Source organism: Corapipo altera, unplaced genomic scaffold, assembly GCF_003945725.1.
Source record: "Corapipo altera isolate COAL_440 unplaced genomic scaffold, ASM394572v1 49, whole genome shotgun sequence".
NCBI classification, from domain to species: domain Eukaryota; kingdom Metazoa; phylum Chordata; class Aves; order Passeriformes; family Pipridae; genus Corapipo; species Corapipo altera.
Window position 1 is genome coordinate 20,757,805 of NW_020884879.1, and position 59,299 is coordinate 20,817,103.

The window sequence follows — 59,299 nt, forward strand, 5'->3', positions numbered from 1 at the left end:
GCTTCCCTGGGCTACAACCTCCTGTCAGTCTCATGTTCATCAGGCTAAACAACCCAAGTTCCCTCAGCTGCTTCTCATATAACTTGTGTTCCAGCCTCTTCACCAGCTTCATTACCCTTCCCTGTACGCATTCCAGCCTCTCAGTGCCGAGTACAGTGGAAGAATCATTGCCTTGGTCCTGCTGGCCCCACTATTCCTGATACAAGCCAGGATGCCATTGGCCTTCTTGCCCACCTGGGCACACTGCTGGCTCATGTTCAGCCAACTCTCAAACAGCACCCTCAAGTCCTTTTCTACTGGGCCACTTTCCAACCACTCTTTCCCAAGCCTGTAGCACTGCATGGGGTTCTTTTGTTCCAAGTGCAGGCACCAGCACTTCAGCTTGTTGAACCTCAAAGCTTGGCCCATCGATCCAGCCTGACCAGATCCCTTTGTAGAGCCTTCCGACCCTCCAGCAGATCAACACTCCCATCCAACTTAGTGTCATCAGTGAACCTACTGAGGGTGCACTTGATCCCTCTGTCCAGATCATTAATAAAGATATTAAATAGGACTAGGCCCAATACTGAACCTTGGGGAATGCCACTAGTGATTTTCCACCAACTGGATCACCACCACTCTCTGGACCTGCCATCTAGCCAGTTCTTAACACAGTGATGAGTGCACCTGTCCAAACTGTGGGCTGCCAACTTTTCCAGGAGAGTACCAGGGAGACAGTATCAAAAGTTTTGCCAAAATCCAGGTAGACAGCATCCACAGGCTTTCCCTTGTCCACTAGGTGGGTCACTTGGTCATAAAAGAAGATCAGATTGGTCATGCAGGACTTACCTTTTCTAAACCTATGCTGGCTGGACATGATCCCCTGATTATCCTGTATACGCTGTATGATCGCACTCAAGATGACCTGTGACATGAATGTAAGTGGCATGAGCACAATAATCAGCATCAAGAGCAGAAGAACTGAGTGGGAGAAGTGCTGCTTTCGACTGTTGAGGACGAATCCCTGGGCCTCAGAGCCTGAGCCAAGGATATTTGTTGGTTCATGAACATCTGGTACATTTTTTACAGAAATGGGCTTTACTATTTGTGTTGCACTGTTATTTGGCCACAACAACCCCTTGCAGCGCTACAGGCTGGGGACAGAGTGGCTGGAGAGCAGCCAGACAGAGAGGGACATGGGAGTTTGGATTGATAGGAAGCTGAACATGAGCCAGCAGTGTGCCCAGGTGGCCAAGAAGGCCAATGCCATTCTGGCCTGGATCAGGAACAGTGTGGCCAGTAGGTCCAAGGAAGTGATTCTTCCCCTGTACTCTGCGTTGGTGAGGCCACACCTTGAGTACTGTGTTCAGTTCTGGGCCCCTCAGTTCAGGAAGGACATTGAGGTCCTGGAGCAGGTCCAGAGGAGGGCAACTAGGCTGGTGAAGGGACTCAAGCACAAGTCCTGTGACGAGAGGCTGAGGGAGCTGGGGCTGTTCAGCCTGGAGAAGAGGAGGCTCAGGGGAGACCTCATCACTCTCCCTGACAGGAGATTGTAGCCAGGTGGGGGTTGGTCTCTTCTCCCAGGCAACTATCAACAAGACAAGAGGGCATGGTCTCAAGTTGTGCCAGGGGAGGTTTAGGTTAGATATTAGAAAGAATTTCTTTACGGAGAGGGTGACCAGACACTGGAATGGGCTGCCCAGGGAAGTAGTGGATTCTCCGTCCCTGGAGATTTTTAAAAAGAGATTGGATGTGGTACTTAGTGCCATGGCCTAGTAACTGCAGTGGTAGTGGATCAAGGGTTGGACTTGATGATCTCGGAGGTCCCTTCCAACCCAGCTGATTCTGTGATTCGTCCAGTTTCCAGTTATTGCCTATGACAAACCACATCCCTTTTTCCTGGAATTAGTCTGATAGTTATATGTTCAGCTTTTCTCCAGGACTGGCAGGCCTCCTCTTCAATGGGAGGAGTAAAGTGCCTCCTCTGCAGGAAAGCTGATACTTTTGAGTGTGCTAATGGGAGGTGCGGTATGGCAGGCCTAAATTCCCTCAGGCTGAAGTGGCTGCTGTAGCTACGTCTCCTGATATTCAGAGAGTGGGAGATAGGGAAATTTCATTCAGCTGTTTTGGTTACATTTTGTTAATAAGACAGTTGTCTGCATCTGCATGGATCAAAGGTATGTTCACAACTGGTAAAGCTTCATGGAGGTTCCCACATATGGCAAGGGCTTCAGAGAATGCTCCTTCTCCTTCACTGAGCTGGTGTGGGTATTTCTTCCCATAGCATGGTCAGTAGTGGAGATCCTTCTCTTTAGGACCTACACTTCTTCATATTTTGAATATGAAGAGTTTCCCATTTACCTTGGCATTGGCAATTCTTCCTCTCAGACTTCAGTTTAAGTATTAAGTATCTGTTGGTTGGTTTTAGTTTTTTTTTATCTATCATTTATTGTTCCACCTAACACCTTATTACACAGTGCAACAGCATAAATCTGTATTCTTCTGGTACTATGTCTCAATCTCATTTGTTGACATCCCTGTCATAGATCGACATTTATGAGCAGGGAGTACTTGACTGGAGAAAAGACGATGAATTGATACATACATGAAGTCTTCAAAGTTAGTTCAAAACAAGCCACCTTTAGGGTGATATTCAAGGTGGTCATTGAGTAAAAAATACCAGCCTATTCACATTCCTTCCTATGGGAAGAAGGGCTTGTGAAAGACACTGGGCAGTTGAAAGCCTCTGAATCCACCTTCATTAACTAGCAAGGTAGTTAATACCAAGACAAAAAGTAGTGGTAGTTAGTTCTGGTTCAAATCTCCAACTGCTGTTACCTGGGTTCTCTCATGTACTGAGTGGAGGGAAGGGCTCAAATGATCACTGTGATCACCTTAATACCCGTTCAGGTAGATTTTGAGAGTTACAGATCATCAAGATAATTTTGGACTCTGTCATGGGAAAGTACAAAATCTTGGCCACACTGAGCAAGGCATCTGTGAGAACTCACCATCTAAAGAGAAAGTGGTATTATCCATGGCACTTGGTTATCATTTGATGCCACAATGGACCACCGTGCCTTGAAAGAGCTGCTTGCATCTGTGGGCAGATTCCACACAGGCAAATTCCACATGTTGCAGCAGTGAAAAATGCAGTCTGAGTAACTGCGATGGCAGATGTAGATGCTGTGAAACTAAGCCTGTAGAAAGGAGTCTCACTGTGGTGAATGCGGTGTGTTAAAGCCATTCCTGATCCCTGAAACAGTAATAGAATGTCATCAAATGTTGCTTAATTGCTATTAATAATTGCATGTGCTTTTAATACGATACACAATGCAGAAAAGGTTTTCAAGTCTCACTGCCAGTTCTTTTAAATCTACAGAACTACTAGATGAGCACAGAGCTCTAATTCAGTGGGCCAAATGTAATTGCTAACAAGGCCAAGATCCTTCCAGATCTTGTAAGTCATCAAGGAAAGTCCTTGGTAATTCAGTTCACACAGTGGATTTGCAGGAAAGAGTAGTCTTGTTCACTTATCCTAAATCATGATAGTTTTTCATGAGTTTCACAGTGTCCTTCTACATCCCATTAAAAATATAGTATAAAATTATCTACGTGAGCACTGATGAGAAATTCCTCCATGTAACATGAGAACTTGCATGTGAACTGTTTTGATTATACTTGAGATGTGCAATCGGAAATTTATAAAAACAATAATAAAAAGTCTTACAATTGTCCTGGTTCCTGCAAGGACAGGGTTAATTTTTGTAGTAGTCAGGAAGGGGCATGGCTAGGACCCAGAGGTTATTCTATACCACCATATGTCGTTTTCCAGGAATGGGGAAAAGGGTCCCTTCCATGTCCGGGAAGTGTGGTGGCGGTTTGTGTATTGCCAATTTCTGCTTGGTGAGCATTTCTTGTGTGAATCGCTGGCCTTTCTTGTAAACCCTTTTACTAATATTGTTGTTGTTACCATTTGTTTTCTTATTTCACTGCTGTTTCCAGTAACTTGTTCTTGTCTCAATCCATGATCTTTACCTTTTGTGCCTCTGATTCTCTCCATCCCACTGCAGGGGGAAGGAGGGGAGGGGAGTGAGTAGCCCACAGTTAAGAGTGTTTCAGTGGGAACACCAAATTGGGGAACACCATTCCTAAACCATGACACAAGTGTATTGAAAGCATCCCTGCAACTAATGTACCAGTTATGTTGCTAGTTAAAACTTACAAACATACAAAGAAATTAATTTGCTGAATTTGCTGCCAAAGGAACTAGTTTGAGCAATGCTGAAGTTGTTTCCTATAATGGTATAGAGGTAGTCTGAGACTGAATAGTCCAGGTCAACAAACTGGCTATCCTTGGGTGAGCAGGGCTTTCTATAACCAAACAACTCACGAAGTCTGTTGGCACGGCAAAAACACTATGTGCCTAATATGATCTAATCTAGCTGCATAACATCTTCTGCTCTGTGAAGCAGAAAATGTTGGAGGCTGCTTTCTAACTGGTACAGCAAATTATCCATGTGTTTCCTGAACATTTGTTGGTACAGAACCTGAGCATGGTAACTGTTTTCAAAAAATCTTTCTGTCTGGCAGTCAGTTCTAGGATCAAAGCAGACAGGCTTAACCCACTATTGTCACTGGCGTTTGAAAGTGCTGTTCACTGTTCTTTGGAAGTTGCACCTATCATGTTTCAAAGTTATTGGGCTGAGGCTGAAAGATAAGTCTTATCTTTCATATACAATTGGGCTAGTGTGAAATCTAGATTAAAATTCCTGCATTCACAATCAATCTGAATAAGTTAGAAGGATTCACATCTGCTTAAGATGAAATTTGGAAGATCCCTCACCTTCTGATGTACATGACAAAAAATGAGTGTGCTAAATATATCAATACTGTAGGTTAAGAGAATGTTATTTTAAAGTTAATTATTTAACACCATCTTGATTACTTTCTACTTAAGTGTTCAAAAACATGTGGATGTGGCACTTGAGGATATGATTTGGTGGTGAACATGGTGGTGCTGAGTTAATGGTTGGACTTGATGATCCTACAGGTCTTTTCCAACCTTAACCATTCTATGATTCTATGATTTTACTTGTACCATATTTCTATTATGAAGATAAATGCAAAGTTATTAACATTCAATACTAAAAGAATAGTTTAATTCTAAAAAGGTCAATTAACTTAATATCTTGGAGATAAATGAAGTTCAGGACTGCAAGCACATACAACAGGACAATTCCCAGTTAAAGATCTGCTTTACATCTAAGAAGAGACAATGACTTTTAGTTACTTGAGTCTGCAGTGATGTCAGCCAGCTAAAGTCTCAAATTAGAATATTGCTAGAATGACCCAAATAATCTGTAGAAACACCTTACTGAGCAATAACCATCAGGAGTTGTTACCAACTACATAATTTAGTCTTCATACTGAAATGTCAACTTTCTTATTCATTCTGGGAGAGCATCAAGTGCAACTAGAATACTTTGATCTCAGATTTCTCTGTTGTGCATTTCAGAAGAAAGCTGATCTACCTTCTGCCTCACCTTTCCTTTTAGCTTCAAATTTGATCCTATTGTTAAAAGTAATAACTCTGAAAACAAAAAGCTATTTTGCACAGTGATAGAAATCATTAATTCTGAAGCTTGAACTGAATCTGTTTGTGTTATTTGGATTACTACTATTCAAAGCCACAGTGACAAATCTCTGTGGTTTTAGCTCAATCTGTTTTTAAGTAAGAGAGTGGTCTGTGTTTGGGCAACTTGGGTTAAATTAATACCTAACACAGCTTCTGCAGAAAGCATGTCCCTCACACTTCGAAACTTGCCTAGTTTCTGCTGCATGTCAAGCTACACTACTAATGAGCCTCTTTGGAGAACAGAAAGTACAGAACATTATCTCTCTTCTCCTTTTCTTGCTTCTTTTCCACAAACCAGACAGACAAAACCTTTCTCTTTAGAAAAAAAAAAAAGAGTATTCATGAGCTTGAGATATATCTGTGTTCTTCTGTGACCTGCTTTATGATGTGAGCAAGGGGGCCAGTGCTGTCAAGAATACTGTTGCTCAGAGAGGAAAGAGTTTCTCTTAAATTAGGGCTTGTTAATGCCATTGAGTGGAAAAGCGGGCGCTGACTCCAGACAATGAAGCTGATGAAAACTGAGCTAAATCTTCTCTCATTCAAGCTTATGAAAAGGCAAAGGCAAAACAGAAGACAATTGTTACTCTATTTATTCATCTCTGTGTATATTAGTAACTTTGAATGCTATAAAGTTGCTTATAGTTCTTAAAGTTGCTTATACTTCCTTCTCTCCAAACTCAAGCCCTTGCATTTTGAGAGCCTTTGTCTTTGCTGCCTCTCCTCAGGTCCAGCTTTTCAAGTACTGGTGTATTTTTTTCCTCCCTCTGTGTGCCCATCAAATGGGGAATCTACTTTGGTGAACACATAAAAGTGGAAAAGAGCAAGGCAAGGCTCACGAACATTTTTATATTTTTCTTAACAGAATGGTGAAATTAAGCCTTTTATTAACTTGGTAAAACATATCCTTTAAAATGAAATAGCTTTATTCCTTTTTCTGACTCTGTAGAATTCTTTTAGCGTAGGTGAGGAAGCAGCAACTTCCCTTCTCAGGAAAAACCTGAAAATCACATTCCTGGGGCCCAAGGAATGAAACAAGGATGTGGTTTTGGTGGAAGGTAAGTGTTTCCAGGTATAGGAACCAAGCAAATTGATCACACATTTTTCCATTCCCCGGAAGAACTATTTCTAAAACACTTTACTCCTTACGCTTTATAATGCTACAATTTTGGGGGATTAACTAGGGATTTACTTCAAAGCAGTGTTGAGTTTCTGGCATCTGGGAAAAGTGAGCTATTTGTTTGTGTCTAACATTCTTATTGGAAGCTCTGTGTTGGGATACTGCTGCAATAAAATAGCATGTACGAAAGATTCTCATTATCTCAAAATCCAAGCTCAGTCCCTAAGAGTGTTTGGACCTTTAAGTAATCCTTTCTCAAAACACTGAGATAGTAATTCAAAACACTGAAATAAAGTCACTGTAAGTCATCTATTTCCACACGACCCAGTCTCAGAGTAGTAGCATGTACTTGCAAACCAGGAGTTGTTGGTTTGCAAGAAGATGCATCTTCAGCCTCAGTTGTGACAACTAAAGGCAGATAACCTTAATTCAGTCATATGGTTGTAATTTGCTGAGCTGCAGTATGGGCAATTCACCAGCTGTTCTGTGGCCACCAAGCAAGCGATATGTACTTGGACTATGTCCTTGTGTCCCCACCCTATGTCAAACACAGGGTTTTTTGTTGGTAAAGGCAAGCTAAATTATTTTACATTTTCTGACTATTGTGGTTTGGCTGACACCCTGGATGAAACTGTCCTGAATAAATGTGGATGTCTAGAAAACGGGTATCTATATCAAAGCAAATCATCTTGGATTCCTCTTTATATTCGGCAGAGGTCCAATGGTGAATTACAGGGTACAAATGCACTCATTGTAAGGTCATTGCCTATGCTAGAAGGATACTTTTGTCAGCTGTGTTAATATCTTGTAAAAATAAGCAAGAGTGCTCCTATGTGAAGCTCTGTATCTTCATGTCAAAACTGAAGATGAGGTACATTCTGTATGATGACAACTATGACGAGGGTAGGATGCACTCAAGGTTTTTATTCATTTACACTAATTGAACTTGAACAATTGAGGGATTATAAAACTATGATTGTCCCTGTCTCCAGTAACTAGAGTTTTTCTCTTGAATTAGAATCTAGATGACCATCTAGATGACCAGTGGTAGACCATCAACTGTAATTTTCCAATAATACCTTGAAACACTGGCCACTATTTAGTCTTCTATGTATAAAGCCATGAATCATTTCCTTGATCTTCAATGTCATCTCTTTGTCTTTGTAATTCTAATATTCAGATGACATCTTGACCCTGAGTAACCACTGCTTTGTTTCTTTGTAATTATTGGGAAGCTAATAAAGCACAGTGAATGAAATAATCTCAACAATGTAATATTTAGGTTAACAATTTGAATAATGACTACGTTGCAAAGACTATAAATTTTGATTTTAATAATTTTATATAATTTTGGGAAAGAAGAAGTATTCCTACATAGAAGAATGTTTTTAAAACACTCCTGCCTTTATTTTTTATTTCTTAACGAAAGCTGATAATGTGCTTCTACTGAGTTGAAAAATAGGCTTCAAATTGGCAACAAATATGCTTCTGCTTCCTTTGGTGAGAGTAGAAGTTTAATATGGCACATCATCTCCACAGTTTTGGGCAAGTGCTGCAATATTTAAGAAACTTAGTGTCTAATGACTGAACAAGACAGCACCCCAGCCTTCAGCCACCCAGTCAGCTGTACAGGCAGTCAAAGAGGTGGAAAGCAGTCAGAACAACCACCCTGATTCTTCTAGATTTCTGGGCAGTGTCTGTTCCAAGAAACTCAATTACTCTCCTCCTACTGCAGACATTGATGGGATTGATACACTGCCTGTGGCTTCCTTTGAATTTTCTTCACCCAAAAGGGAGGGATATTGTGGTGGGTTTCTGTGGCTGGGTTTTAGTAGTGGGGGGAGGGCTACAGGGGTGGCTTCTGTTAGAAGCTGCTAAAAGCTTCCCCTGTCCTGTGGAGTCAATGCCAGCCGGCTCCAGGATGGACTTCCTGCCGCTGGCCAAGGCTGAGCCAATTAGGAGTAATAGTAATGACTCTGGGATAACATATTTAAGAACAGAAAGGTATTGTGTGGGAAGAATTCCAGACAGGGAAGAGCAGAGTGAGAACGTGGGAACAACAATGCAGACACCAAGGTCACTGCAGAAGGAGGGGCAGGAGGTGCTCCAGGTGCTGGAGCTGAGGCTCCCCTGCAGCCCGTGGTGCAGACCATGGTGGAGCAGCTGTGCCCCTGCAGCCCATGAAGGACCATCAGGGTGCAGAGACCTACCTGCAGCCCATGGAGGAGCCCATGCTGGAGCAGGTGGATACACGAAGGAGGCTGTGACCCTGTGGGAGGACCAAGATAGAGCAGGGTCCTGCTGGGGACCTGCAGCCTGTGGAGAGAAGAGCTCTTGATGGAGCAGGTTTTTCCCTGTGGGTGATCCACGCTGGTACAGCTGATTCATGAAGGACTGCACCCTATGGAGAAGTGACCCATGGGAAAGCAGTTTGGGAAGAGCTGCTGCCCGAGGGATGGACTCACACTGGAGAGGTCCATCAAGGCCTGTCTCCCATGGGAGGTACCCCACAGGAGCAGGGGAAGGACTCCTCTCTCTGAGCAGTGGCAGAAACAACAACTGACTGTAACCCCCATTCCCCATCTCCCTGCACTGCTGAGGGGGAGGAGGGAGAACTTGGAAGGAAGGAGGGGTGGGGGAAGGTGTTTTAAAGATTATTTTACTTCTCACTCTTTTACTCTGATCCTGTTAGTAATAAATTTAAGTGTTATCCCCACTTTGAGTCTGTTTTGCCCATGAAGGTAATCAGTAGGTGACCTCTCCCAGCTGTTATCTCAACTCACAAATCCTTAGCTGGTTTTTTTCTCTCTCCTCTGTCCAGTTGCAGAGGGGAGTGAGAGAGTGGATGTAGCACTACAGATACGCAACAGCTCCAGTGAAGATTATTTCAGTTATTTTAAACTTAGCTATAGATCAGAAGCTGTTGTTCATAATGTACACCTAATTTTCATAGAGCCCATCATGTTAATTTACTTCAAACTTGCCCTTCAGTGGATCTTGTTCCCAGAGTGTGACCTGACTATGCAGAGAAGATGGATCATGTCAAGGCATACACTGAGCCACTCTCTCAGTGGACTGGAGACCGAGAATAGGCTTCTGCCACCACTTCCCCCTCTGTTGTTTGTCTCTTGATTATATACTCTGTGCTGTCCCATTTCAGGACCTTGTTTGGTGACCTACTCTCCACTGCCAAAATGCTCTGAGGAAGCGTGAAGATGACCACAAGCCTCCTGTTGATGTCACTTGAGATTAAAGTGATATTTCAGTTACAGAAGCATAGAACTTTGGGTTAATTTCACTTAATTTCAGCTATTCCACAATCAATTAGTCAACTCAGCTAAATTAGTCCACTAAGCTCCAGCTACAGACAAGGTTCAGTGAGAGAGGTAGATCCAGGCCACATATTAACAGGGTATGTTTTATGGCAGGATGCATGTGGAATTAAATCTATCTTTGCATTCACTACAGAGGGAACATAAATTAATATCTTAAAATTAAACCTCCTGCCTGCACAGATTTTGGTTTTGCAGAATCAAGGAGTGATTATCCAAAACTCAGAAATGCCTGTATGCTATCCTGGGGTTTCATGCTGCAGATCATTCACCTAACTGGTTTTATGTAAAACTGCTGTACGCCAGTCAGTACTGGCTTGATCTAATACCTTTATTAAAGATGGAAATAGATATAAAATCCTTGCCAATAAACCCTGTGGAAGACACAAATAGTGGAAGAATGATAAATTATGACAGATGAAGGGCTGGTAATGCAACATGAGCTGGACTTGGTAACAAACAAAATGTGCTGCAGTATGTATATAAAATGGGATACTGGAAAATCATACATTTGTAAAGGATTTTGACCAGACCACCACATGTTAACACCACTCTAACAGTGTGACAAACAGGGTTAATGTGGTTCTAGTGGATGTTAAGAAAAGTAGGATACTTTTATGATATTGAGACTGCTGGATTAATTGAGAAGGCTGCTCAAATTTTATGAGGTATAGAAAGTGTCTCTCTCAGTGGAGGGCATACATAGCTTGAGTTGCACAGAAACAAAGACTGAGAAAGAAGCTGAATGCAGTATAATCATCTTGCCTTCTCTGCAAACACACAGCAAAAAGTTACTGCTTTGTTGATATAGCTCCTTATTCTAAAGCATAACAACAACCTGTGTCTCAAAGCGGAAACTGGACAAACTGAAAATGGAATTTAGATACACTCCCTAAGCAACTGAGATTAATAAAGGCTAACAGAATTTCTCTGTATCTTGTTTACAAGTCAGTACCAGTTATTTTCATCATCATCATCATGTTTCCAGAAGATATTTTTTAGTCAAATTAAAGTTATTTGTTTCACTTGCAGTCTCTGCTGTGTGAAGTTGAATGATTTAAGAAATAAAAAAATGTAGCCAGATTAACGTGTACCTTAACTTCTATGAATCACACTCCTCATGATTTTGTTAAAATCCTTGGTCACTTCTATTTCTGGGTATAGAATATTTATTTCCATTTCAATATTTTTTTCCAAAACAGTTGGGCTTCACAACTATTCTTGCTGATAATCTGCATGTCTTTTCTCACTCTACTGGAAATATGGGCAATCTAGTGGAAACCTTTCATTTTACCTCAGTTTTACAGTCATGTGATGTGGTTTGATTGAACTTCTCACCCAGTGTGAAGGAGATTGTGTTGCTTTAAAAGCACTTTTTGTTTTGATGGTGAACACATGCCTTTCAGCACTGATTGTCATGCTGGGCTTGGCTAGCCTGTCTGGTTTCCTTGAGGATAAAACCACTCAAAAAATAAAACAAAGAAAGAAAGGAAAAAAAAAAAGAAACTTTATAATGTCTGCCAGAAACCTGAATAAACTCTTCTGGAATTGAATGTCTTGTAAAGAGAAAAGTGGCACTGATGGGAAATGCAAACATTTCACAGCATGTGGTCTTGAAGAGCTCTTAGTATCTCAGTATGTAATTTCCTGCTGAGGATAGGATGTGATTTATCATTTATTAAAGTCAGTGGCTCTTATTTGCAAAGCAGGAAAGACATTTTCCATCATTGTCTGCCACGGCCCGTGGGGGAGGGGAGTGGAACCACGGCACTGCATGAAGGGTCCGATTCGAGGTTGAAGGTGCAATGGTGGTTTATTGAAAGTGTGTATGGGGTTTATATAAGCTCTGGTGTGGAAAGGGCCAAAAAATGGGGTGGAGCATGAGACAGACAACCAGAGAATGAATAGGAACAGGGACTCAGGAGAAGAGGGAGGAACTGGGGAGGAACTGGGAGAGGAGAGGTCCAATGGTAGCTCTCTCCTCACTGCAGCTTTTTCAGGCAATCAGAGGAGAAGCAGGGAAAGCAGGGAACAGACAACTCGAGGCAGGCCTGGACATGCCTGGGCAGTTACAACTGTAGGGGTAACATACAATTTGAAACCACATAAGAATTGTAAAGTCCATATAATAAAGTGCTTTTTCAATTGTTGTATATCTTTTTCCACTCCTGGAACCATTTCCACTCTGATTCCTGCTCCTCCACAATTGTCAGGTCACTGTAATCTTTTACAGTTACCTGAGAAATACTTTGTAGAATATTCTACATACATGTTGAACTGTGACAGCAACCCTGCAGTTGTCATCCAAATACACTTCATGAGGTGAGGGCGAAGGCCTACATTAAACCATCTTCATAATGTTAACTATTGCTAATGGCAGTAGTGCATTCCCCTTCCCAGCTTTCCTAGTGGTATAAAACATTGTTAATAACTGAACACTAAATGGGGAGCTGAACACCAAATAAGGCTATTTGTTTTTGGCTCATGTACTGACTGTGAAGAAAACCAGGTGCATAATAACACCTAGAGCTATAGGGTTTCTGCCCACCAGCTCCATTTACTGCCAAAGTTACTCATGACCAGGGAAGCTGAAACAGGAGATTCAAACATCCCACCAGCATCAGGCCTGAAAACAAACCAGAGAGAGACAGACTGACTCACTCCTATAGCAGTAGTCTTCTAGAGTCTGGAGATAACTGAAGAATGAAGGTCATGTAACAGTTCAACTGCTTGAATCTTGTTATCTGAGATGCTGCCTACAAAAAAAGGTGAATCTTCAGAACATATTATCTCTGTATGGCGTTCACCTGCAGCTTATAATCAACCCATCCCATTTCATAATGAGATGAGAAAGGATCACGAACATTCAGCATAATAATCAATCTTGTATCAGAGAAGCCAGAGTTTCACAGAGATTCGGTGCTCAGAATAGAAGGACAGTGGCTATAGAATCCAAAATGTGCTGAGAAAGAGCAAAATGCAGTGCCCTGCTAATTCCTGGGAGTGATTCCAACTGAGTTATTGCCAGGTTGTCTGATGTTAAAAGAAACATCAAATTTTACCCTGAACTTGCATCCCAGCTTCCTGAGTGGTTCAAAGCTGAAAACAACCAAAGTCGTCAAATGCACTGCAAGCTCTAGGCACAGACATGTTAATGATGAGGATGCTGTGTATGACAGCTCTGCTGCAGACTGGAGGGTGTTCACACCTGCAGAGATGTCCCTGCTGATCAGCACTACATTATGCAAAGAGCTGCAGTACACACCTGTATCTACCTGGCCATGCACCTGCACAATCAAAACTTCTCCCAAGCTGATTGAGGATGAACCACAAACCTGAAGGAAAAATCCAGGATTTTCCAGAGCTGCTAAGTAGACTGAGCAAGCTGAAACAACGCCACCTGATCAATCTCACGAGGACTATTTACAATGTTCGTATGTCTGTGTCCTTTGTGGAAAGTGGTTAGGAACCTACTCCAGAGACTGGCCTACCACAGCTGCTTTGTAATAATTTCTGGCACTGGCTTTTCAAAAGTGGAAGATGAGCAATACTAAAATGTATAATGTATAATTCCCACTATGGCAAGTGCCATTATGTCTGTTGTTTGATGAGGTCTTTCCCTGAGCACTGCTATCATAATCTGAATATCTGTCTGTCTCACTTGGTGCTGGATAAAGATGTATTACAGAGAACAGTTCTGCAAGTATTTTTCATGCAAATATCAATGACTTTACAATTCATAAAAACTGAGACAAAATGATCTCTGGACATCATACCTTAAAAGGACAAGTCTGAAGTAAGGACCATCACAAGAAAATCTTACTAGCAGTCCCCTAAGAACGTTCTGTTATACCTCTAGGAGAGGCGCCACATGTGCCACTTAGCCAAGACTGATGGGTAAAAGTGTCCCAGAAGCCAACCCACAAGCACTTCACTTTCATGCCCCAGTTTTCATCCCAGGAGGGGTGATTCAACATAGCTGAGCCCGAATAAAACAACATAGAACAGCATAGCTGAGCCCGAATAAAAGGAGCAGCTAGAACCAAACACAAGCAGGACTGAATCACACAATCACATAAAATCACTGAGGTTGGGAGAGACCTCCAAGATCATTGAGTCCAACCTTTGGGTATTAAGTGCAACGTCCAGCTGTTTCTTGAACACTTCCAGGGATGGTGACTCCACCACCTCCCTGGGCAGCCTGTTCTAATGCCTGACAACTCTTTCAGGGAAGAAATTCTTCCTGATGTCCAGCACAAATGTCAAGACAGAAAACTGTACTAGCCCAGGAGAGCCCAGAGCTTCCCCCTCGCAGGTTCACATGAACGTTTGTAGTTTGGGGTCACCACCGAAGGCCAGCTCAAGTCAAAGGGGAGATAGCTGCTGGTTTGACCAGGTGCTAGATCAGGCCCTTAACCACCAATACAGCCAAGGAGGAATGCCCAAATATACAAAGGGAGGCTCCTACTCAGCTTTATCATCAGCTTATTAGGATCAGAGGTGGTTTTCAAGTTATAAATACTAACACTTGCTTTCTTTTTGCAATAGCTTGCTATTTTCAGTGAAATTATAGAATTATAGAATAATAGAACCATAGAATCACAAAATGGCCTGGGTTGGAAGTGATCTCAAAGATCATCTTGTTCCAACCCCCTACCACAGGCTGGAACACTTCTCCACCAGATTTGGCTGCTTCGAGACTCAACCAACCCACTCCTCTGCTCTGGTATCAAAAGTCTCAGAGGGCAAGTCTAGATAGGTGACTTTGCAGTTTGGAGGGAGGCTAATGATGCTGGTGTGGCTTGCCTGAGGCAATGGATGTTCAGTACCCTAGTCCTTGGCATCAGCAATAGGCAGGAGACATCAGAGGGAGGGAGTGAAGGTCGTCTTGAGAGACATAGAGATACTTAGTAAATCTGGGTTTAAGATGTTGCAGATGAAGGGTTAAGGCTGGTGTACAGTGATGCTGAAGCAAAGAGGAGAGGAAGAAATGAGAGTTAAGAAGATAAGAGACTGTGGTTTTGAGAAGTTGATTCTACAAAGACAAAAGACTCTTTCTGGAGCCTTTGAAAGACAAAGTGGAGGTGAAATGTCTGGGGGAACTGGGGAGAAAGCAATTGCCATCGAAAAGGAGGTGAGGAGATTCAGGAATCTACCGAAGTGGAGAAACAATGAGATCACTTCTGGCTGTTGGCAGCAAACAGAAAACAAGACAAATATGAAGAGCTCTACTCAGTCTGAGTAGTTGGGGGGAAACCTGCCAAACATGGTTTCAAATATCCAGAGAAGGTACAGGAGTTGGGAGCTATCCAGGCAGGATTCAAGGACTTCTTAAACATAGTTGGTGGAGATACTGCTGTCAAGGGCTGAAAGCTGTACATAAGTTTAAATATTAACCAGACAACTGCCCCTGTCTTTTGCTGGTGCTAAGTGTTTTTTATGTGGGTTTTGAGCCTGCTTCTCCATTACAGCACACAAGGGCTGGAGCGAGGAGACTCTACGAATACCATTGTTTGCTGTGGAGCAGGAAGGCCACATCACAAAGCACTTTGCAGTGCCTCAGCAAGTTCCATCAGGTTGTCTGGCCATACCATGTATTGTGTGCCACAGTCCTTGTTAGTTTTGCCGTTTTTGCAATAGCCAGTGAGGAGGTGAATGATTTAATCTCTAAGTAAGATTCATATAGGGAAACCTAAGGAAAAATAGATTTTTTGGTTAGAGGGGTATGCTGAAATCCTCATTTGTACTTTCTGTTGCTGAGGTCCTTCCTCGATGTCAGAAGCAGCAGCTCATTCTGTGACTCTACCATCATCACATGATTGGTTTTCCAACTATTTCATTTCCTGTAGTTCATCTGGTACATAGCATTCTAAAATAAATTCACATTTAACTTCTGCTGGATGAAAATAAAGCAATTGAACAAATATTATTCTAAAATTTGGCAAAAACCTTCATGTCTTTGGAGTGGCTTATTCCAATGGGAATGTAATATCTTTAATACCTTTATTAGTTGGTAATCTAAACAACTAAAATCGTTGAGGGCAAAGACAAACACACTTTACTTTCATAAGACTTTTCTGCAGATCTGAAATGGATGTAATCGTGTGGAAAACTAAGATTGACTTGGAAACACAAAGATTTTCTCAAAGGAATTTCTTACTGCTGGCTGCCTGTATTTATCAACTACTTTTTTCCCCCTGCATGTTACATTCAGACTCCAGATTTGTTTATAATTGCACAGCACAGATGAAAACTACTGCTTGCTTGGGAGTCACCTTGAAGGCTTTTTTAGATAGTCCAAACCTGTCGTATAAATCTGGCATGATGTGGTGTCTGAACATAGCCCACCACCCTGGATGTTTAGGGAGCTGTGTTAGACTCATGTCTGGGGAGAGAGATGGTGGGTGGCCCTCCACTCAATACACTGTGCAACCTGCAGAGGGCTTGTGTCCAAAGTAACAGGGTGTGATATAAGCAACAGGGAGTGATGCAAGCAAGCACAGCTACAAAGACTAAGATTAATGTTTCCTGCTGAAAATGTGTTGCTTCATGACTCCCTGTGAAAGGACCTGGAAAACACTGAAGCTTAATCCCAATGATATGCATCCCAGTGCAGCTAATGCTGTCCAATTATTCAAGCTACCAGTGCATTTTTTCTGGTGGGCAGCTCTCCGTGCCCTTACCATTCCCTAATCTTCTTTTCCCTAAATCCTGTTCTAAACAACTACTTGAGAGAAAGCGGTACCAGGTAAAGCAGGATTTAAATACTGATCTTCTCAGTGAGCTGAGACTCAGGAAAATGAAGGTATCTCACAAATATGAAAGTCACTAAGGCTTAGCTTACTTCTGCTGAATAGGATTAAAAAGAATTTGACAACCTGCTGATGTTTCACCTAAGGCTTTCCTCCCCACACAGTACCCTGGACGATCGACTGATGTAGGGAACTGCAGAAACCTATTGAAGAAATGCAATAGTACTCTGAGTTTGAAGTTTTAAAATAAATCTTTGACTGGGGAGCAAGTGACTCATAGATCTCGTGTATAAAAAACACTGAATATTGCTCAGTGATGGAAACAGCTTTGTGATGTGGTGAAAACTTGTTATTCAAGAAGAGACTATTTAAACAGTGGTTTTATAATCCCTAGGGCACAACAGTCCAAATACTCTTCCCACACCTTTACAAGACATGTGCAGTTTGTCCTTGAGAACTTACCTGGAAAAATACATGCACCTTCTGGTATCTGACGGGAGTCTTACTTGTACAGGCAGGGCTGGCTGATAAAAGCCTCAGATGTACCAGGAAGGCTGGCAGATTCCTGCCACAGCATTTTCTTTCTGTGAAAGTGAAAGGTTTTTTTTCCAAATGCAGCAGGTGCCTTGATAAGAAAAGCAATTCAAGATGTGCCAAAGCCCTGACATGAATTGATGATGAAAACTAGTTTGTAGCTGGATAGCTTCACCTTTGGTGAGTGTAACTGCTCTGGAAGCCTTGTCACTGCTAAGATTGACCAGCTGTGAACTAAAAAAAAAAAGGAGAGAAAAAAATTTTTAAAAAGTACCTTACCATTTATCTTACCTGGCAAAACGGGATTTATCATGCTGTGTGCAACAAAGGAGTAAGCACTTCTTGTCTTCACAGAAGGAGACGTGCAATTCTGCTATGTGCTGATGCATTCTGCCATTCAGCTTATATTTCTCAATATGGGTTATTCTGTGTTATCATAAACTGCTTTTGAAAAGCATACAAAACCAGTCAAAGTACTACAATAAATCTGACCTTTCTTATAGCTTTCTTTAGAATATGTTTTTTGGAAGAAATGTGACTGATTTCTGATTCCATCAGTTTTGATGACATTCCCCATAGTACCTGCACAGAATATTTCCGCTATCAGTATTGCCAACTGATGGGTTTACCTGCATTTTTCAACATTCAGTAACTTCTTCAAGTCTCATGGGAGACAAATTCTTGCATTTAAAATCTGAGTTTATGGCTTTGCTAACTTAGGGAAAAAAACAACCAACCAAACAACTAAACCTGAAAATGTGTAATGGAAAAGAAGTAACACCTAATTTATTGGTTCAATATACATATATATTAAATTAACTATATGAGCTCAAGGTTGGCTGTTGTTTTTTTTTAATGTTGGGGATTGACTACACTAAATTTCTTCATATATATTTATTTATTTATTGTATGCCTTATCAGATCTTGGTGTTGATGGGCTGACTAACTACGCCTGTGCTAATATCAGTTGTGTGATATCTCCCACTGAAGAGGAGACCCAGTCTCTTTGTATCATCAGGAGACTGTTAATTTCTGCTGACCCAAACCCACGAAGACTGTGGCAGGGTTTGCAAGGACAAGAGCAGTATTTACAGACCAGCTAATTTTTGGAAAAAAATGGACTAACTTCTGAGCACACCAGTTCTCCAAAGGTTGTCTTTGATTTTCAGTCTTTTATGTACACAGGACTGCAGGTGCATCAGCCCTGTGAGCTACTGCCCATTAGGTAAAAGGCACATATGGTTGCCCCTTGCCGAAAATCACCCAAACTCTAACAGCAGCCCCAAAACTTGTGGTTTTGTCAGTTTGTCCAGGAGTTCTGCAGGCTGTAGCAAGCTCCTGGTGAGCTGGATTGCTCAATTCTACTTGGAGAGCTTCCCACCAGGCATTAGGGCTGGACATGGCAATGGCTCATTCACAGGAAATTACATGCTAGCTCCCAGAACTGGATAGGTTCCTGGCAATAGGCAATGTGGTCATCCTGAATAGCTCTGATGCCAGCACTACCGGAAGCACTGGCCACCTGTATTATTGCCATGGTAGTCACGACTTTGGCCTTTTGTCCCCTGCTGGCTTTCCCAGATCACTCTTGCAGTGTGGAGCCCTGCATGGCATCTCACTCCCATCACCCATCACTCTGTGGCATTGCAACCTCTGCTGCAGAACGAGGTCTCCTGAGGACAGGTCTCAGATCCAGGGGCAGAACCAGTGAGCAGGTAATAGAAAGATGGTGAGCAGACAAGATAACCTTCCCACAGGACCTGTAATCTTATGGACCCATTATCCAAGAAACCTTAAAGTTACTAGTGATACAGCAATACTTTCTGATATGATCATAATGACAGATTCAAAAGGATTTCTCACTCTCATACATTGTGCATGTATACGTATGCACAAATAGCTGGGTGGATTATTTGGAAGACACTTCCCACTTGGCCTTTAAACTTGGCATTCTGTTCCTACACGAAAACTGAAACTACAGGGCCCAAGCTACAGCTCTCTAATTTTGTCTAAGGGAAGAGGAATTTTTGAATTTCAGAGACAAACTGTGACAGAACATTTAGAAAACAGAAAAAAATAAACCCCAAACTATTCACCAGTAGCTTGCCTCCTTGCTTCTGTCACTGTCCCCTAAAATGAGATGCCTTTAAAATAAATTCAATTTCAGCAATATAGTTTGGTTTCTTTCCATTTATTTCTGGGTCTTCAGAGTATTCTGAATTTCCCTGCATCTACAAGGTGAAAAGCACACTGTTCAGACAAAAGTTATATGTGTAATCTCTTCTGACAGAGTTTTGGAAAAAAAAATCTTCAAAACTAAGAAAGAAAATACACAAATTTATGAAACATTCTGCAGCTTGAAACAAGCTCACAGTTAGCTGTACTGCAACCACAAAAAAAAGGCAGCAGATCTTTAGGAAGTCCAATGATGCTGTCAGACTGATGACTTAGGCAGGAAAAGAAGGGTTTGCTTTTTCATGGTAAACAAGATGTATGTTATTGTCAAACTGACATAGCAAAAGCAAAGGAAAGCAAAGCAAAAGCACTAGAGAAAGGGCCTGGTTCACTGTGGGTGAATTATAAAATACCTGGACAGGGAAAGGCCTCTAAGAATAGTGTGTATAACAGCCACCACGCTGAGTGAGGGCTGCCTAATCCAGGCAGAGAACACACATATAAAAGTGAACTTGAGTGCGATTTCCTTTGGAAATTATTGATGTGGTTAGTTTCAAAAGTCCCACAAATTGAAGGGTCTAAACTCAAGCAGCTCCTGTTAACACCTATCCCTGCCTTCATTTTACACACTAGTACTACTAAGCATCCATCACACTCAGTATCACCCACCTGGAATTAAACAGTTTGTAGCTAAGAGCAACAGATTTCAGCAGCATTTTTAGAAGAAACATTTTCCTGAAAATAGCAGAGGCCCAAAGATCTTAACCAGTAATTTTCTTTTTGGCTCCAAAATATGGTTCATACACAGCAGAACATCATCAGGGAGATAGGCTGAGACAGTTGGCTTCCACAATGCCCTACAGCTTTTCAACTAGGTCATTAGTCATAAAAGGAGGCCTTGCTGTGCCAAGTTAGGGGTAGAAAGTAATTTAGCCTGGGTTTCCCATTTCAAACTATGCCAGATATGGAGATTCTAGATTCCTTGCTACTTGTTTTCTGGCATGAGCCAGAAATTATCTGACTCTAGGAAAAAAACTGATCTTTGACTGGATGGATGAGCCTTTCCCTGACCTACTTTCCTTGCCTCCTTTGAGTTGCCTCCAACCACACTCAGTTACTCTTCTCTCTGTGTGCTGGCTTTTGTGGGTACCATCCCTATGAGCCTACCTTTGCCCCCTGTTCTTCGCTCCTAGCACTCTCAGCTGCCTTGTAAAAGAAGGAGACCTGAGACAAGACACTACATGCTCCAGGCAGCTAGAATTAGAGTCTCTGGAGCCTGCTGGGACACACATTGGTCACTCTGTGTGTTGGTTTTGGTTGGGATAGAGTTAATTTTCTTCACAGTGGCTGGTACGAGGCTCTTGTTTTGGATTTGTGCTGCACACAGAGTTGATAATACAGAGATGGTTTTGTTATTGCTGAGCAGTGCTTATACAGAGCTGAGGCCTTTTCTGCTTTTTGTACTGCCATACTGGCAAGGAAGTTGGGGGTGCATGGGAGTCTGGGAGGAGACACAGCTGGGCCAGGTCACCAAAAGGCTATTCCATACCATGTGACATCGGGCTCAGTATATGAAGTGGGAGGGGACGATTGGAATGATGCTGTTTGTCTTCCCAAGTAACTGTTATACATGATGGGGCCCTGCTCTCCTGGAGATGGCTGAACACCTCCCTGCCCATGGGACGCAGTGAATTAATTCCCTGTTTTTCTTTGCTTGTGTGTGTGGCTTTTGCTTTCCCTATTAAACTGTCTTTAGCTCAACCCACAAGTTTTTTTGGCTTTTACTCTTCCAATTCTCTCCCTGATCCTATCGGTGGGGAAATGAGTGAGTGGACTGTGTGGTGCCTGGCTGTTGGCTGGAGTAAAACCACAAGACCCTGCTAAGGTGTGCACTTGCATTTCTGTGTATGTCAGTTCCTGCTTTGTAACTTGGGGCCTATTTCTCCTTTTGCTCAGTGTGACCCTGTGAGCCCTCTTAGCTCAATCCAGCAACCCCAGAATACTTGTAAAATTCCAGTTTCAAATTTTTTTAGATCAGTATGACCCTGGAAAATTGTAATTTTTTTTCTTCTTTTTTTTTTTTTTTTTTACAAAAGCATCTTTTTATTGCATTGCACAACAGGTAGAGAATTTGGTTGCATTACAAAATGTCTGGGTTGGGCCACTTGCATTTTGCTGCAAAAGTGGCTGAGAGTAGAGGGAGAATGTCCAAAAAGCTGAGATCAGAAACCAGCAGGTCTTGTTTTAACAAGCCAGTTGTGTTCATTACAGGCTTTTTGCTGAGTGTACAGGCAGCAACAAAGAAAGAACTTCAGTGCTCGGGTGGTGTAACAACTTCATGTTCTTCCTTGGTGGCTCACATCTGACAGCTCAGGATGAGCTCACCTGAGAAACAAATGGGACACCTTTGGCTGTCTTCATGAATGTCTTAAGTTTTCCCACCCTCATCTGGACAAAAATCAAACCACTGCATCTGGTGCAACATACCTCTTCAAGATCAGGATTTTCTGTATGTGACCTCAATTCTACCATTTTGTTAGAGGTCTAACAACGCCATAATTAATAGCTAAGGTCTTGATGTGTGCTGTCATTAAAACTGTTTAGTGATGGACTAAAACTGGACTTTTTTAGTGATGCATACTGATGATTGAAGAAGCTCTCCATTCTCTCCTGGTGCCATCACAGATAATGAGAAGTCTAATTTTACACTTACCATATAAGCAAAGGTTTTGGTTTCTGCTTTTAGTATTCAGACACTGCCCCAGGGACCTCTCAGTCTCCTGAGACAGAGCAACAAGGGAGAGGAACCTTTACAAGTTTTTAGATGCATTTTCTTTCAGTTTCTAATGTATCCTGTCAAATCTGCATCTGTTTTGTATCTTATGATAGAAGTACAGGCAAATGGCTGGAAAGAACTTTGAGAAGTCATTCGCCCTGAAGGGATGAGCACTAACATCACATGTCTGACGGATGTTCTTGACAACTTGCAAGTAGTTATTTCCCAATCTCTCTGAGATTTTTTTCTAATGAGAATTAATCTTTCTTGCCTCACTTTAAATCTACGATTTCTTGTTCTATCTTCACTCAATATTCATTCCTTTATTATTTGCAGCAGCTGCCTGATTATTTCAGATAATAATAAATAATAAATATGCCCTCAGTTTTCTCATCTTTGTTTAACAACCTCACTTCTTCTCAGCCCAAGTCTTTCGGGTGCCTGATCTTTCCTCTTGCCTTTTTCTGATCTGCTCCTGACAAACACAGTAAGATGGGCTTCTCTAACTTGCTGCTTCTTCAGTGCTTAGCACACTATTCAGTAATGACCAGCAAAAAAAACTTCAATATGACTCTGTGGCTGGTTCTTCTGCAGAAACCAGTTTAAAATATTCTTTTATTCTGAGATACATAAAACCAGCTTATGAGGATAACTATAGTGTTTGGTTTTGTTTTCTTAGTCATCCTTCTGGCAGAAATACAACAGCATTTGTGCGTAAGCAGCTCCAAAAGTCTTCCATGTACAGACCTGCAAGTAGGAGGAAAGGCCTATGATCCATGTATGTGTAGAAAGAGAGGTAGGTTCTTTGTGAGTAAATTGAGCAGAATTTGGCGAGATGGCTTTCTGAATGAAGTATTAATGGTCCTAACCAGAGAGATTTAGAGGTAGTAGCACATGGGCACGGAGGGTGCTGTTTTGAAGCTGTATGGACAGAGTACTGCCTGCTGAGAACTCAGGAGATATGGCAATTTTTCCCAGTGTGACTTATCTGCTGCCAGAACACAGGGCTAACTTCCTTGCAGTATGGAGGTTTTAGATGCTGTTTTTACTGAATAAACTTCTATGAAGTGTAAAGCTGCATGTGACACAGTAGGTTTGTATCTAGCACTGTTATCAGGATCAAGAGGCTATTATGCACACACAGTGGGAAGTAATCTTTACAGTCAGAACTGTCTGAATCATAGAAAATTATGGCTGGAAAGGGCTTCTGCAGATCAACCATTCTACCTCCCACCTAGACACTGGATAAACTCTACCTACAACTTTCCTGGCAGATATTTGTCTTATGTCTTGGTAAAAGTCTCCCATGATAAAGCTTTTCACAGATTTCCTCAGGCAATTTATTCCAGCGTTTAACTACACTCACTCATTTTCCTAATGTGTAATTTAGACAGAACTTATCTTTAGAGAAGAAAGTAGTATGATCAGAGAAAGGTAATATTTTATTTATCTCTAGTACGACTGCCATAAGAGAGTGACACACTTAAATGTCTTGAAAGTATGAACCCAAAGAGACCTGTGTATATACATTTGTGTATCTGATCATGACAGCAGCAAACCTGACAGGGAGTTATGCAAATTAGGTGGCTGTAAGTGCTGAGGTCTAACATTTTACTTAAGTTCCTCCCTCTCTGGGCCATTTATGTTCGAGCCAGTGCTTTGAAGTGATGTTTTCCTCCATGCAGGTTTCACAGCTCTGAATCTTCACCTAGAGCCTCTCCTTTGGCATCAGATGCAGAGCTCATTCTCTTTCTTCAAAACAGATTGGCAGGAGGAACAAACTCTCTTTATAAATCACTCTGTAGTGGAGCACTCATGCAAGATGAGGAAAATTGGTTCAGTGTCCTCTTTTGCCTAGTGAATGCAGGCTCATAATTTGCACTGAGGTACCTTACCTCCAGATTGTTCACACTTTTCCTCTTTTGCAATGCCCTGATTGATGTGAAAAAGAGTTTCATTGCACAGGAAAGCAAGACTGTGACTTTTAGTCTTGCAATTAGCTCCTTGTGTCAAAGTTTGGAACAGTCGGTTTGGGTCTGACCACAAGGATTGCATAAATATTTTATGCAATATTTGTTTTATGCAAAATGCATACACAAACTTTGGCTGAAAGAGTAAGCATGACTCTCCATCCCCAACTGCTTTTCTCGGGAATCGTGCTTGCTTTCTGTGACTCACTGAGCATTCAACTTTTCCACACAGTGAAACAAGTTCAGCAGGTGAAGCAGAGCCTTCCCTGCCCTCAGTTACACACCCTTTGGAAGGTGAGCAATGGTGGTTTGAATCTTTTCCCACAAAGAGAAGAACAAACCCTGTAGCGCACTTATTGATGGTTGCTGCAGAGCATTTAACATTTTGCCTCCATTTTGAAGAAGAGTAGAAGCTTCCATTGGGCTTTATGCAGATCCAAATTTGAGAGCTCAGCATGACCTTACCCACAAGGTAGGTAGGGGAGTGTCTGGAGGGAGACAGACAAGGGAGGCCAGGGGCTGAGCTACACATGACCATCCCAGTGGGCCCAGAAATGGACCTGCAGAATGGAGGTCATGGCAGAAACCTACCTCCATTTATGGTGAAGTACTAATGAACAAAGATCTGAAGCATTAAACAACTGGAGTTAAATTTAAATCGTCCTCCTAAGAACATGCAAGAAAACTATAAATCTGGAAACTCCTTGTGTCCTGGTGCCATGAGCAATCTCCCAACTGAAACTCAGTCCTATTACACCAATAGTGTGTTAAGGGATGTTGACTCCTTTTAAAGTTGTTAAATTGCATCTTAGAGAACAGGGCACCAATTAATTAACATAACCTTCTTACTACTGCTCATCAAAGAAATTTTATCTAATTATGCTAGTTTACTACAAACTTTTCCCCAGGGAGTTTCAGACTACTGTATTGCTAGATGTGCTCCTGGTCGACAGCAAGTTAAATATGAGTCAGCAGTGCCCTGTCAGCCAGTAGGGCCAACCGTGTCCTGAGGGGCATCAGGCAAAGCATCGCCAGCCGGTCGAGGGAGGGGATTGTCCCGCTGTGCTCTGCACTGGGGCAGCCTCACCTGGAATATTGTGGCAGTTTTGGCCATCAGAATATAAGAAAGGTATTAAGCTCTTAGAGAGTGTCCAAAGGAGGGCAACAAAGATGGTGAAGGGCCTTGAGGAGAAGTTGTATGAGAAGTGGCTGAGGTCACTTGGTCTGTTCAGCCTGGAGAAGACTGAGGGGAGACCTCATCACAGTCTGCAATTTCCTTGTGAGGGGAAGAAGAGAAGCAGACACTGATCTCCTCTCTGTGGAGACAGGAACCAAGGGAATGGTCTGAAGTTGTGTCAGGGGAGATTTAGGTTGGATATTAGAAGAGATTCTTTACCCAGAGGGTGGTTGGATTCTGGAGCAGGCTCCTCAGGAAAGTGGTCACAGTACCAAGCCTGACGGAGTTCAAGAATTATCTGGACAATAGTCTTGGGCAGTTGGTGAGACTCTTGGGAATGGTTGTGTGCAGGGCCAGGAGTTGCATGTGATGATCCTTGTGGGTCCCTTCCAACTCAGCATATTCTGTGACACCGTGAAAATAAGGATGCACATTTCTAATTCAGCCATTCAGGAGTATTGTAGTGCCTAATTCTCACAGATTTTCTTATCTCTGTTGTTTTAATTTCAGTTGTCATTAAGTTAATTCTGTAAATTACTTAACAACCATTAGAGAGAATCTGATATTGACATCAGCTTGCATGAAAGCTGCCAAAATAAGGAGAATACACAGTTAAGAGGTGAAGACAAAGGCTGACTGGCAAAACAAAACAATAGACCTTGGAAAAGGTATATTTGACTAAATTCAGGTACTGCATCACTAAAATTTCATGGGAAGTTGATGAGAGGGAAGGTTAAGCTAAGGAGGATGGTTGTCACTCAAAAAGGAACGATAGGAAGGACAGATGCAGAAATATTCAGCCAGGACACAGGCAGCTTGCTTCTCTGTCATTTCACCTCTGTCCTCAAATGCAAAAGAAAAAAAAAAAGGAAAGGAGGTCATATTCATAGTTGCAAGAAAAGAAGAATGAGCTTGAGCAATTAGGAACAGGATACAAAAGACCAAGGCATAAGAAAAATGGCAAATAACAAGGAATTTCTCTAAAAAAAGCCTTAGTAAGGGAAGAACCAGGCAAGAAGGTGGCCCCTGCTTTATTTGCAAAACAGCTTGATGTGAAGAAGGTCAAAACATTCAGTTCTGTCTTTTGTTTAGCTTTCTATAAAAAATTCAATGATAAGCATCTCTGTAATAATTAACACCAGTTCAAAAAGTGTAAAATTTCAGCCTAGAGTAGATGAAGGATGGGATAGGAAGATCTTGGAAGGTAAAATTCTTAGATGTTTGATGTTTCAGCATGCCTGATAAATTGTCCAGTATGATATTTAAGATAGGCTGAAGCAACCTCGGTGGAGAACATATAGGAGGGGAACAAGAGTTCAGGGAAAACACCTGCCTTAGGGGAGAGGGAAAGAATTGGAGAGGAGATAGGGAATAAACGGGTTTACTAACAACAACTGAAAAACTAATTTTAAGTATCTGAGTGTTGAAAAAAATTCTGGCCAAGATAGATGTCAAGAGCAAATTATGTCATTTCAACTGCATACTCTTTTTCAAAAGGATAATTGGTCTTATGGTTAGGGAAAAAGTAATTCACTATCTGTCCTGACTTTAACAGGGGGCTTCTGATACTCCCTTTCAATGCTCTTATGGGGGTGTTAAGGAAGCACAGATAGGATGAAATCAGAAGAAAAGCACAAGAAAACTATTTCTCCATGATTCATTGTCAAAATGGAAGGACTAGTTTTTCTATTCATCTGTATCTTTTATCTTCATTTCTAACAGCTGTAATCATAATTAAATTCCAGCATTGCTGTTGTGGTTCATGTTAAAGTTTCTTGCTTTGCAGTGGCATGGCTGAGACACCTAATAGTCTCTGGTGCTGTTAATTAAATGATGAACATTCATTGCAGGGAATATAAAAAAAGTGTTTGTTGTGGGAGACTGAGTGTTAAACAGAAATACAGGCACTTATCAGGAGAAGCAGTAGCAACATGGAGAAAATAATTCCAACAAGTGAACATAACAAAAGAGCACTTCATCAGATGCAGTTGTTGAAAAGAAATGCCAGTGTTGCCTCCTCAGCCTCAACATGTGCACTGGTGCCTGCTGGGATGGAGGGCTCTGCTCTAGGAACACCCTCCAGCCTTTGTGTGTCCTGATGTGAACAGTCATAAAAGTGGTCTGTTTGAAAGGATGAAAATTACTGAGCAAAAGAAAATGTTTTGCTGAAAAATATTGACAGAGAAAAGCCTGCCATCCTGAAACTGTGATGTGGAAGACTAGGCTGGAGAAAGAGAAACAATCTTGAGCAGTGCAGTTGACATCTTTGAAGTACAGCTGGGTACCTGGAAACCAGAGACATCCTGAGACATTATCGATAAGTCCCAAAATAAGAAACTGTAACAGCAACTTCGGGTCTGAAAAAGTGTACACAGTTTGGGAAAATAAAATGGTTCTAAAGGAACAGCAAACAGCATGATCTGTTGGCTGTGAAGAAATGGAAATTAACAGTATCTGTTGACTACTTGAGATGGTGATGTCCTAAAACCCTTATGCCTCTACAGTCTAAGAGTTGCTTTTTTCCAAGATGAAGCCCTTCTCTCCAAGTACTTCCCATGCTTCACTTGCTTTTCCTTTCCTAAACAGGTTAAATCCCACAAAAACTTTCACTGAGAACTTGAACACTCTCACCAGGGATGTCTGGCTGACTCCAGGTTTGGTGACGCAGATCATCTCCAAAGCAAAGCTCTGCTTAACTGTCTTATTGAACTCTCTTTGGGCACAGTTTTGGGGGATTGTCCCACCACCTCTGGGATGGTTGAATACCCCTCTGGGATCAGTTTGTCCTCTCATTTGAGGTGGTTTGTCCCCTTCTGAAATCAGTGTAATTCACTTGACACTAGCCAGTTTATATACCTGGTAAGGTTTGGAGACTTGGCAGGGAGCCAGCCTCAAACCCAGGCCCACCACAATACCCATATAAGTAATCTATTGTGAGTGTATCTGCTGCTGTACTGTTAATAAATTGCTTTACTAATTATGCTTGTAGTAACCTGTAATAGCATATACCCTTCTTGTTACTGCTACACAATTGGCTGCTGATATTATTATCTGCTATATTAATGATCGATACCCTGCTATTGATTGCTTATCATCATCATTTGTAATAGTTTAATATATATATATATATTCATTAGTCATAGGTATACTTGCTATTGTTGATTTTTTTGTGCTATTTGTGCTAATCTGTAATAAGTTATAGAAATTTAGAGGATAAAAGCCTCTGTGCCTTTGTGTACCACAGAGTCCTACAAACCATGATCATGATCCCTACCCTCCCACAAGCCAAGTAGCCTGTTAGGTTGTAACATATTCCCAGGCATGTGCTTAGTTTCCCTAAGTATACTCCATGCTGTCATTGGGACTACAAGTGAACCTACAAGTAAGAACATGACAAAATGTTTTGCTGGATGTACATGAAGCTGTAAAAATCAATAACATCCCGCCACAGACAGGATCATGTAGGAGATTCAAGGGAAGGAAGATACACCTGCATTAATCAAATGGCTTGTCATCCACCAAAGATGATTGAGAACATACTGCTCTCTTACTTCAGATCTGTGGTGTTGCAGGGTAAGGCTGCTGAGCACACAGCTACTGGCCAGCTGCCGCTGAAGAAGCAGATGGTGATCTGAACACTTGTCCTCTCAGAAGCTGGGGAAAAAGGGACTGTTTACCATTACCACCTGCTCCTCTCTGGCATGTTGTTGGTTTGTCACTGCTAAAAGTGACTGCTCAGGGGTGTAAAGTGTTTGTTGCTAAAAGTGACTGCTCGGTGGTGACGAGCAGAAAATATTTGGCACCAGGTGTCCTAAGCCTAGCCATGGTAAAGCAAATTGATGAGTACAAATTTAATTAGCATTTATCAAGTTAAAGTTGAAAAATTTAAACTTATCATACGTGAGTTTAAACATGAGTTTATACAGGAATTTTAACTTTTCCAAACCAGGGTTTTTTTAATGTACGTGGACACTGGCAAGGTAATAAATATGTATAATATAGATGTATGGATTTTGGTGGAATGCCAAAAACATAACATTTTATCATGATTCTACCAGGAGTCATTTCTGTGGCTCCTAAATATGGCATCATGAAATCAGTGGAGTTACACATACACCTGCTTTTCCCATCTAGGTTTCCTCATCTACATTCAGTCACCTAATTAGCTCAAATTGCATCAGCTACAATCTGGTTTAACATCACAAAGTACCTGCTGTATGTCTCTTCAGGCCCACCTACGTACCTGCTGTAAATGTTTCTGCTTTAAAAAGCCAGTGAACTAAGAGCCAAAATTAAACTAACCCGAGCAATTTCTGTTGCATGCAGCTTCACTTTACCCAAACATCTTCCCTCTAGTGGAAAGCTTTTGCAAAGTGTCCTCTCTACCATTAGCTCGCAAGACTTCTGCCACTGTAAGACAGACACCCCCTTAGACGCCCTTTTCAAAACTAAATGCATCATCTGAAATGGTGTTGCAGTCTTGAGTTCATTGAGTTCATTAAGTTCATGCTGCCTCTGAAGCTGTTGACAGAAGACATTGCAACAGGGAGGGTGGGAGTGGATTTACATTTGCTGCACTGTGTCTGGAAATGTTAGGGATAAATTTCACAGGCTGTAATGGAGGAGTCACACATCCAAGATGCTGCCTCTGTGTAACATCATGCAAATGTTGGAAGATATGAAGCAAGTGGGGGGAAAAAAAGCCTTCAAATGAAACAAATTTTTAATGAGTATGCTCAGGTTAAGATGAATAGAGGAGAAAAATCTAACATTTTATTTTATTTGCTGTTTACGCTATCTCACCGGCTGTAATTTGATTCAGGGGTTTTTATTGTAACTGATACCACCTTTAGAAAATCATTAGTCTCTTTGTAGATTAAAACCATTAGTGAGTTTTTCCTTCTTACTTATCTTCTGTTCCATCTTTTATGCAGATTGTGCCTTTTCTTGTGAAGGTTAAGCCAATGTAATATCTTCAAATATTTGTGGAAAAAACAACTGATTGCTTCTTTTCCTAGATGTTCTGCTGAAATAAAATGATTTTTTAAATAGATGCAAATACGCACTTTCCAGAGAGTGCACTCTAAGAGCTTTGTTATGGATTACATCAGGTCCGCAGGGTTCCGTGTAGGTCAGACCCTTCTAGAGCAGAGCCATGCATGGAGTTGGAAGTAGCTGAGGTTAGTGTTCATTTCAAATACATCAAGGGAGATACTTTTATGGACCTATTTTTTTTTAAACTTCCAGAAGTTGTGTCACTCTGAAAAGAAAGAGAGGAGGGTATTCTAACCTAAAGAAATCAGCACTCCAGTGAAGAACACATGTACCTGAGAGAGGGAATGGAGTCGTGATTTCTGTCTCTGCTTCCCAGCCTTTGTACATTTTGTCTGTCAATCTTTCATTTAAAATGAAAAAACCTAGACAATCAACTCTCTATTCTAGATTCCCAAGGAGACATAATCCACTTGACTTCAGTTGAAATGCAGTGAGAATTGCAATGAAAACTTTAGGAAGAAGAAATAAACACTAGTAACAGAGTCTGCTGAGCTGGAGGAACTAACTTGAGTATAGAGTTGGGTTGGCATTTCCTAAAATCTCAAGTATTAGGCTTAGCAGTTGGCAGGTACACAAGAGGCAGAGAGAAATGGTTTGACAGACTCTACTAGTTATTAATTTCCCATGATATTTAAATAAGAGATAGGAGAAATAATAGAACTGGAGTGCACACTAGTGGAAAACATTTTCTCTCTTAATTGATCCAGCTGACTGCATAGCAGTGTTTTTCAGTGTCAGCTACACAAATGACTGTTGATGGGAATCATTATGTCTGGGTTTGCACTTCCTTTCAGTGGAAACTGCTATTAATATCTAAGTGCCTACAGAAGTAGAGCTTTTAACCTCTCTCTGCTATGATGGTTTGTCATTATGAATTCCATTTCAACATAGTGAGCTGAACAAGGTGCACAGATGAAGTGAGATATAATTTACTTTTACACAGCTAATACATGGCTAATTACAACTAAATAAATATTGAAACAGGAATTTCTAATAACATTAACCATTACTCTCTTTTAAATGTGTTTTGCTGGAGAACTGTTGAGAACTGTAACCACAATTTCAAGTATAATCAAGTAGAAATAAAGGGGGCTTTTATTATTTTTAGCTTTCGGTAGTGAGGTGAAAATAATGAGTATTTTTTATGTTTGCCTACAATAGGTCAATGCAAACATCCAGTAAAGTGGAGGTTTCTGCCATTAATAAGAAAGGCATCCTGATGAACCTTTATACCTGAATTTATTTTTTTTTATTCTGGAAGAACTATAGAAAATTGAAAATCCCTACAGAGGCTTTCTATATAACTGTATAGACCTTTCTAAAACTAGAGGCATTCCCTGCAGGTACTAATATAAGCTGGTACCAAACTACAACCTGCTGTCCCTGCTGCTGTTGGTCTACAGTGGCCAAGCCCCTCATAGGAGATCCGGAAGATCCCAGAATTCCCCAGGTCAACACATCTCATCTGGAACACTCTTTCTGCAGCTATTTGTCCTTGGCCAAGGACCCCACTGCCAGAAACAGCATTTGGAGCTTTTCTCTTGTCCAAAGGTGTCAGAGACTGAAATGGTTAATGATTTATGCATTCTAGGAGACTTTTGCAGGCTTTTGACCTCTGATGGGCAGTTGGGCCCATCCCTCCCTCCAGTGCTGAAGGTGCCAAGCCCTGAAAAGGCAGAAAGAGCCGAGTTTATATCTCTGATGGTCCATCAAAGCCAATCTTGAAAGGTGGGAACCAGGCCAGACACAGAAACTCTGCGCAGGCCCAGGGAGAGTTTGGAGGCTCAAGGCATGGCCCATGACACTAACCATGGGTATAATAAGTCATAACTTCTTGGTGTGTAGGGGCTTCCCTCCTTCACCCCCAGCAGATCAAGGCCATCACTTCAACTGACAGACATGGAAGCTGCAACTACCAAGTGTCATCGCTGGACCCCGTGGGCGGTGACTATATACATTTTTTCCACTCTCATCTTTTCTTTTTCCTTACTCTCCCTTACTCTTATCCTGTCTTTCTCTCCCCTATGCATTTTCTCCCCTCCCCCAAAGCTTATCTCTATGTCACATTGTTATATGACAACACCCAAAATGCTAGCATACCTGTTGATACAAAATTGTTAAAATAAACCTTACCAATATATGTTTTCAGACACCGATTATTCAGTGTCGTTTCACTCTAATCCACCCCAAGGGAATTATTGTTAAGAATCTGGGTTACTCCCCTCTCCTTTCTCTGGGGTGGATCGTAACAAAAGGGAGTTTGAAACTGAGGACAGCAGAAGGAAGGAGAGTGTAGCTGTCTTGCAACACCATAGAGAAGTCATAGTAGAAAAGAGTTGTATCATGTTGATCCATATTAGAGTAACTTGATCATTTTAAGTGACCCTGATCTGTATGGAAATGGCATTGCAGACAGTTCACAACATTTTGTTACTTCCTATTAGGAAGCAGAATACCTTGGGGCCTGCCCAACAGGGTGTGCAGATGTGCTCAGCAGTGTCCTTACACTGGAAATGTTCTGGATGTTCTAGCAGGGCAGCTCTAGACATATTGCAGGCAGGGCAGGAAAGTCTTTTCCTGAGAACAGTGTTGAGGCAGATCTTAGCCAGTCACATTTTGATAAAGAGTGATCCTTTTGTCAGTAATGAGTTGATACTTAATCTTTAGGCTGCTACTTTCCTAGGCAAGGTCATAAATACAAATAAACTTTTTATAGGATGCAGCAGACACCCACGAAATATTGAAATAAGGGGATGAGTTACCTATCCACGCTTGAACAGGTTCTGAAAAATATAGTCTCAATATGCTATACAGTCTAGGAACAGTGCAGACACAGCTGATAAAGTTCCTTCACATCATCACAACACATTTGGAGGCAAAATATTAAGCTTGTGTTTTCTTTGGAAAATAAAACAGTTATGATCTCAAAGATCATAAAGACCTGCTCATTTGTGTCTGGTTTGTTGTCCCAGGGATGTTGTACCTGCGTACAGATTAATACATCCTTGCCCAGAAGATTATCTGGTAGGCCTAAAAAAAGTCTTCTAAAAAGCTGTATCCTAATTAGCAAAAATCTAGGGGAAGTGACTAAAACCTTAAATGTAGTATGGTCTGAAAACTTGTATATCTTTTAACTTATTTTAGAATTCAGATTTTTGTTCTTGTGAGAGATACCACAATCTTCAAAATACTTTGAAAAGAAGGGAATGTTAATGCTGCTGGCACAAGTCCTTCTCAAGTCACAGAAACACAAAGCTGAAGTCCTCAAAAAATTGTGATATAATTATTCTGAATAGTTCTTAGCTCTCAGTTATTGTATCCAACAATAACTACAGGGAGCAGGAGGACGATGGAAGGGAGGCTTGGAAAAGGGAATGTTCTCTAAAGAAAAGGAACCCTGAGTCCTCCGTTGTTTCCCTGGCTCCGGCTGCCATCTAGTGTTCTGCCGGACACGGTGAGGGGTGCGGTTCTTGAGGAGTTTGTGCATCTTAAGAGATCGACCTCCGCCTACGTCCATGGGAAGGATAAAATAGCGCGGAACCACCTCTCGGAGGGACAGACAGCAGCAGAGGAAGATGGAACCCAGTAAAGAAGAGGAAGAGCTCCTATGAAATTAGTTTTCAAGTCTTTGTGGTAGAATCACTTCTGAATTAGTGCTTCACATGGTTGTAAACGTGGTCTCTGCTGAGCTAAGGAGAGACAAAACCTAAACCTCAATATTCCACTGCATAAAAAGGAGGGTTGGCTTCTCTTCTTTCTTATTGCTGTGGCACAGCCATTGCTGTTGTATTTTGGGCTTCTTTTCCTTCCATTTATTTAAACGGGAGTACAGAAGGCCTGATTCCCAATTAATGCAACTTTGGTACAGCGAGAGTCACCTCAGCATAAAAATCATAACTGCGACTGTGCAAAGCAAGAGTATTGCACACAGTATATGAATTCAAGCTAATGTACTGGTCACCAACATTGGCTATAAGCTTCTCGAACAGGATGTACACTCTCCCTTATATTTAGTGTTTTAATAGCTTGAATCGTGCTAGGAAATTAGTTCTGCTCTACTGTGGGAGATCTAATCCATTCTGCTTCTCAAACAGGCAAGAGTTTGTAGTTCTTTCATACAGTGCCATAACGTGCTCTCAGCAGAGCACAGTCCTCCAGTTTGTTTGTTCTGGATGCTGCACACGGCTTTGAAGTGTGTCAGATTTTCTTTGCCCTGTTGTTGTAGCAGGCAGACAGCAGATAGTGGGCACTGAGGACATTTCAGAAGCTCCTGCTGATCTTTGAGAAGCTGCAGATCTTTGTGTGAGGATTGTCCAAACTGGAGAGTGATGTGACAGACTACATTAACTATCAGTTTTGGTGCTGGACAAGTGATAATCCAGGTTGAATGGATTATGCCATTCGGGAGATCTGGCTGACACTCTTGTGATGTTACATCACTGACAATATCCTTCTGATGCTTGGAGTTTGTGCAAATAAAGGCAGTCATGTCAGCTGCTACAGATCCAAAAACAATGTGGTGCTGAAAGGTTGCTTGCCAGCACTTTAGCAACAGGATTAGACTTGTGAAGGAAGCAATTACCTCCCTCACAGGCAGTCAATAGAGCTGAATTAGCAGCTGGCTCTGAGAGGATGGGAAAAAGCTCAGGAAAAGAAAGATCTCCTGTACTGAAAATACTTCATACCAAGGCCACAGGACAACATTTTATATCTAGTCATAATGTCTAGTTCACGCCCAGACATCAGACTATGCAGAATTAAACCACACCTTTGGGTCACGGGTATTATGAGGAATAGGGGGATGGGATGGCAGAGAAGGGATTTTCTGCAGGGTTGCTTAAGAGGGCTCGACAAGAACCTGAAGCCTTTTATGACTTTGGCAATATTTCATGCTGGGAAAAGCTCTGAAGGATTGAATATACTGGAATAACCTGCTTTGCAGACAGAGCAAAGCTCTGCAGGTCATCATAGAAAACAATTACAAACTGTCATCAAACCAATAAATGGACAGCACTAGTGATGGATGATAGCCAGGATGGTAGACTAAGGTTACCTCCCCTCTTTCATACCTTAAATATAGTTTATAATACAGGATATATATAATATAGGTTTATAGTCAAATTCTCTAAGTAAAGGCCAAGGGACTGGTGAAATTTGCCCATATGGCCTTTAATTTCCAGTAGTATTTATTGGAGTTTTTCACTTGCTCCAGTTGCTGACTCTGTCCACTTGGTCTTCTTCTTGCACCTTTAAGTTTTGAGTGTTCTTCACTCAGAGTTGAGGTTTAGATCATGGTGGAATTCGCCAGCTGAAGTCCCGAGTTGTCCACTGAAAAGCTATGCAAGAAAGCTTCCTGTACACTGGACTGTTTTGTCTTCATGAGAAGTATTCATGATCTTAATTTGACATTGTTCAATTTGTGGTAACTGGTTTTTCTTCCCAATTGTCTCATTGCCCAGCAAAAGCTATCTTGGATATACATAATTTTATCCTAGATTTTTTTTAAAGAATTTAAGATGATTAACTCTGCCAGTCCATATTTCAAACCAACAAACCCACACATTTTGTTTTGAACATTCAGAGACTACTTCATACATAAACTCTCAAAAGCATTTTGATTACACAGCAATCATGACTTCTGTTTTACTACAAAAACTTGTCAAAATTACAGGCTAGCACAGAAACAAAAGGCCTTTGAAGTTAAATAATTACATTTCAATGTCCTTTCACATGATGAAAGAAGCATTCATATTAAATGAAGCGGTATCTGAGAAGATAATACTTAGCAAAGTGGCAAACTGGGATTTCTGATTCTCCTAAAAGGGTGGTTGAAATTAAAAAGAAAACAGTGATAAAAACTGCCATTTAGAGTAAAAAAAACCCAATCAGGCTGGTCTCCAACACAAATAGAATGAGAGGGCCAAGATAAGAAACTCATATATATTTCTCCTCAAATAGCATTAGGAAAGCTAACAGTGAGAAAGCTACATGCTCCAATCAGCTGATGGATCTCCAAAACAAATAACTGGCAAGATAATCCATAAAGTTGGAGTCTGAAGTTGGAGGTGATTAACGCACCATGATCTCCTCGGAAGGGGTCGAAATATTCACTCAAAACCCCAACTGCAGGCGCATACACAAAACCCCACATCCAAAGGCACAACGGTTTACGATCTGTGCACATCAGAGGCCAAGAAGAAAAGAGCATTCCAATCAGATGAAGTTTGAGGCCCATAAATTCAGCTTTTTGGGACGCAGCATTGCAGTCTGATAAATGCTAAGAAAGGAAGCACACCAGAAGCCACTGTTGCTAAAGTGTATTTATTTCTAACATGTTCTCTCATCTCAAGTATCTTTTACACGTCTCCATTTCACAGATAAAGTTATGCTGAATTTGTTATATAAAAGCCACACAAATGTTACAGAAGACATAATTCTCAAAAATAATGATGATCCCACATTGTTTACAGCAATAAAGTTATAGTGAAATGCTCAAAAGATTTCTGTCCTTGTCAATGGGAATTTAAAAAGTAAAATTCATGTAAGTCTGGCTTTTTGACAAGACCTTTAAAAAGCAGGCTGACCTTATTAACAATAATCATCTGGCGTTAGATACAACTTAATATTAAGTACTTCTGCAAAATCTGTGAAAATCAACTGATATAAAAGACTGAAATTTATAATTAAAAGACTGAAATTATAAGCAATCTGTTGAAACTTCAATAGAGTACACCATTTTCCAAAATAAAAAGTGGGACAGAAGTACTAAAAGTCAGGTTTTCCAAAGCATTGCTGTGTCTTGACTAACCAACCAAAGAGACAACTTATTGACACAAAAAAAAGTCTAAAAATCGTTTTAAGTTACATCTTTAAATTAAAGTGCATTAATTATTTGAACAGTGCACTGATGCCTTTAACAATCTTAAATACAAAAATTCAAAGAACCAGTATAGTTTTCAAAGTTTGGAACAACTGAGACCAAGAATTAAATCACTAATATTTCTTAGATTTATAGAGTTTAGATTTAGATATGTATCTTCTTTTGTGTCTGTACACTCTACAACACAACAGAAACCCGGTCCTGGTTGGTCACTGTTTTTGTAACTTATAGATAATTATGCAAAAAATATGGACTATAGGCTTATTTTTTTGCCATCTGAGTTATTGAAAACTCTCTTGGATTTAATTAGTCCTTAGACTTTGAAACACACTGATCCGTGAAGAAACTCAAGCAAAATTAACAAAATGCAAATCATACTTCATCTTCATTTAGAGTAAGAACATTTGGTGATAGAAGGTGTGCTCAGAACTTCTGTGAGATACACGTATTTTCTGGCACAATATCTCTTACTTTTGCAACTGTAATAGATCTGCAAGTGTACTGACCATGTACAAGGCTAAAGAAGAGATTGTGTTTATCTACCATAAGAAAGGGAGAATGATACCTACAAAACCAATGACAGGTAAGTAATAAAGTCTTTAAACTGGAGCCAAAACAACAAGCAACTAACAAATTTGGAAATGTGTGGACTACTCTAAAAAAACTGCAACAAAGTAAGGAAATGGATACACTGAAGATCAGATAAAGACTGGATAAACAGTAATGCCTTCATCTTTTGGGTTCAAGATCAGATGTGAGGTTGTGGTGTAAGGACAGTGATTTTTTGTTTTGTCACTCACAGAACTAGAGATCTTTATTTATCTATACCTCAAAGAGTCTCTTGCTATGTCTTCCAGTGTAGTATAAAACTTGAAAATACTAGTTGTATATATTTGCTTCTTTTTCTTGATTTTTATCTAATTGTGATGTTACATAAAACAGTCAACAGTTAAAGCTTACTCAGAATGTTGTTCCAATCTCAAAGCTCTACTTAGCAGTCACACCAGTACTGAAAGACTACCATCTATTCAAGGTGTAGAACAAGCACCACGGGGGAATATGAGACAACATTAGATAATGACATTTCAGGTGTAGCTTTGGTATTCAGTTAGCTGCATCATCTCTTCTCAGAGGAATTACTTGAAGTGCTTTGGCTATTCTCTCTCCTATAGCTCGACTACTTGCTGCAATTATTCTTCGAGACATCAAATCAAACGGTCCACCTAGAAACCAAAGCAAACAAAGAAATCAGCTTATATACAGAGAAAATTAAAAGTTGATAAAAAAATAAGCATTGAAAAAAAATCAAGTGTAAATTATACATTATTATTTAGGACCAAGTTTTGAGCCTGGATAAAAATGCATTCAACACAACAGGTGTCTTGTATGAGCTACATTTAAATTCTCTTCAGTGTATATTTACTGCCTTTTTTCACCCTTCCACATGTGCAGCCAAGGGATTAAAGGATGTCTTGTAGATTAAAACATAAAATTGTCCCTCTCTTTGTCTATTAATGAGATGGGAACTCTGTTCAGTAGTGCTACCTTGAAAAGAGGATTGAAAAGAACTCTGCCTTCTTGTTTCAGCTATATTTTGCTCCCAATTAGCCATTTAAAAGGACAAGAGAGTATTGTGCAGGCTCGTGTATCTACCTGTTACATCCAGCAGTACTCCACCAGCTTCAGTAATGATGATTCCAGCTCCTGCCATATCCCAGCAGTGAATCCCCATTTCATAATAGGCATCAGCTCCACCCGTTGCCACAAGGCACATGTTCACAGCTGCTGTACCAACAGCTCTAATCCTAAAGGAGATGTAGTTGTTGTTTTAACTGAGAACAGTTTATAAAAAAGCTACAATGTCTGTGTACACTGCACAGAGAACACAAGAAGTGTCATGTGCAAAGTAAACTGACGTAGAGAAAGTGTGACAGAATGCTGCAGTGAAAATTGTAAAGAAATGGGAATTTCTTTAAGTAGCTTGAAGAGTTCTCCAAACATGGTAAATTTCCAGAAACTGTATTTACAAATTCTGTTAGTCAATTTTGGTTTAAACATATATTAAACGATTTCTTAACCTCAAACATATTATGGAAGATAAACTACACAGTAACAGTAGTAAACTAAAACAGTAACAGATATTCTACTTTGCTCTTTGAATACAAGAATTCAAGTAGAGCATACGCTACTCAGAGCTGAAAAACCAGTTATTTCAGTTTCTCTGGTGATGCTCAGTAAACATCTCCGACTTATAAAACCCTATAACAGTTAACAAAAAAAATAAATTAAACAGCATAAATTTTGTCTGGATAACTTCATCAAACTCTTGTGTCACACATTTCAGTTTCTTTTGGAAATGTGGATGCACTTACTAAGTGTGGCTTGTACAAATAACTGCTGTTATTTCAATTATCAGTAAAGCGTACATTAAATTGTAACTGGTAGTAGCTGAGTTACTGCAAGAACCAACTTTATTCAACTCCAATCTCAAATTACTGTTTACAAATAAAATACCAAAGTTGAACTGACAACAGGTCTAAAATGTGTTCCCTACTTACAACTTTGCACATATTCTTTAATGACATCGGAAGACTTCTGGAGGTAGAAGAAAATCTGCATGTTAAGTGAATCCTGAGAATCTCAGCATAAAACTACAAACCCTTTTAGTTCAGAAACATGAATACAGTTGAGTAACAAAAAACTATCTGATGAAACCTCCTTTAACTGTCAAATGGTTTGTGGAAATGCAGGCTTTGGCTTATCTGGAGGAGAGGAAGCAGGGAATGTAGCCAAAATAAGAGCAGTATATAGACAATTCCAAGTGCTTGGACAAATAAAAAAAATTTTACAGCTTTGAAAGATGAAAGGGAGATGTACATCTGTCTCCTGATATATATAAAAAACCCCCAAAATTTTCATTACTATGAGGAAAGGAAACTAAGAAATACAATAATGTTCCATCCAAGTTTTACTCTTTGTGTGTTTCTAGGGAGGAAAAATGGCACAAAATTATACTTCAATTTTTTAACTTGTAAATACAGTACTTTGTAGTCCTACAAACCCAAACACGCTTCGCTTCTGAATACGGATTGTTAGGTTCTCTTATATATGTCCCAGCTTGAAAAAGTTAAACACAATTAGTTTCTCTGCAAATGCTACTAGACAGAAACATTTAAATTATGTTTCACATTTAAGGTGTCAAATGTAATGCAACTAATCCTTCCCAAAAATGATCATATTTACAACATTAATCACTGTCAGTATATATAAATATATATAAAAAAAGAAGTATCTTACCCATGAATAGGAATACTGAGAAGTCTTTCCATGTTAGAAAGAATTATTTTTATAGTCTCTGGGTCACGATTTGACCCCAATTCTGTTACTAAAAGGGATTTTGTAATGTCTGGAAAAGAAACAAAACCTCACTCTTCCAACAGCACAATTTAAATAATAACAGTAGCTAGCAGAGTTTACTTAATTGCTTTCTTGCAAGACTGAATAAAAGGTATCTTAATAAAATATTACATATATTAGACATATAAAAATCTGTTCTTATTTGGAAAATGGCAGGAAAAAATAAAAGGAACAAAGCATGATCTGGTGCATATACAGTAATCAATGCTATCAGTAAATAAAATTCTATTACTATAAAAATTAACACAATCCTGAGATCTGTAAAGGTCCCATTTGAAGTGTGGATTTTACTTTACATGGGGTGTAAGCATATAAGAGTGCTACTGACTTCAACCACTAGGTCGCACCCGGGAGAAGTTGAATTGTTTGGCAGATTTGTTACAGACTCACAGACAGATTACAGACAGGCAGGGAATTAAAAACAAAGAAACAAACTAACAAAGTCCCAACACAGGCACCCGGGGAACAAAATCTTCAATTGTTGAGTCCTGATTTTGCACAGATCATGTTATACCGTATCAAAGAGAACATAAGAGCTGTTCCTCAAAACTAAACAGCCCATGGGCAAAGAAAGTCTTGCAAAACAACACTATGACCTAAGAAACAGCAATATATTCAGGTGTAAAACTGTTGCTGTCTTATTTGCCATCTGACCACTACCAGAAACAAGCTACTCAGTTCAGCTTACCTTCCTGGCCTGATACTTGAAGTTTCTGACCATTGCAAAATGCACCTTTTCCTTTTCTGGCAGTATACATCTTGTCTTCTATACAACTGTACACAATTCCAAACTCCATCTGCAAGAAAAAATAAAAATACCTTGAGGTTTTTTTCCCTTCCTTCCTATTCACTGTGAAATCACAGAATTTAGTTGTAACTAGCAACAAGCAATTAATTTGGGTTTGATTAGATATTAAGTAAAAAAAGTATACCTTTTTGTTTACAACAAAGCCAATTGAAACTGCCACAAATGGAAACCTACAAAAAAAAACATTTCACTAATTTATAGTGAGATACTACACTTCTTCAATTACAACCCTTACTCTCAATATGTAAAAGTTAAATGTACTCTATACTTCAAACAGAAACTTGGACTATAAAGAAAACCGTTTTCTGGAATTTGCACAATTTAGTTGAAAATAGACCCAACACCACTAATTACCATTTAAAGCACAAACTTTTCCACCCACTGAAACTATCCCTGTCACAGCTGTTACTAGCTCAGGGACTGTTGTTTTACAGCCACAGAATACAAACAAGCCTCTGTGCTACTGACCTTTCTCAGAAGGAACAAGCTGACCAAAATGGTTCCAAAAGCAAGTTACCTCTCCCCCCACCTCCCCTTTCTCCATCAAAAGTGAGATATCAGAGAATGCAGGAAGGGTACAGACAGTGGGAATATATAGGATATGGTGGGCTGCATCTCAGTCTAAGTTTCAAACATCTGCTTTTATTACTATCTGCAAATAATACAGACTTTTAAGCCTGAAAATCCAGCAGAATGGATTATTTTCTCAGTGCTTTTTGAACATGCTATTTAGCAGGAATCAGCAGCTGTTTAAAAGCCATGGGGCACATAGCAGCAGTCATTTCAAAACTGGAATCAAGTAAACTCTGAAAAGCTCACTGGGGTCAAAACCCATCTTGTTTCAAAGACTATTCCTATAAAGAACAGGCTGCCAGCATTACACTGAAAGTCCCCTCCCCATCCTAGTGTAAAATACCACTGACAGTTACTGGTGGTATTCTGCTTTCTCTTCCAGTAGAGGCTCCTAGATCTCAATGGATTTAAAATGTCTTAGAAATCATCACTTGGAGCTGTTATTGCCTCTCTGAAGACGCTGCAACTCCTAATTCTGAGTCTTGACCTTTACTGTTGAAATCTGCACACCTCTCTTTGGCACCTGTGGCAAGACTGCTGACCCCACTATATAGTACAGGCCTCTCATGGAACAACTGGTGTTGGTTACAGAGTAAGACTACTAAGACACTTACAGAAATACTAAAATGCTTATAAAAACTGCCCAAGGGCTCTCAATAAATGCAAACAGCAATCTGTAACTATTAACAAGTTCATAGTATCTCTTTAAAAGCAATTTAAAAGTTAAAACCAACCTTGCTTTCATGGAACTGGAGAAAGAAAGAGAGTAATCAGTTGAGGTTGCTAACAGAAAAAAAAATGAAAGGTGGACCTGTGTACGAAGTTGGTAGTTCCATCAATAGGGTCTATAATCCATGTGGGGTTATCTGTCAGAATGCTGCCCGCTCCAGCTGCAACAGATTCTTCCCCAATAAAGCTAAAGTAGCAAACACATTTAAAAGACAGAAAGAAATTGATGAAAAAGTCTGAATTACAACGCTGCCCTTGACACTAAAATTCTTAAAAGTGTGATGAAGCTTTTTGTACCACCAGTGATCATATGAAAAAAAGATGAGAAATACACTATTTATCTGAAAAGCACCAACCACATCCAACTGAGCTTGCACTGATATTTGTGATGTCAAAGATAAGCACAGTACGTGGGGAAAAGAATTTTGTGTTTCAATATACATTACTGGAATTTAGCATTAGTGATATTTAGTTTTACAAGCATTACAAAAGTAACATGATGAAGGGAGGAAATCCAAACAAGAGCTGCTGAAGAAGACTGTGGAGTGCATGGTCAAACACAGTACTAAACCCAAGGGACACACAGGCACAATGCCACAGGAAATGAAATTTCACACTTTTGCTGCTCACAAAAGCATTTGTTCTGAATTGCAAAATTATTAGGATGAAGTGGGTGGAATTCCCTTCTGCACCTTTTCCATGTTGTTACAATTTATCACACATTACTCAACCCATGAGAAGCTTGCACCAAACACATGCTTTCCTCTACAAATATGTAAAACGAGAGGAAACAAATAAGGTCTCTTTAATATTGATTGGGAGTTTTATGATTAACTACAGAAGTGAAGATGACTAATCAGAAAGAACAGCATGTTTCCAAAAAGCAGCAGATCTTCACAAAGAGATGAGAGACTGAGTAATTATTTAGGTGGATGAGTAATTCATTAGAAAGAGAAGTTTAACACCGTTATGACTAATGTGACACCAATTATCTAAAATAAAAAGCAGCTAAAATATTCTAAAATGCTTATCAAGGTCACAGAAAGTGTTATTTCAAGGTCACTCCACAGGTCTGTACGCTTACAGTAATTTGGTTAGGTTACTGAACTTTTGCACAACTTCAGCTGTTCCAGCTCTACAGATATTTCCTACTTTCCACATATACAGCTACAATAACAAAATCTCCAAGAAAATGAAAGAAAAAAATAGCAAACCCACGTTAAGGAAACAGTACTAACCTTGAGCCATTATGTCAAAATAGGAAAGAAAGACCATGTAAGTGAAATACCTGTAATTCATCCTTCAAGAATAAATTTTTCAGGGGTGGGGAGGAGGGGTGGAAGAGAAGAGCAATGTAGAAAATCAGTATTTTGTATGACAGACTTTCAGTTATGCAGAATCAGAAGATCCTGCCTTCTTCTAGAGATGTTTAATGTTCTCGAACTGTATGAGATTTGCCAAAGGCACACTCAGTTCCATGGGCCCCATCCAACACAGACAGCAAAGGCACACTAGTTTCAACAGCAGACAAGAAATGTGGGTTCTGGGTATCCTGGGGCCACCTTTGATTCTCCAACACAAATAACCAAGAAGTTACTTACAGCTGCCTCAGCTGGAGCAAGACTGAGTTCATGTCAGTAGACCTGCAGACACCTTGTTTTGTTACTACAACCCTGGGCAAAACCTCAACCTACTACTACTCTAAACCACTTAATTTTATTGAAGGTATTTACTGAATGGTACAACTTTACAGCATGCCAATTGTAATGAAATTTTACCAGGCAAAATCATAAACTTTCAATTTTCTTCTTCCAGTCACCTCTCCCCTTCTGTCAAAAGTGTTCTCCTAAGAAGCCGTACCTGTGAGATGGATACTTTTCTTTTATCAAAGAAATAATGAAGTTTTCTACTTTTTGATCAGTTTCTGTCACCAAATCTACTGGTGAACTTTTAGTCATAATAGATATTTCTTCTTTGAGTGCTCCACGGATTATCTGTTAAAAAAAAAAAAAAAACCAAAATAAAAATCTTTCTCCACTAACAGTATGGAAAATACTAGTTTTCCCCAAAAATTTGAGCATAATTTTTACAGTTATATTCTATACTGCACATAGAAAACACAAAAGCAAGCAGTGTCAAAATCTGGACTTAACTGCAGGAGCTGAGACTTAGCCTTGCATCTCCAGTCCCTACTCAGCACAAAGTTTTACATGACCTTAAATCTAAGATCCAGGAAGATCCACTGGTACACGAAATCAGGGTCCATTTTGTTAGGACAAGTTTTAGATTTATAAATTTAAATACCAGAGTTGAATAAACACCTAATACTGAGCTCAAGTCAGCTATTTCTAGCCACACTCTGTATTTATGATCTTAAAACTATCAGAATCAGCTTAAGCAAGAATCCATGCCTCACAGCCCCCAGATTTTTTTTACTATAACTCAGAAAGATTTTCTGAGGGAAGATTTTAATGAGGTCATTGCACAGACAATTTTCTGCAGATTCTGCAGCTCCAGGGGACAGAATTAGTACATGTACCATCTTGCCTGGCTGCCACAGCATTCAAATGTACCAGGCAGAATTACTAAGAACCGAACATTTGGTAACCACTCGTGCTGAGGCTCTGCCAAGATGTACAAACTCTTTCTTGTTCCAGGGCATCTTAGATCACAAATGGGCAAAGTACCATCACTGCAAGGGATGTATACTGCAAGCAAAGCAGTCTTCATGAAGAGAAACACAGAATCATAGAATGGCCTGCGTTGGAAGAGACTTTAAAGACCATCTAGTTCCAACCCCCCTGCCACGGACAGGGGCACCTTCCACTAGACCAGATTGCTCAGAGCTCCATCCAACCTGGCTCTGGACACTTCCAGGGATGGAGAGAACACAGTATGGTATTGTCTCCCAACAAGAGGCCACTGTATAAAGCTGATGGAGACATTCACAAGAAAGACTGTCATCAGCTTTCAAGTGGTAAAATAAGGTAGATAGGAGCGGTTTGAGGTGGAAAATTGACATGATCTTTGTTTACCACGATTCTGAATTTTATTTTACTTTTTAAATCAGATTTAAGGAACAAAAGTTACTCTTAAGTCTTTAATCAGAAAACTGCAGTTGTTTTCTTAAATTAAACAAGTTGCAAACATAAAAGACACTAATTTTGAACTTGTACATCATGAATGATTCTGCTAATTTATGTTTTCGACAAAACACTCTTTAGAAGAAACTTCTACATCAAACTCCTTCAAAAACCTACATACATACTAGACTCAATAAATAATGCTAATATTTATAAAGAGTTAATACATACCTCCCCAGCTTTCCTTGCTAAACCAACTGCATAATCCATACATTCTTGCCAAGGATCTGCCATCTTTTCTGAGGTAAACAGCCTAGCAAAAGGAAAGATTAACGCAAAAATTATTATGGCTATTTTTTTAAATTTTTTTTTTCTTTACAAAATCCAAGTTTCTTGCTGAGATACAGCCTAGCAATCGAGGAAACACCGGGCGAGCACGCCCCGCCACGCTCCGGGGCTGTGCGGTCCTGCGGGCTGCGCCCGCTCCGAGCGATGGCCGGACGGCGCAGCCCCCTCACGGCGCCCCGAAATGGCGGCCGCGGGCGGAGGCGGAGCCGCAGCCACAGCCGGAGCCGGCACTCACCGCCCCCACCGGCCGTCTCCGCTCCCGCCGCGGCGCAGGCGCGGGACGAGCCCGCGGACCCGCCTCCTGCGACCGCCGCGCCTGCGTGTGAGCATTGGGGCGCTGCTGCTTCGGCGGCTGCGCTGTCAAAATGCACAGTGAGTGTTGAAATTAGCCTTTGGTGTCGACTTCTTGTTAATAATTGGACGCGGCGGCGTGTAGATAACCGTAAATGCTCTCCCGTGGAGCAGGCGATTGGAGTTTATCATAGAATCACAGAGTGGTTTGGGTTGGAAGGGGCTTTAAAGATCACGAACCACCCCCCTGCCGCGGGCAGGGACATCTTCCACTAGACCAGGTTGCTCAAAGCCCCATCCATCCTGGCCTTGGACACTTCCAGGGGTGGGGCATCCACAGCCTCTCTGGACAAACTGTTCCAGTGCCTCAACATCCTCACGGAGGGTGAGTTCACAGGGTTCAAAGATTTTTGAAAATAATTTACAGTTCAACTGGTGCATTTCTAAGATTAATCAAAATCATATAGAGGAAAAAAGCTTTCCAAGCCTGAAACTTTCCTTTCCAAGCCTGACTGTGACCACTTTCTTTTTTTTTTTACTTGTGGTGTTTTGACCCTATTGTCTGTAATCAAAGCAAAACACTGAGTTGTCTTGTCTTCACAAATTGCAAGTGATGTAACTTACTGTCATATGTAAATCAGTGGTCTGCTGTAAACAGGACAAGGGTTGTCGTTTGCTTTATGCTTAAAATAATCGTAAAATGTCTGCATTGCGAAAAGACACAGTCTTACCCCATGTCCCTAATGGCGATCCAACCCACAGCTAGGTGCTTTCCACATCAGTGAAGATACAGTATCCACTGCCGGCAATGCTCGTGTCAGACAAGTCACTGTGCCATTTCACTTTTCCTCCCTCCCTTCTCATAAACAGGAATAGTGATATAACCCTGCTTTTTAAAGGATGCGTAGTCATTGAAGAACTACGGAGATGATAAATTGTGGTTTTACTAATTATTTTGGAGGTCATTCTTTACGAGGTTGTATTAATAGCACACAGCCAGTTGAAAGAGGCACTTTGTTTCAGAGTTGGGTTTTATTGAGGGAAGCTGCCCAACATGCCTCAGTACAACCTATATAGGACTGCACAAGTATTATGGAAAATGGCTTCTTTGACCTTGTTAATAGTATACTTAACATTACAGCAAGGGTTTTACAGGAGATTTCAAATTCTGCATTGATCCTAAAATCAGAAGTAAACAGGAATGCCTAATAAGTGAAAGAATTTCCCTAATCCAAACCACAGTTACCATTCCAGCTGAAACAAAATTTTGTATTTCATGTAAGAGGCTACTATGAGGAGAACTGAGCTGCAAGGAGATGTGTTTTCAATTGACACCTGATAAACAAGATGAACAGAGTTGATCTATTGATAGAAAGTCTTCAGACTGATCATGCTCCAGAGCACATACTTTTCTAAAGCAGACACAGAAATGGAAAACACTAAAAATAAAAGTATGAGAGATTACTTCCTGCTTTCTTAGTGTAATATATTGTTTTTTTGTTTTTTGTTTACTACAGCATTGCCCAGCTGATCTAATGGCTCTCATATCCAAGCAGAATTGAGCTCTTAGTATTAAATACAACCAAACTGTTGTTTCCAAACTGTGTTCTGTATATTACAAATTTATACCAGGCAACTTTGTAGCAGTGTTTGAACTGGAACAAGGCTGGGAGCTGCTACCAGAAGCAAGTTTGCAAAGCCTTGACCTTGTGCATTCTCTAAAATTATTATACAGACAGAACAACCAAAAAGCTTGATATTGACTTATTTTAGTAGTTTGGCTGAAATACCGTTTATTATAAAATCATTAAGTATTTCTTTTGACAAATTCCTTTTCTTGTTTAAGCAACTTTGCATACATTTTCTTTGTAACTACTAGAAGTGAGTTTAACATTTTATTTATTAACTTTGAAGTGAAACAATTCAGCACATTCTAAACACAGGCCTATAAAATTAACAGCAGTTTCAAATGTCTCCTCCAAAGTGTTTTATAATTTTTTTCAAATACAGTTGTTGAACTTTCCCTATCAAAATGTGCTAAGATAATAAGCTGTAGAAAAAACCAAAAAATTATATATGCTAAGTAAAGATATGCTAGAGTCTAAACAGGTAAAATGTGAGCAATCCTAGCCTAGGCAAGATACTGAAGCTCTGGGGAAGTTTCTGCTTTTGTTCCTAGTGTAATTGTTTAGGGTAGAGTTTTCACCTCTCCTCAATTATTTACCTGTCAGACTAGCTTAATTTGGTTTTGCTTCTCAGTTTCTGAAAACTAAGTGGAATTAGCTTCTATGTACAATCCCAGACACATTCCTGGAATAAGATGAATGTGAAAACTTTTTGGAGTCTTATCAACTGTGACTTGCCATGTTGGTATTGTCATTACAGGCTGCTAGCTCTTAGCAATTACTGGTGATTGATGAAAGCAACCATCCTGGTAAAACCTTTGAGGTCTCCCCAAAGATTTATTTGCTGTATCCCAACTCTATCTTCCCTTTATCCAAAACAAACGTTATTTCAATTATTTTGCCTTCAACTGCTAAGGCAGAAAAATCAGGGGCAGGAGAAAGGGTGTAAGCAGAGAATGAAGATTTTTCTGCTGAAAAAAAAAATGGCCCTGTTGTGTAGCAGCATTTTCTACTTGCTTGTGTAACAACAGTGGGGGGAGCAAGTGCTGTTTAGGGCTCTTCCCCAAATCACTGGTCCCACAATGATGGTTGGCCTCTTATTGCATTTTCCATACCACAGCAGCCTAAGATGCAAAAAAAGATGAATGGAAAATTGCAGAGGAAAGGGAGGAAAAGAAATAACAAGAGAAAAAGGAACTGTTCCTCTTGTACTGGAAAGGAAGATAACAGCAGGAGAGACAGGCCAGAGAAATGCTCCTATAATTTCTGCTGCCAGGAAACAAACATTTAAGAAATATCCAGCCACTGAAAACCTTTCCTTGATGGAAACCAGAAACATCTTCCTTTTTGTGACATTCATACCACATCCAGTAAAATAATTTATCAATTCCCAAGTCATGTTAAAACTACAGTAAAGAGTACCATAAAGCAAAATGAGAAACAACTAACAGTGACATGCTTACTGAGATCTTTTTGGGTTTTTATGCAAGTCAAATCCATACATAATAATCCTACAGATATTCCTAAATTGTTACAAAGGAACTATTGCTTGGTAGTAATGAAAACCACAACACTTTACAGCCAGTTGAATGTTCAAAGACCACATTACTATCACATTCTATCAATGGGGAGAGTAGCTTTGAAAAAGATGCCAGGGAGATTCCCCTTACATTGTGATGTTTTTTTTATTGCAGCTGTACCTAGAATGGGTATGTCATACATGTCTGTTTGTCTTCAGACTGGTATAAATGAACCACAATCCAACATGGATATTGTTTCCATTTAGGCAAACACATACTGGAGGAAAACCTGGACACTTTTTCTCAGTTAGTGAATGTGGTAACTGAATGAGCCCAACCACCAAATCCAGATTTGGTGAATGCCCAAGTGACTGTGGTGAATTGTCCATCTGCACTTGCATGTGTGAGTCGTACATCTCTCCGCCTCGGGTGAGCTCTCTGAACTGAAACTCCATTTCTCACAAAACTCCATTTCTCACCAATATTCCTTAACCTTATGTCCCCTGCCCTCTTCGTAGAATTTTTCCCCACTTCTGTGTATGTCCTGCAGTGGCAGGACAATGTCCTTGGGATGCATCATATTGACATTTTTGAACAATGTAGACATTCATCTCCCTGTGGCCCAGTTACACCTCCAGGTGTCACTGAGTACATTCAGTCATGGTGCACGTAGAATCTGGAACATCCTTACAAACGTGAGAATAGCACATGAAGATAGTCGCCTGAAAGAAAGTGCCCCATTGTCTGAAAAAGAAAGGGAGCTCTTCCCTTTTCAAACCTATTTAAAGGTGAGTCACACTGATCGAGCAGTGAGTCAGGCTTCGAAGACAGAGATTTCTCCCCCGTGGTCTGAATACTGTGCTCTAATCACAAAACACTAGGTCATTTCAGTAGCAATGGATCACACCTTCCATGCTGCAGCTGAAAATCTTGCTAAGCCTCTTTAGTATCCGATGAATAGGTTTGCTTCAGTAGTTCTTCCACTCTGCACAGCCCCACAGAGCAGCAGAAATACACTACAGCTTTGCAAATAAAGCTGAGGCTTGTGCTTTCCACTGCTCTGTTCACATCTGTTCATTCACTGTCATTTTCTTGGAGAATATTGACAGAATAGTTGTAAACAGGTGAAAGCAAATTGGAAGGATTAGTCTTGAAAGGGTTCTAGTCCTCTAGCTTAAACAGAGATAGGCTCAAGGCCACTGGAGGACGAGTTTATGTTGTAACAGGTCTGTTCAGAAAGATAAAGCAAGGCTCCTTGGTTATATACAGTTAGAAGAGTGCTGGCCCTACTATTTGTGTGCCACATTACGTGGTTTTGTGTTTCAGCAATTCAAAACAGCTGTGACTGTGATAAAAATGATCTCATGGTTCTTACTTCCTATGTTCACTTTGAATTTTCAATCCAGCTTTGAAAGAGATCCAAAATCTGGAGTACATCAACTACTGATATTACGAACTACCTTCTTAATGGCCAACAAACAGGACACCAACAACTGAGGAAGTCAGTAATTGTATAGGTCATTCTTATTCACCCAGAGGTGTAACTTTTTTATGTACAATCACTGTAAATAACCACTTTAAAACTTAGTAAATCACCTTGCTGACTGCTGAAGAGGATTTACCTACAGCTGGAAGTGCCCAGATGATATTCCAAACTGTTAAATGCTACCCTTCTAGTTAAATTATATTTCTTCCTCTCTGACCATATTTATTGCTCTTTTACACAGGAATTAGAAAAGGATAATTTCAAGTTCTCTTTTTATCCCCCACCTAATCACACAATGAGATTTGCAAACACAAGGAAGACATCTGTGTGGATTTACTCTTGCTTCAGAAAGCTTTCCTTCTAAACGTCTTTAAGCTATTACGAGAAGAAAGTGTGGACCTGGGATATGGACAGTGCTGGTTTCCAAACTCAATGAAATCTGTTCTTGTAGACATAGAAAGGATGCTGCAATAGTGTGTTTCTTTCCTTCAAAGAACTGGTACACTGCAAGTTTACATTTCCATTATTTATTAATACATACTGTCCCCACCATTTATAAAAAATAAATATAAAAATTAAGAAAACATTCTTGATATTTTACAGCTCAATAGAGGAAGAAGTTATTCTAGAATGTAAATATCTGTAATATTAGTTATTATAATAACTAGTTTTCCTTTCAGGACTTTGTTCCTCTGTCAGTCAAGCAACTTAGAAATTGATGGGAACTGTGTCTTTAAAACTGAGGAGAGATTCTGGCATATCAGTGATTTTAAAAGAAAAATGGACTTGCTCAAATACCATGCTTCTGAAAAATCTTATTTTTTTGGTGATAATTTACTAACTAAAGTATGACTCTGTATCTTCTATAAATAGAACATCATTATCAAGATATTCCAGAATTATATTTCCTCCATTGTACAGTGGATAGTCTTTATCAGATAGCCATGTTTCCAGTGTATGTTCAAATGGCAAGGCTTCTCCAGAGACAGTATGGCATAATCTCAATTTCTGTAAGACAAATAGCACAGAAATTAACATCAAGATTTGCCTATCCAAGATGAAAGACGTGGGGTGGAGGAGGGACAAAAGGCTAAAGAAAACTAAAATCAAAATGCAATAACCTGGAAAGTGTTAGTTATTACTGATTTACCTGGGATGTTGATTTGTTGTTGTCATTTTTAAGGCTTGCTAAGGAAGCTGCAAAATCTACTACTTTGCCAACACTCCACTTACTGCAAAAGAACATAGGTTTGCTTTTCTCTTTGTTCCCCTTTGGTAAAAATACTTGAAAGTAAATTCTTTCTGCCTAGAAAAACATGAAAAATAAACCAAAATTATTCACAGAAGAAACACGTAATTCCAGTCATACACATCTAATAGTTTTTCAGTAAAAAACCTTAAACTTCAGCCCCAGAATTACCAACTGAAACTTGTTCTATTCCATCAGGACCATTTTACTGCAGAATATAAATGACTGAGAGACTGAGATCATCAAATCCAATCCTCTCCCGCTGCAGGCACATATATGATGGACTGCAAGTCTAAACCTGGAGTGTGCCCAAGGAATCATGACTTCACCTTTGTAGAACCCTCAGCTGTAAAAAGATAACACAATACCCACTGTACTTTACTGACCTTATTTGTTCCTTCTTCCTCTCTGTTTCAAGAACGGGATGATAATCGTGTCATTCAGTTTATGAAGTTCATTTCTCAAATGGGTTTTTTACACATACAAATTGTATTGTTTACAACACCCTGAATCTTCAGATGCTAATTCTGGATGGGTAGCTGAACCTGGTCCTGAAACACCTTGGTACCAACCTAAGTTGAAGTACTCACTCCCCAGCTTTCCAAATTATCAAACTCAAACTTCTAAGGCACATTCTTACGATAAGAACGTATGGTGCACTGCAAATGCCCCAACATATAAATTCAGTCTGGGTGGGAAAACCAGGCAATTACATGTTTCCAGTCTAGACGATCACTCAAATATTAAAACAGCAAGCCAAGTATTAAGATTTGACCCAATGACCCAATCTGCAGAGGGTCCAGGTGATTAGGAACCATAAGCAGCTAAGATGTGCTATACAATTCTGTGCTGTGCTACCTACAAAATTGTGTTACAGTGATCGTAAAAATCATGTTCTACTCTAATAATAAAATTCTGATGATCATCAAATTCTGCTAAAATAATAAAGTTTTAATGCAACTTAGTGCTGTCATCATTCTGCCAAGGAAAAGAACTTGTCTGTCCCCACAGTGTTGGGTGACAGCCATGTAGCAGGACAATACATTTCTACTATAAAATAAAAAAATTTGACCCAAACTCCACACAGACATCTTATAACACACATAAGACTAGTGAGATTACTTTTGGGGACCAGACTGAAATATATGTAAGTGACTGTAGGATTTAAAAATTAAATCCAAAACCAAACTGAGGGAACTAGATGAAGATCAATAAATTTAGAAAATTGTAGCATTAAACCTGCATTATATGGGAAAACTGTGGTTTAAACAGGTTTTAAAATGGCTTTTGGTGGTGTCTTTGCAAACACATGCTTCTTCTTCCCAGCACCCCCTTTGTTATCCATGCAGGAATGTCCTGGGAAGGTGTCCTGAGGTGTGTCCCATTGGCCTTTGTTAACCTCTTCCTGTGATTGGGTGTTCCTGTAAACCCCTTGAGACTTCTAATTGGTTACTCTGTGAATCCTCCTAAACCCTATAAATGTAACATCCCCCACAATAAACTCTCTCTTGCCTCCTCTCCACACCCGGTGTCCTGTGTCCTGTCTCCCTGCCGGCCATGGGGCCACGTGCGGGGGGGGGGAGGGGGGAGCACCTCTCCCCTCCAGGCTCAGGGCCTGAAAAAAACCCCTGAGATACCCCTGGAGATTCCTTTCCCCATCCCTCAAAGCGTCGCAATGGTTCTTCAGATGGAAATGGAACTAGAACTGGGCCAGCCCCACGCCGTGGATGGGGAAAGGAATCCAGAAGAAAATTTTCCATTTCCTTTGAGAATTCAATTATTGAAAACAAACATCACTGACCTGCGGCAAAGACTTGTCTCCACATGCATGCATTTTCAGTTTCATTAATGCCACTTTTGCTGCAGTCTCACTGTTTTTCGCTCCTTTGCGTTTTTTGCTTTTTGCTTCCTCACTTTTTTTAGAATCTGAGAACAATATTATTCCTGTTAGCATGATGATTCAGACTGTTTCCTGAACATATCTTAGAATTTGCCTACTGGGCCTCATTGTATCTCCAGGGTTCCCATCCCTTTCATGTCCCTTCATGTCCTCCCAAGGTCATCTACCAGATACTTCTATTCAAGAATATTTGGAATTGTTACAGTTCTAGCAGAACTCCTTTACACTGAAAAGTAGATGAACATTATCATGACAGGCTGCAAAAGCCAAATAGATATAAATTCAAAAATTTCAACAACTGTGGCCAGCACAGCATTCATATGACAACAGCTTCAGGTCCTTCTTTCTACAAAATCTCACTGTCCAGTTGGGCAGTTTTGTTTATTCTCTTTCCCATCCTAGAATTTGTTTAAAATCTGCAAAATATAATATTATAGAGTGACTTTTTTTTTTTTTGCCATTTTGGTTGTGTAGATATAATCCTAACAGACTGGCATGCACACCCAACACAACTGCTTTATTTGCACATGAATCAATATGTAAATAATAATGACTAGGTACAGTTCATTACATTAGAGTATTTGTAGAATAAGAACAAGATAATACTTTTGAAAGAAATTTGAGCCCTATGTAATCTTTAAAAATTCTCTTCATACTGTTGCCTCGTCTCAGCATAAATGAACAGTATTACATGTGACATGACTTTAGGGCTATTTAACCAAGGAACCCCTATCTTTTTTTATTTCGTTGAACCTGACCCCTTCAAAGGAGGTCAGAAGTTCAAACAGTCTTCTGAAGAAAATTGCAGAATACATATCCTGCTGTACTTGCCTATAATATGTTTAACTAGCTGCTGGGTAGCAGCCATTCGAGGTTTTGGCGTGTCCAGCTTCTCACATTCGTGGTCTGATTGATGGCGATGTCTGTAAACAACAGCATAAAACTTTTAATACCTTTTCCGTACACTAATGAACGAGTATTCATGTTTAAACACCCTGTTCCACTCACCTTAGACAAAAATGTTTTCCACAGTAGGGGCATAAAACTGGCAAAAGCTCCTTTCCATTGCAGTCCTTGTATGAGCAGGGATAAGACCTGTGCTGATCAGGTTTCACAGAATTGTTTCTTATATTCACCTAGGCATTAGTACAAAATATTTTGTGTAAACAGATACTACAGATACAAGTCACCATACACCCTTACCAAAGAACTGCGGTAGCTCTCCATTCTATTCTCCTACTTTTGTCCTGGTTATGTTTAGCTCAGAGTTAGAAATAGAACCATCTTTCTACTCAAACTCAATTTACTTCTGAGAGGCAGAGAAAGAGTAGATTCATTTTTTTAAGCTTTTCACATTCACAGTTAAATAATGCATACTTATATATGTATTCATCTAGTCTGAAAACACACAGCTAATTTTAAGGCAGGTCATATATTATTAGATTACCTCAGAACATCCATGAGCATCTCGGCTCCTGTGCTGAAGGCTTTGTGGAAAAAGAAGAGACATTTCAGGAAAAGAAAATCATTTGTGAAAACATTCAACTATTTAAAGAGTGATCTGACTACTTTTATCATGGCAACACTTTAATTAGATAATGAATCTTCTACAAAGTTTGTTCTAACATCTGCATTTAACGTCCTGGATGACTGACTGATCATACTCTTCCTCAGTCTGTAAAACATTTAGCTCTTGGAACTTTTGCCTCAAGAAAACAAACCACTTCAAGAGAATAAAGACATTAGTATGCTTAAGAATTCAGTTCAAAGCAACTCGAGTTTGTCCATTTCAATGGATTTTTAATCACTATCCACAACAGCAGAAATCCCGTGAGGGCTTACAATGTTTTAGAAGTGAAATCTGCCCTCAGTCTACCTGAGTTTAACTCAGTTGCCTTCTGCCTATCTGAAGTGTGTAAATCAAAGTTCAGGCCCCAATTTCAACCTTGGAAGGTTGAACTGGAACTAAAAATATCCAGCCACCTCCTTTTATGACAAGGCTACTCATCAAGTTGACCTTGGGAAGCCCATAGATGTGGTGTTTTGCATTTCAGCAAAGCTTTTGACACTGTCTCTCACAGTGTCTTTCTGAACAAAACATCCTGCACACAGTTAGGCAAGTCCATAATACAGTGGGTGGCTGATGGTTTGGGTTCAAAGCGTTACAATAAATGCAATTGCATCAGGCTGGCGGCCAGTCACCAGCACAGTTCCCCAGAGCTCAATTTTAGGGCCAGTGCTCTTTAATTTTTTATAAATGATTTGGACACATGTTAAGTTTGCCAACAACACTAAACAAGGAGTAGCTGTGGAGCCCTGGAGGGTGAAGTCTTACAGACAGATTCTGGACAAACTAAAGACCTGGGCAGTCACCAACTGTATGAAATTTAACAAGAGCAAGTGCAGGATTCTTCACCTGGGATGAGGTAATCCTGGTTATACATACAAACTGGGGGATGAGAGGCTGGAAAGCAGCCCTGCAGAAAGAGATCTCTGGGTTTGGGTCGATGGCAAGTTGAATATGAGCCAACAATGTGCCCTGGCAGCCAAAAGAGCCAACCATGTTCTGGGGAATACCAAGCACAGCATTGCTAGATGGCTGAGGGAGGTGACTATCCCAACTATACAGTGCACTTGTGTGGCCTCACACAAGTACCGTGGGCAGTTCTGGGTGCCACAATATAGAAAGGATGTCAGACTATTAGAGTGTGTTTAGAGAGTGACCAAGATGGTGAAAGGCCTCAAGGGCCAGACTTAGGAGGAAAACTGAGGTCACTTAGTTTGTTCACCTTGGAAAAGACCAGACTGAGGGTGACCTCATCGCAGCCTACAGATTCCTCAAGAAGGGCAGCAGAGCAGGAAGGTGCTGAGCTCCTCTGGTGACCAGTACCGACATGGAAAGAAGCTGCATCATGGGAAGTTCAGGTTGAACATTAGGAAAAGGTTTTTCACCGAGAGGGTGGTTGGGCACTGGAACAGGCACCACAGGGAAGTGGTGACAGCACCAAACCTGTCAGAGTTCAAGGAGTGTCTGAATGACACTCCTTAGTGTTTAGTTTTAGTCCTGTGCAGAGCAGGGAGTTGGACTTGTTGATTCTTATATGTTCCTTACAATTTGAGGTACTCGAACTTACCAAAAGACACCTGAACAGCCATCACATATAAAGGGGAGAAAATCTGAAACAAAGAGATTTGTTTTCAGTTCGACAACACGGTTTTTGTTTTGCTAGTAGTTTCTAGCTTAATTTTCACATGATTAACTTTTGCTTACCTATATCATAGGGTAGCTATCTTTACAAGGATATTTAGCAACTGCATCTACACTTTACTTAAGTGTCTTTTGTGACAGTTACACTGTTAACTCCCATAATCAGTAGAACAGAAAAACATATGAGTAGGTAAATCATACTTACATACATTCTAGAAGTTGGAATTAGGCTTTAAATTAAAGTTTTTTAAAATATCAAACTATGACACTGGAACATTTGGCTAGCCACCAAACTTACTAGTTTGTTATTCCAAAAACGTAATTTATTGTGAGACCACTTAGAATACTATTTTTTTACATAGGACAATTTACATTTTTATTTTACAGGTTGCCAACTGGTGGAGATGGCTCTTTGGAAGGGATAGGATCTTCTCCATTTGACAAGGCATGACGATCCTGCCCCTTCTTCTCTTCATATTATATTATACATACCATCCTTGTAATTTAAATTGCATGTATGTACACACCCCCTCCCGCCTACTGCATCAGTTCTTAGAGATAAAATCACTTTGTTGTCTGCTGAATTCAACCACATCACCAATGGCAGCAAATGCCCTCTGCTCTAGCCCATTACTCCGCGTCTCCATCCTTCAGATTTGATGTTAAGGGACCATCATGCAACTGGATTACAGAGCTCAGGTCACTTCATCCCTAAGACCCAGTGGTCCCATCAGAAAGCTTTCGGTACAGGGGGTTTTGCTGCCTCTTTCCGAGAGATTACATTTTCAGTGACACTTTCCGAGATCACCGAAGGCAAGCAAGGAGGAGGACCGGGAAAGCAGGGGATTAACCAGCCAGGGATACAGCCGAGTCAACAGACCCTGGCACTGGGCCGCGCAGGGCTGCAGCAGCACGGAGGACTCCCTGAGCGGGGAGAAACCACCACACAACCCCCGCACCGCCCCGGCTCACCACCCCCGCCTCCGCCGTGCTGTCCCTTACCGAGCTGGCGGCAGTCGGGCACCCCGCAGTGCTGCCCCAGCTCCAGCTCCGCCATGGCCGCGGGACGCAGGAGGCGGGCGGGGAGGTGGAGAAGCGGCGGCGACGGGCGGGGCCGCGCTGGGGAGGGGCCGGCGGGACCCGCCCCGGGGCGGGGGATGCTGAAAGTCTGCCCGCCCGCTCAGAGGACTGGGCTGGTCTCGCAGACTTGGGAGGTGCTGGAGCGCCGGCAGGAGCGGCTGCTGCGCCGGGCTCTGCGGAATCTGCGCTGAGCAGGCCGTGTCGGCGCTTCAGACTTCAGTGAGCCCAGAGCCGCGGTTGGTGCTCCTCGGGCGCTGTTACAGGGGAAAACATGTCTTGTGTCTTTCTTCTGTCGCTGTTTGCGTCGTCGCTTGGAGCAAGGCCTCTTCCCGAGGCGGATGGGAGGCAGCCCGGCATTCCGAGGCGCTTCTTGCATCCTGTGACCTGCGGTGTCCTTTAGCGGCGCACCCGCCACTTCTGTAAAAAGCCACATTCCTTCAAAATTCAGTGTTATTTTCCCAGCCTTGACCGGCGTGCACGCCTGTGCTTTAGTGCGCTGCTCTCACAAAACACACCTTCCTGCGGCATGTGTCCAGTTCTGGGCCCCTCAGAAGAAGAGAGACGTGGAGCTCCTGGAGCTGATCCAGTGGAGAGCTA

General features: G+C 40.6%; 2 protein-coding genes across 3 annotated transcripts; both read right to left on the minus strand.

Moving 5' to 3' along the window:
* Positions 1-36,812: 36,812 nt before the first annotated feature.
* Positions 36,813-46,533, minus strand: IMPA1 (inositol monophosphatase 1). 2 transcript variants are annotated; one of them, XM_027638691.1, is made up of 8 exons: positions 46,227-46,529; positions 44,773-44,906; positions 42,995-43,099; positions 41,735-41,780; positions 41,491-41,599; positions 40,683-40,791; positions 39,039-39,190; positions 36,813-38,608 (listed from the first exon to the last, which is right to left on the minus strand). In XM_027638691.1, exons 1-8 carry the CDS (start codon positions 46,287-46,289, stop codon positions 38,490-38,492), a joined length of 837 nt encoding a protein of 278 aa, XP_027494492.1. In that variant the 5' UTR covers positions 46,290-46,529; the 3' UTR covers positions 36,813-38,489. The 2 variants fall into 2 exon arrangements, with proteins under 2 accessions (XP_027494492.1, XP_027494493.1); XM_027638692.1 differs by lacking the exons at positions 36,813-38,608; positions 40,683-40,791 and having other exon boundaries at positions 39,045-39,190; positions 46,227-46,533.
* A 5,243-nt stretch (positions 46,534-51,776) lies between these two features.
* On the minus strand, positions 51,777-58,729 carry ZFAND1 (zinc finger AN1-type containing 1). The gene is made up of 8 exons (XM_027638893.1): positions 58,625-58,729; positions 57,549-57,591; positions 55,862-55,901; positions 55,423-55,550; positions 55,246-55,337; positions 54,316-54,440; positions 52,416-52,571; positions 51,777-52,273 (listed from the first exon to the last, which is right to left on the minus strand). Exons 1-8 carry the CDS (start codon positions 58,677-58,679, stop codon positions 52,103-52,105), a joined length of 810 nt encoding a protein of 269 aa, XP_027494694.1. The 5' UTR covers positions 58,680-58,729; the 3' UTR covers positions 51,777-52,102.
* Between the last annotated feature and the right edge of the window lie 570 nt (positions 58,730-59,299).

Bases quoted from the DNA above. Each gene is read 5' to 3' on its own strand.
- IMPA1 (XM_027638691.1), bottom strand. From the start codon at position 46,289: ATGGCAGATCCTTGGCAAGAATGTATGGATTATGCAGTTGGTTTAGCA. The intron at 43,100-44,772 runs GTACGGCTTCTT...TTGCTACTTTAG, and splicing joins GAAAAGTATCCATCTCACAG to CTTTATTGGGGAAGAATCTG. The intron at 41,600-41,734 runs GTATACTTTTTT...TTTTTCTTGCAG, and splicing joins GCTTTGTTGTAAACAAAAAG to ATGGAGTTTGGAATTGTGTA.
- ZFAND1 (XM_027638893.1), bottom strand. From the start codon at position 58,679: ATGGCGGAGCTGGAGCTGGGGCAGCACTGCGGGGTGCCCGACTGCCGC. The intron at 54,441-55,245 runs GCAAGTACAGCA...TATTGTTCTCAG, and splicing joins GCTAGTTAAACATATTATAG to ATTCTAAAAAAAGTGAGGAA. The intron at 52,572-54,315 runs GTCAGTGATGTT...ATGTTTTTCTAG, and splicing joins GAGACAAGTCTTTGCCGCAG to GCAGAAAGAATTTACTTTCA.